At 48.4% G+C, this 71,353-nt stretch overlaps 1 protein-coding gene and 1 long non-coding RNA gene across 2 annotated transcripts; both read right to left on the bottom strand.

Moving 5' to 3' along the window:
* Window positions 1-14,975: 14,975 nt before the first annotated feature.
* LOC125437194 lies at window positions 14,976-19,545 on the bottom strand. Its single transcript, XR_007245148.1, has 2 exons — window positions 19,441-19,545; window positions 14,976-17,101 (listed from the first exon to the last, which is right to left on the bottom strand). It is a non-coding gene; the product is annotated as an uncharacterized LOC125437194 (long non-coding RNA).
* A 254-nt stretch (window positions 19,546-19,799) lies between these two features.
* On the bottom strand, window positions 19,800-54,459 carry LOC125437057 (lipoprotein lipase-like). The gene is made up of 7 exons (XM_048504426.1): window positions 54,285-54,459; window positions 33,693-33,872; window positions 32,118-32,293; window positions 31,720-31,831; window positions 29,174-29,416; window positions 27,256-27,498; window positions 19,800-19,855 (listed from the first exon to the last, which is right to left on the bottom strand). Exons 1-7 carry the CDS (start codon window positions 54,385-54,387, stop codon window positions 19,800-19,802), a joined length of 1,113 nt encoding a protein of 370 aa, XP_048360383.1. The 5' UTR covers window positions 54,388-54,459.
* Between the last annotated feature and the right edge of the window lie 16,894 nt (window positions 54,460-71,353).

Here is a 71,353-nt window from a genome sequence, read left to right on the forward strand (position 1 = left end):
GCAAATTATACAATTGCGTCAATTATAAAACATATATCACTGAACAAATATACTTATGAGTAAAGTTGTCTTCAAGTCGCACTATAAGTTCATGGTGTCTTTTTTTATGAATGATTCAGTGCGCCGTCCATCAGTAGCACGAAATGAATGAATGACCTGCTGGCTATGATACAGGATAGTTTTAACAATGAGTATTCACAGCAGTCCACGAAGGGCTCAAAGCACCGACAAAAGTTTGTGATCACGAGTAGCTAGTTCATTGATAGTCACACACGTTGACTCATAAGAAGAAATACAGTAGATCTCAGTCATACATATTGACGTATTAAAAGCCACGGCGTTTGTAGAGTAGAGCGGTCATGTAAAATGACTCATAAATATCAACGAGCCACTATCAATGAGTAAAATACAAAAGGTGTGTAGTTCTGTCAGGGACAGTGGCTGATGATTGTGGTGTGTTCTCCAATACAACAAATGGAGCAGATAAGAAAAGCATCTTGAGCAGTGGTGGGATCCAAAAATTTTAATAACAGGTTCCCATGGTGGTGGGATTCAAACTGTGGTGTAGTGCCAATGGGGCTGGGTGGGGCACGATGGGGTGGGGCATTCCTGGGTGGGGCTGTGGCAAGGACGCAGCTGCTGCGCTGGTCCTTGGGCGGGAAACGAATGCACGCAGGTGCAGGCTGCCACGCACGCCGGTGCACCTCCTGCTAGACTGCTTCAAGTTCTGCGCGCTACTGCTGAGAGGAGGGGCGTAACTAAGGCAAAAATCCGTGGCAAAATCACCAATTAGTAACCCCCTCTCGACACACACAAATAATTAGTAACCTACTCTCGGGAACCTGTGAGAACCTGCTGGATCCCACCTCTGATCTTGAGGGTACTTTCGCTTTAGGGTAATTGTTGCAAGATATATATGACCTGCCTCCATATGTAATGGACCTTTCTTTCTCTCTCTTGATCTTTATTGCTGGTACCAATGCCGATAACTAGGCTGACCCTGACAAGTTGCCTCAGGGAGTCAACAGGATGTGCCTGTTGCTCCACAGGGGTGACACGCCAGGTGGCTGTAACCCTGCCTCTCGCGACTTTGGGGCGCCTAGCTCCCAACCAACTCTTTTCACACTTTCTTTGGGAAATAGGGAGGGGGGAATTCTTGGGGATAAATGGGCTACTGGAAGCCAGGTCTAGCAGAACTGGCTTTCTCAAGCTGGGTACCTTGCTGTCTTCCAATAAACACTTCTGATCAACATATCCAGAGTCTGTTTATTGACTGAAGGTCCAAGACCTAACAAGCCATTTGGTATTCCCCTTAGAAATTGCATGTTTTATTGTTTTATATTGAGGATGAGGGTTCTGGACACACCAGTCGTATCCTGTACTTTTCAAATCGCTTCTGTATCTCTGACAACTCTATTGCATGTGTAGTGGGCTGGGATCAATACGTGAAAATGCCTTATTGGCTTTTCAAGGTCGGCGAGGTCTACTCTGACCAGCAGGAGACTTCTGGGATCATGTCAACATCTTTCCTATCACCTACTTGTTGTTTTAAGTGGAGCTGCCAAGGGCTGAGCCTGGAGCTCCCAGCATGCCAAGCGGGAAGCTCTACCATCAAGCCGCAGCTCTGTATTAAGCTGCTTTACACAGAGTCAGACTGTTCATCTAGCGGAGTCAGCGTCACACACTGGCAAAATTGCCCTTCCACTGGGGTAAGTGATCTGGGGAGGGAGTGGTGGTGCTCTGCTCCCAGAGGCAGCTCCCCCCCACCTTTGGATGGTGCTCTTAGGGGCTTTCCCCACTGACAGAGTTGAACTGGTTTCTACCTAGGTTCTCCTCAGTGAATCCCCACTGCCACCGAGCTCAACATTGTTTTGTCTCAGTTCCCTCCCCTCAGAACTACACTTTTCTGCCGGAACAAGCTTGATACCGCTTTGAAGCTTCGAAGTGGGGAAGCATCGAAACAACACCTCATCCGTTCAACCACTCACGAGCCGCTTTTGTGGCATGTGCAGAATGGGAGAGTCGTGGCGGGCAGAAAGCGCATGTAACTGTAAACTGTAAAAACTGTAAAAAAAAAAAAAAGAACGCTCTCGTTTCCCGCCATAACACAAGCCCCAATCACGATCGAGGAGTGAAACAGGCACCAAGATGATCCCGCCCATTTAGCTCGGTTCCAGGGGGCCAACTCAGTTGCTGTGGGGACAGCCTGGAATCGCCCTCCACTGAAGGGAACCGAGTCGGCCTTATCTGTTTCTTGCCTTGAAAATCCAACTGAGTTGCCATAAGGAGAAGAAGAGTTTGGATTTATACCCTGCTTTTCTATCCTGCAATGGATCTCAAAGTGGCTTACAAACTTTTCCCTTCATCTCCCATCAACAGACACCTTGTGAGGTAGGTGGGGCTGAGAGAGTTCTGAAAGGACTGTGACAAGCCCATCATCGCGCGGCAGGCTTCATGTGGAGCAGCAGGGAAACAAATCCAGTTCTCCAGATCAGAGTCCATCACTCTTCATTACTACACCACACTAGCTGTGGTTTAACAGAACAGTACACAACAAGGGAAGAAGTCAGTAAGCTTACAGTGAACCAAACTGACCTTTAACAGACATACAACACATCTTAGACGGTTACGAAATTGGACCAGAATACTTGTTAAAGTTTAAGGAGTCTAGCACTGTCTTCTTTCATTTCACCCTTTAAATTTGAGTGGGTATAGAATGTTACTTGATGCCAGTTTTTCAGCAGGAGTCAGACACAAGACTGCCTGTTGAGCAGTGTACATTCTAGGAACATGTAAGCATTTTTGGTCTAGTGGCTGTATTGTTAAAATTTAAAAACGAGACAGTCACCAAAAATATACTTGTATGCCCCTAACTTCCTCCTTTCTTTCATTTCGTTGGTCTCTGCCTTTCTGACAAAGAACCATGGGCTTAAATTTGCTATCACTGCATATAACAATTCACGCAACAGACTCAAACTGGTTCTTCGGGGAATTGTAATTCTGAGATGGTAGCAGACAAGCTCTCTAATCGACAATTCTCAGCACTTTTCCCCAACCTACAATTCTGTGCATGAAGTCAGGAACTGGTACAAAAGTGCTACAACGTAATTAGTGCACATGCGGGTGCTGTGTGGTTTCCGGGCTGTATGGCCGTGTTCTAGCAGCATTCTCTCCTGACGTTTTGCCTGCATCTGTGGCTGGCATCTTCAGAGAATCTGATGTTGGGAAAGCAAGTGGAGTATATATACCTGTTGGAGTGTCCAGGGTGGGTGAAGAAACATTGTCTGTGAGTAACAAATAAGACAACCAGGTCAATAGTGGAGTGTCACCCACCCTGGACACTCCAACAGGTATATATACTCCACTTGCTTTCCCAACATCAAGATGCCAGCCACAGATGCAGGCAAAACGTCAGGAGAGAATGCTGCTAGAACACGGCCATACAGCTCGGAAACCACACAGCACCCCAGTGATTCCGGCCGTGAAAGCCTTCGACAATACAGTGCGCATGTGCTTAGGCAATCACGTTCATGCACACAAAGGCACAAGTTGCCCTCTTCAGCTTGCATTCCATAGAGTACAACAGATAAGAATGTGGTTTGATCTGCCATGAAAGGAGAAATTGTATGTTTTTCATTATGGCAGAGAAAATCTCGAAACACACCGGCACACATGCCCAAAATACCACCAGTGTGCTTCAGGGTCAAGTGGGGATTTGAACATAAGGACATTATGGTAGAGGAGGAACCATGGCTTAGTGGGAGAGTATCTGCTTTGTGGCTGCATATGGAGGGTCCCAGGATCAGTCCCCAGCAATTTCAGTCGTGAAAGGATTAGGGAGCAGGCCATGTGAAAGATCTCTTGGCTGAGACCCTGGAGAGCTATTGCCAGCCAGAGTAGACAATACTGATCTTTATGGACTCAGCATAAGGCAGCTTTATGTGTTTGCAACCATATTTCACTCCAGAAGGTCTTCAAATGTTGGGTTATGATCAGTTTCTGTTCTTCTGCTTTACCTGATTATTGTGATATTTGGTGTGATTTGGGTTTATGCATTTCTGTATTTATTGATTTTTTTTTATTGTTAACCATTTACCATGTCGACAGTTTGCTAACTAAACATATGAATCTACCTGGCCATTAGTGATCTTTGGGGGCTTTACTTCAGATGTCCTGCGCTAGATGGTGTTAACCCAAGAATGCTTCCTGGCCACTGCACCAAAACAATGGAATCATTCCCCCTGGAAGATGTCTGTCCCCATCCATTATTATCTTCTGGCAGCAGGGAAAGAGTGTTTTTGTTTCCCTTGGAATTCCAGGACTGACTCTCCATCCTTTCTATGGATTTAACGGCTTTATAGGATTTTTTATGTTCATTAAAATATTTCTTTCAGTGTTCACCACCTGGAAGACCCTTCAAGGGCAGAACGATGAACAGAAATATTTTAAATAAATTAATAAATCAAAATAAATCAGTTCAAACTCAGTAACCAAGCCGGGGTCTCCCACACTGTAACACCTCCCCCACAGCGATGCAAATATTGGTCTTTTGAGGTGCTAGTCCATATTTAGTCTGTTCTCAGACTAAATACCAGCATGGCTCTGCCGTTGTTAAGAAAGCGACTTCCTTTCTGGAAGTAGAATTGGCTCTGGGAGACGAGACATGATTGCACGGATGCCTTTCATTCTGCCAATTGCGACATACTGTTCCTCACTCTCAGCAGCTTGTTAAATCACGACCTTAGCCTACATCTCTCTCGGTAGCTGAGACATATGGGAGCGAGCTCCCATTCAGTGGAAGTTGCAGCCAAATTATAGGGAGAGTAAATGTCACTAAGGAAAAAGTGGGGGATATATATGGATGGAAGAAATACATTGCACAGCCCAATACATTTCCAAAAAAAGGCACAGTTGGCCAACACTATGCAATGAAATGGTCCTGATACCTTAGAGACAATCTCTTTGTCTGATATTTGCCCTTGGTAAAACGCTGCCTCTTTTATACATTCTGAGGATATGTGGGCTCTTGAAATTTTGTTAGTGTGCAGTGTGCATATACGCACTAGAGTTCCCTGGCCTTCCCAAATCTCATGAGGGGGAAGAGATTCATTTTGGCTCTAATGCATAGACACATGCAGAAGACAAGTGGACTTCTTCTTTTCTGTGCTTATGTTCTGGTCGTTCCGTGTCAACACCATTGGGAAACACACTGAGAAGTCTAAAATAAATGAGTTATGGAGGGGTTCATGACAGAAGGAAAATAGTAAAAACTGGCTATAGTTTTGGGTGCAGGTCAGTGGTGTAGCGCCAAGGGTGTTCTGGGGCACTGCAAGGGTGTTCTGGGGCATTCTGGGGTGGGGCAGAGGCGCAGGCACACGCATGCCCCTGGCGTAGTTCCCCCTCGCTCCACCCCTGATGCAGGTAACCACATTCTAGAGAGGTGTTTCTCTATGTAGTCTAACAAGAACAGTACAACTGGGATAAGACCGCTTCCGAGTCTTATTAATTAATATGGATATTGTAGAGCTTTAAAAGGTTCCCAGAAAGGAAACCCAGATGGTCAGTGAAGAAGGCTAAGAGGTTTGGTTCTCTTCAGTCAGAGGTGTAGCTCCAAGGGAACGGGGGGGGGGGGTGACGCACTGGGCACACACCCCTGTGGGGATGTGGTGAGGGTGTGGCAGGGGCATGGCAGGGGTGTGGCAGGGGTGTGGCGTGGCAGGGGAGTTCTGGGATGAGATGGGGCCAGTACACCGGGCGCTCTTCCCCCTTGCTACGCCTCTGTCTTCAGTGTATTTTTTAAAAAACATGGCAGAGAAAATACTGAACGGTTACAGCAGCAAGTATTGCAACAGGGCCGAGAGAGTTTTAGAGGTAAGTCTCTCGCTGGTTTCAGGACTACGGCTGGCAATATTAAGCAGGCTGTAGAGTGGGGGGTTCAGGGTCCAAGGCTGAATTAAGAGTCAGGGCCGTATCCCAGGGGGAGCAGGCTGACTCAGAGTCTTGGATCGCCTCCTGCAAGTCAAAGGAAGCTCCTGGAGGTTTCTCAACAGCTTCCTTCAGGAGAAGAGTGAGATGCCCAGTTTAGAGTTGCCACTCTCCAGCTGATGGCTGGAAATCTCCCGCTATTACAATTGACCTCCAGGCAACAGTTCACCTGGAGAGAATGGTCACTTTGGAAGGTGGACTCTACAGCATTATACCCCACTAAACCCAACTCGCAATCCCACCCTCCTCAAGCTCTACCCCCAGCAGCTCCACCCGAGCTCAAGCTCCACCTCAGGCCAGAGCTGGCAACCCTAGCCCAGCTGCCTCCTCCTCTGAGTCTTCATCCTCTTTGCCTGATGAGGAAGAATGTGCGCTCTGGTCTGTGCCAAATATTAGCACTCGGGGCTAGCACCCTAGCCCAGCGAAGTTGATGAGCCATAGATTTAGGGCAGACCAAAGGAAGTACCAGTACTTCTTCACTAAATGAGTAATTGGCAGTGGAATCCTAAACTGAGTTCCATCCTTCTAAAACCAGAGTCTTCACTAGATTTATAAGGGTTAACTCTGCTTAGACTTGCACTGAAAATTGTGGGATGTAGTGATGGTTGGTAACCACCAGTGGCTTTAAAGGGGGACGGGTCTATTCACAAAGGATATCTCCATCAGTGGCTATTGACATTTATCTTGCAATGCACTCTGCATCTTCAGAGATACAGCGGAACCTCGGTTTTCATTGCCTTCGGTTTTCATCGGTTTCTGTTTTCATCAATTTTTTCAGTGAAAAATTTGTCTCGGTTTTCATCGATTTGCCTCAGTTTTCATCGATTTGCAGTAAGGTGCAGGGGTTTGTGGAGAAAAATCACCTGGACAAAACTGTTGCAGGCTGTGTCTGCAACCTGTTTAATGACAACTTCTTGCCCCATTTCAGACAAATCTTAAAGAGGAGTCAGAAACAGACCTCTTTGGACAGCTTTCTGGTGCGACATTGGTCCACTGGCTCTGAAGCTAGTCCAAGTGTTATTGTTTGTTACTGTGTTCAGCATTAAACACAATGTTTATTCACCAAAAATGTGTTTTTGGTATGTTTTTTGGAGCGCCTCGAACAGATTAATTGGATTTACATTGATTCCTATGGAAAAGTTTGCCTCGGTTTTCATCGGTTTCGGTTTTCATCAATTCTTTTCGGACGGATTACCAATGAAAACCGAGGTTCCACTGCATTTCTGAAAATACTGCTGATGGAAAAAAAATTGGTTAAAGGATGTTTCAGTCTTTGGAATTTCTACAGCATCTGGCTGGCCATGGTAGAAAACAGGATGCTAGACTGTATGGACAGTGGGGCTGTTCTCATGTTCTTAATCTCCCCTGACTAGCCAATGTATTTTCCCAAAAGTGTTTTCATCATAGCTTTTCTATAATAATTATAAGCAGATCTGCTGTTAGAGTAAATTTTCTAGTAAGCGTACGTGATGTTTTCACTGTGTGATCTGTTTGTATCACATCCTGCTTCAGATGCCAAAGCAGGGCAGACACACGAGGGCCAAATCAATAAACACAATATGCAGAAAAGTTAGCAAATGCCTTCAGTGATGTGTTAATGGGATGAGGGGGGTGGAACTACAGGGAACAGGGGTCTTAACATTACCCTTATTTCCGTCTCAAATTTTTAAAAGAATATGAAGCATCAGGAAAGTCAAGTTGCGTAACAATAAAGGATTAAGTGTGAAAGGCAATAAGGATTTAATTTGGAAACAATAATGAAAGCTTCCAAGAAACTGTGGTGGTGTTTCCGAAATCCTGATCCCTTGACTTTCACCCACCTCATCTTCTCCAGACAGGAAAGGTTACCAGCGGGCAAATTCCTTCCTCTTTAGTGGTTGTCGTGAGATTCTTGTTTGCATTTGTTTGTGGCTGGAATCAGACCAAATAGCAGTCGGGGCACTGAAGAGCCAATAGGGTTGTTTGGGGCTCCGTGCTTTGCCTTGGGAGAGCACAGCGAGGAAGGTGGGTTCTTAGATAAACAGGGTAAAACTGGCAGACAGAAAACTCAGACTCTTAAGGAGTCTGAGGATGTTATTGTGTCTCTGAGGAGGGGAAGGGCTGAGGAGTCTAAAACTGTAGTTTTGATGTTCGGTCTAAAAAGCTTCTAAAATTCAGTTTAAGCTCTCCATTGCTAGTCACACTCTCAGTAAAGTGGTTTAGACTCATGGTAGTCGTATGGCTCGGAATCTTGAGACAAGGTAAAATGTATAACCAAAAAGGCTGGGGGTGGGGGGGAGAGGACAGAGAAGAAGAAGAAGAAGAAGAAGAAGAAGAAGAAGAAGAAGAAGAAGAAGAAGAAGAAGAAGAAGAAGAAGAAGAAGAAGAAGAAGAAGAAGAAGAAGAAGAAGAAGAAGAAGAAGAAGAAGAAGAAGAAGAAGAAGAAGAAGAGGAAGAGGAGGAGGAGGAGGAGGAGGAGGAGGAGGAGGAGGAGGAGTTTGGATTTATATCCCCCCTTTCTCTCCTGTAGGAGACTCAAAGGGGCTTACAATCTCCTTGCCCTTCCCCTCTCACAACAAACACCCTGTAAGGTAGGTGTGGCTGAGAGAGCTCCGAAAAGCTGTGACTAGCCCAAGGTCACCCAGCTGGCATGTGTGGGAGTGCACAGGCTGATCTGAATTCCCCAGATAAGCCTCCACAGCTCAGGCAGCAGAGCGGGAAATAAAATCCGGTTCCTCCAGATTAGAATGCACCTGCTCTTAACCACTACACCACTGCTGCTCCTAAATATACCCTGTCCCTTTAAGATACCACCCAAAGCACTAACACACACAAGTTATCCATCACAACATACCACAGAAAGCACCAAATTAACAGGATTTTTACAAAAAAATAAGATTTATTTTTTTAAAAAACATTCTTTTCTGCTTCAAGTTGTGAGAAGTTCCAGGGCTGGTGTTTACACCTATTGGTTCCTTTTTTGGAGGGGGTACACGGGAGTGACAGTCTTACAGTGTTTTTGTACTATCCCCTTAATATCCAAACATTCAGGCTGTGCAGAAGGGGAAATAATACTTAGGGACTTGTACAGGAAACAAATCCACTACTCCAGAATAGATCCTCAGAAAGACAGATCCTGAACTCTCCGGGATTTAGCAAAAATCACACGCTCTGGGGGTGGCATGAAAAGAACAAGGAAATGGCGAATGGGCGATATGGTGGATTAGATAGGTGAGGGGCATTGCAGGGGGAGAATCTTTTTGTAAACAAAAAAACCATGGGGAAAACTCCACAAAGTAGTGCATGCACAAATAGCCAGTGGCTTCCTGGGTACCATTTTCCCACCACATACCCCCATCACATCAATTGAGGGCTTTTTAAAAAAAATCCGCAATTGCTATACCACTATGATGATACATATCAGTTTCAAATCTCAATGGAGCTGTGATAGTGCTATAGTTTATGAATGAAGAAAAGACGGCTAAAGGGCGGGTGGGGCAGTGCCATCTGTTACGTTCACATTCCCACGGCCAATGTGGAATCACTGCGGCACACATGGAAAAGGAAAATGGGTTGCGGGAGAGAGTGGAAAGTATAGATAAAACTCTCATGTGCATGCCTACTCCTTTGTAGTAGCAATGATAATGTGGAGGATCCTTGCTATGGGGGAGCAGTTTTGGCTCAAATGGGTGCAAACAGAACCTTTCGCTTGCTTGCAAAGCATGTGTGCAGCAATGGAACAGCTCAGGCCCAATAGTCTCTATGGTTATAGAAAAAGAGAAAAACCACTCAAGTCACCAAGACAGTAGTACAGTATTTAGTGAAAACTGGGAACACTGAATACAAAAACACCACTTGGGACTATGTGAATCAGGGGCGTAATGCCCGTTGGGCAAGGTGGGCAGCTGCCCAGGGCATCACCTTGTGGGGGGCACCAAAATGCAGGGTTCGTTTTTGGGTATTTTTAGTGGTTTTCCGTTTTTGGCCTGCAGGGGGCGCGGTTTTTAGGCTAGTGCAGGGGTAGGGAACCTGCGGCTCTCCAGATGTTCAGGAACTACAATTCCCATCAGCCCCTGCCAGCATGGCCAATTGGCCATGCTGACTGGGGCTGATGGGAATTGTAGTTCCTGAACATCTGGAGAGCCGCAGGTTCTACCCTAAATAACATAAAATTTCAGCATCATCGGAGATTTGTCATATGCTACCCTCCAAGTTTGGTGCAGTTTGGTTCAGGGAGTCCAAAATTATGGACTCCGAAAAGTGGTGCCCCCATCCCCCATTGTTTCCCTTTGAGGGTCCATAACTTTGAGGGTCCATAACTTTGGCCTCCCTGAACCAAACTGCACCAAACCTGGGGGGTATCATTAGGGCAGTCTCCTGATGATAGGCTGAGATTTTGGTGCTGATATGTCCAAAAATGCGCCCCCTGCAGGAACATCCCAGAAATTTGCCCCTGCAGACACCAATGACCTGGTGCAAAAACAAGTTTTTGGTCGTGGTGGGGTGGCCGCCCATGGGGGGGGGCATCCAACTCAGGTTTTGCCCAGGGCTCCAGTTTGCCTCATTACACCCCTGATCTGAATTGGCAGGATCTCTTCTGTCTTCTCAAAGGCACATCTGCTCAGTACTTTTTTACCCCAGCTCCGCCCACTGCTGAAGCATCACAGGATACGGCGCAAAGGTGTGATCAGAAGACCTCTGCCTGCTTCCAAGTGTGGAAATAATTTAGTCTGGAGTCGACATTTTTACTACAAGATGAGGTTTATTTATGTACTATTCCACCTGTTTCTTCATAGGGACCCAAGGCAAAAAAAGTCATATTTTTTAAAAAGATAAAACAGTGCAAATCATTTAAAATTATAATACCACAGACCCCTACTACAAACCAACTGCCTGCAACAGCCTGAAAACAATTGCCTGAAGAAATGGGCTTTGCATAGTCATCATTGTAGGAGTTCTCCATAAGTGGACCGGCAACCTGTTATACACCCCTGAAAGATGTCACACCTGAAAATGTTCTAGATTAAGGAGTGGCATGGAGATTTAGCAGAATCTTCATGAAATCCCACTCAGTTGAAAGAAGCTGTTGTGAAAGGGAGAAATGAACATTTGAAATCCTTGGATACCAACACCATGGATTTAACCAGGAAACTAATACACAGTCCATGAGGGGACTCTACAACACAATGCCGTAACTTCATTCGTCTGTCCCTTTGGTAGTAAGTACACTGCAGAACTTGAACTTAAGCTTCAAGATTGTCTTCAAAGATATTTCAATAAAGAGAGTACTTTCCCAGTCTTGCTTTGAGATTACTGTGACATGGATTAGAGGCATAGATCACGATTGTCAAAATTCCTATTTCATGTATGTACATTCTATAGCTCCACAAATGTAACTATTTCATTCTAGGATTCCAAAAAGATTGTAATGAAATGCCATCTTGTGATGAAGCACAGTTATCATCATTTGAATTCCAGCAGTGGCATAGGAGGTTAAGAGCTCGTGTATCTAATCTGGAGGAACCGGGTTTGATTCCCTGCTCTGCCGCCTGAGCTGTGGAGGCTTATCTGGGGAATTCAGATTAGCCTGTACACTCCCACACACGCCAGCTGGGTGACCTTGGGCTAGTCACAGCTTCTCAGAGCTCTCTCAGCCCCACCTACCTCACAGGGTGTTTGTTGTGAGGGGGGGAAGGGCAAGGAGATTGTAAGCCCCTTTGAGTCTCCTTCAGGAAAGAAAGGGGCGATATAAATCCAAACTCCTCCTCCTCTTCTTCTTCTTCTTCTTCTTCTTCTTCTTCTTCTTCTTCTTCTTCTTCTTCTTCTTCTTCTTCTTCTTCTTCTTCTTCTTCTTGTCCTTGGAAGGCATAGGGACCTTTCAATATTTTGAATTAAGTAGGGCTGTAAGGCAGGGGCAAAGTGAGGGGGAACTGTGCCAGTCACGCCCTCTCCACACCCTGGCCACACCTACACCCCGGGGCATGCCCGGGGCGTCACGCCCCCCTGTCCCATGGGCACGGCGCCACTGCTGTAAGAGGTTGACATCCTTTAGGTTGTATTCTTGCTGTGTTATTGAATTCATTGCCATCTCTTTGGAATACTAAGTGCCATTCTTTGGCTGTAGGCCTCCCATTTTCAAGGATGTCCGAAAGTATTTCAATAAAACTGATGAACATTGTCAGGCGGAATCTCTGGAGAATGAATCTCTCCATGGAACCCAATAACAGTAAGAAATTAAAGCCTGAATTGTAGCTTTGATGTCCAGAGGCTCCTCAAGAGACACTTTTTATCAAGTTGGAATGAGCTAGATAAAGGTAGAAGGCTGTCTTGGTACAATCCGGTTCCTTCTCCATCATGTTATTGATAGTGGTCAGGAAGGATGGATCACTGCCAAGTTCAGGCTCCCCATGTTACTAGGCACAGTGCCAACTTATGATAACATTCCTTCATGGGAATGTATTAAAATGGAATGGAGATAACTTTATATTGGATTTTCTTTTATCTTGATCCATTTTCAGATGTCTTCCTTGCAGCAGACTTAAGAAACTGTAAAACATAATAAATATATTTGAAAAATCTGAGGTCACTCCAACATTGGCTGAATTGCCAAGAAAAAAACTTCCTTTTTTTGTCTTTCTCCTCCTCTGCCTCCCCCTGATTTTAGTGAATAGATTTGTTTTTGAACTGTGCTGTTTGCTAGCATCCCCCTCAAATTTAAATGCAAGATCTCTTGCAGCTGATTTTCAACAGTAGCAAAGCTTCGTGCCAGCGTTCCCTTTAAATCATCTGGGTGTACAGCCACCATGTTGGTGCTACTCATGTGGAGGAGCATGGAATCAAACCCAGTTCCCCAGATCAGAGACCTTCATTCTTAACCAATACCCCCATGCTTCATTAGAAACTGTAGATTTCTGCTTCATTACAACTGTGGATTTTCAAATCTGGTTTGTTCCAGATCTCAGCCTAAATACTTCTGTCAGTGGATCTGATTTTGTGACAGTTTGCCAAAATTGGGAAGGCATATTATTTAGGAACCTGAAATTTCACAAAGGTGATGTGACTAGCTGAAGAATAGCTTTCTCGAGGTCTGTTTCCGAGTTCACTCTGGAACACACAATGAATGATGACCTCGTTATCAGGCAGACACAACAAATGAAATCATTATCACCCTTGGGCATCAATGTGCTTTGAAATCCTGGCATTTAGACAAGACAGGTCTGGCAACCCAATTGGCCTTAAAATGTAAAAGGCCAGTTCCTGCTTTATATATATATGCCCTAGTTGGGTTTACACTGTGAAACGTTCACAAAAAGAAAAGCCCTCTGATGTCCTCGAAAAGCGTTAAAAATCCTCTTTTTGCAGTGCTTAGTGTTCGATTAGGATTTTGGTGACTCACGCTCAAATCTCTACTCTGCCATGGAAGTTTATTAGGTGGCTATGGGCCAGACACACACACTCACTTTAACCTACCTAACAGGGTTGTTGTGGCAAGGATAAAATGGAGGAGGAGACATTGGTGATCCTTCCCTTTTTAACATCTGCGGCCTTTTACATCTTGGGCCTTTCCGTTCCCTCCTCAGAGGGACTTTTGGATTGCCGGACGCGATGTTTTGTGCTCCGTTTTAAATGGTTTTAATGTGAAATTTAGAGCCCTAATTTCATTATATTGTATGTATTTATTGAATGTGCTCTTGTTATTTTAGATTATATCCATTGTTGTACACCAGCCAGAGCCCTCCGGGGGTGGGCGGTATAGAAGTCGAAGAAATAAATAAACAAATAAACAAACAAGAAGAGTTACAGTAGAAGATATATCTGGAAATGCATCTGTACCATATACGGCAGAGGCCTTCAAACTATGGCCCTCCAGATGTTCAGGAACTACAATTCCCATCAGCCTCTGCCAGCATGGCCAAGTAGCAGGGCTGATGGAAATTGTAGTTCCTGAACATCTGGAGGGCCATAGTTTGAAGACCCCTGATATACGGCAACAGGACTGTTCTGTTCCCCAAGTAAAATATTCTAGGTGCCCTGTACTCGGCCAGAACAGAGTGGGAGATTCAACCAAGGTGGGACAGTTAAAAAAAGAGAGAGGTTTTATTGCATAGAAGATTTGAGTCCCTAACTCCTTCTAGGGTCTGACTAAAATAAAGTACTTGCTTGACTGGAACAGTTTGAAGCTTGAGACTTTGATCCTTTCTTGGCTACTTCCAAGAAAGTCCTCTTGGTCCCTTCAGGAGCAGCAGTGGCGTAGGAGGTTAAGAGCTCATGTATCTAATCTGGAGGAATCGGGTTTGATTCCCAGCTCTGCCACCTGTGCTGTGGAGGCTTATCTGGGGAATTCAGATTAGCTTGTACACTCCCACACATGCCAGCTGGGTGACTTTGGGCTAGTCACAGCTTCTCAGAGCTCTCTCAGTCCCACCTACCTCACAGGGTGTTTGTTGTGAGGGGGGAAGAGTAAGGAGATTGTAAACCCCTTTGAGTCTCCTGCAGGAGAGAAAGGGGGGATATAAATCCAAACTCCTCCTCCTCCTCCTGGACCTCGCTTTCTGTACTACTGAGCCACAGCCCTTCCATTTTAGACAGTGCACCAGTGATATTAGACAGCGTGCCAGTAATATTAAAGACGTTAGCGTGGGACACATAATCTGAAATAGCTTAAGCTTGAAATAGCTTAAGGGGGAAAGGGTTTCCCCAGTGACTGTTCTGTTATAGCAGACAGGTGATCGGTCACTATCAGAGATTTCTTTCAATATTTTCTCTAGAATTTCGTTCATGTGAATGGACTGACAGCCCAAACCACAAAATTTAAACAGGCATATCTATGGTGATAGTATGTTACTTGCTTGATAATAGGGAAACTCAACTTTTAGACTAGACCCTGCATTATTCTCTGACACCTTTCTCGTTCAACCAAAAATAATTACACTGATCTTACTCCACTGATCTTCTCTTGTTGGTTTTATTACATTGGCAGATTTCAAAATAGTATAAAACAGAGAAGTATCTTTGGGAAAAGACGAGTTTATTATTGCAGTAGATTTAATAGACTATATAAATCATCAATAAATTCTCACTTTAAAGCTATTTACAAAAATTATGCCATATAACTGTGTAAATGCATATAACTGATAACTTCAGCAATATATACAAACTAAGCTTTACACATGTACAAAAATATATTTTACAAGTAATAAATAGTAATATTTTAAACCAGCCATATGTTCTCACATTTAGAAAAAAATCCGCCACCATTTGGTGATCAAGTGCTGTTTATATTTGACTCTAATGTACACTGTACAACAGGCTTTGTTTTTAAATGAAAACCTTAGGAATGGTAGCGTCAGAGAGTTTTTACAAAAATATAGTCCATTCTTTCAGTGCACAGTAACCATAGTTTAAACTTCTCCCACCTGAAAACACAGCTACAAGATATTTTTAAGCATTCTTATCTTTGTCCATTTGTCCTACCTGAAGAATGCCCCATGCCTTGCGGTACACTGATTGTAATGGTTTGTATTTTTTTTAATGTGTACAGAATTTATTTGCAATTGCTTTTTGCGACAGCCATAAATATTGACAGACTTCAGAATGAACTAACTAAATAATTCATCAGGCAGGCCAACACAACTGAAATGAATTGTGGTGTGCTTGTTTTATAACTGGGACACTTTCGTACAAATATGCATGCCAGCTCGGTTTACGTATGTTGCTTGTGCTGTGACTCTGTTCACAACTGTAAGCTTGTATGTTTTTAATGAAGACTAGCTAATTGCATGCAGAATGCTAACAAGTTCTTCTAGCAAAGCCAATGTAATGATTCTTGCTTGTACTCATGGCTTTCTACATCAACTGCATTATGTTTCCACACACTCTAAAGACACATACAGATAAAACATTCTAATGCTTGCATTGTTACAAACATTGTTACAAATGCGATTTTGGGTCCTGCAACCTTTCTCATTGCTGACCAATAAATATTCATTATTGTTACCATTAGGAATACCATCTTCAAAAAGGAGCACAGCTGGAAATACAGACGTAATAGAGAAAGTGACAGTGATAAGAGCTCAGAGACTGTGCGGTAGTTTTGTACCAGTTCCCCCTATTTGAAACTGGTAAGGGAGAGAGTATTCCTGTTCCCTTTACAAATGGTTGTTTCTTGCTCCTTCTTAGCTGATAAAACATTGCAGTAACCCACATATTTATATAAATGAAATGTGAGCAAATAATTTGTCACCATATAAAGAGTGCAGATTTATAAGTAATGGGAGGTATTGGCCTAATTTGACCTGGAGTTAAACCTTGCAGAGTCCACAAACATTCCCTCTCCATTTATACACTCCTATTTGGATTTTTGGCAACACTCGTGCTACAGAGCATGATGATGACATAGTTAGATTTCTCCATTCCTGTAATCAATTTATCAAAAAGCCATTGAACTTCAAACATCAAAGGATGTAAAAACTCAGTGGAACGGGATGTTCCTCAATAACAGAACTGTCCAATGGTAGAAAGTTTTAGGACTCTCGCCAGATTAAACACAGTCCAGACAGATGATCAAATTTGTAACTCTTAAACAAATCCGACGTGTTTTTACACCTTTCATAAAAAACAAGAAACTTTTATGGCAAGACAGCATTAAGAAGACAAGTTGTTGCCCGTACCAAATGTGCCTTCGTTTGGGAGAAGCTTGTTTAGTTTACAACCTGGGTCGATGAGCTGTTCGGTGCACTGCAACTTCATAAAAACCACCAGCACCAGATGAGAAAATCCACGTGGGCGCAGACATCAGGATGGATTTCAATTGATGTATCAAGAAAACATCAGCTGCACATTTTAACAAGGATGCTGTCGAGGCATGCTGCAATGCTTTCAACTGCATATCCCGACGGATGCGTATTGCTGTGTATAGTCTGCGGGCTATCTAGTCACGTCAGCCTTGAAAGTCTCCAAGGATAACTTAGAATGTTGACAGTATCACAGACTGCTGATAGATGTTTCAATACGTCCCGTGTTTCACACCCAATGTGCTAAAGGGTGGGGGGGGTGTCCCTCCCCTCCAGAAACTGTTCTTCATTCCTTTCTCCATAGAACGCAAGCACTGGTTTTCCTTTCATGATCTGACTGCCCTCTAGAAAGAAACACACACATACACATTTAGAATCTCAGTCCGTAACAGTGCTTTGTGTCAGATATTAGAATGGTGGGATTGGCCTATCTGGGAGGGGGTAGCAATCTGATAGTTTTCACTATCTTCAAAAAACTACAGATCCCAATGGTCTTTGAGGAAAGCACAACCATTAGCATGGTCCCGTTTTGTATTATAGATCCACCCCTAGTGTTCAGTTGTCACAGCACATATGATGAAATGTAACAGCTAGCCACGCCCAACACCGCCATCTTTGCTTGTTGCTCCTGATGAGCACAATGATCTGCAACATAAGGAAAGAATTCTGTGGCCTTAGGAACAGGCCCATAAGGTTAGGGGGCACCTGTGTTCCCTTAAAAACAACCCTTCCTTCCTTCCTCTTTGCTGCAGCTGTAGCTTTTTTAAAAAGCCAGTCTCTGACTCAAAATGAGGGGAAATGTGAAAGACTTTTTCTCCTGATTTGCTTTGCTATGCATGGGGGGGGGGGGGAAGGGGGGGGGAAGGGGGGGGGAAGGGGGGGCTGGAGAAGCCGCAGCAGGATTTTGGAGCCGACTCTTCTTCTGACACAGTTAACCCCTAACTGACTGAATTAATTCTTGTATGCTCGGTTCCATGAAGACTTCTCTATGCCCACAAACAATTCTGGGGTAGTCTAGAAGTAGCAGGACAGATGGCCATTTCTCGCAGACATTTATCTCTTTACCAGCAGTCCTTCAAATGGCCTTTGTCAAGTCCCTGTACTTACATCACCCATAACACCTATGAGTAGACCCAAAGGGCTGAAAAGAGACGCAGCAAGCAAGTAAGCCCTTTCAGAGATGTAGAGGGGCCGGGGACACTCAAGGTTTTGTGGCACTTAGCCACAATAAATGTTAAAAATGCGGATATATAAAAACAAAATAAGGATCCAAAATGAGCATAAATTGTTGCAAAGCGTAAGAAAGAAGAGAGAAAGAGAAACAATTATCTACATATGAGGTCTCCTTTGTGCTTTATGCCTGTATGGCCTTTGTGTTTGCGTTTAGGAAATTTAGGAGCAGCACCTGTTTAGGAAATTCATGGAGCTTTGGGACTACAGCCCAGGGAGGGCAGGGTTTGGGAAAGAGAGGGACCTTGGCAGGTTATAACGCCATGGATCCCACCATCCAAGCAGTCATTATCTCAAGGGGAACGAATCTCTGTAAACTGGAGACCAGTCGTAATTCTGGAAGGTCTCCAGGTCTCACCTGGAGCTTGGCAACCTTACTTCTCGCTCCCACCACCCATGACTGCAGGCAAGCCTAAACTCCACAATCTCTTCCTAGATAAAGACGTGAAGGAAAAGAAAAATGAAACAGTCTTTTTAAAAAGGAACACCTCTCTGCACATATAAAAACTAACTTATCAGAGGAAAGGCCAATTTCCTCTCAGGTCTCAGTTATTTTTAGTGTATGTATAACTTTTTTGCGAAACATCCAGCCATGTGACTCCTGTGAACTTGCAGTCAGAACAGGTACAATCCAGCAGAAGGTACATCATGGAACTTGGATCTTAGTCACCATCTGATAACAGCAGGGTAAAATCAAGCTTCTAACTACATGGCAGAACTGTGCCTGGGTTTGTTCCTGTTTCAAGTCAATAGACGTGGTCTGGGATATCCACAGTTCCCCGGCACAAAAGAGCCGCAATTCCGATTGGGATCACAATATACAGGGACAGAAGGCTTAAATTTCAATCTGCTTGTTTGCTGTAATATGGCCGTTGTTGAGACTGTTCAACATGTACTATTGGAATGTCCAATGTACGAGTCGTTACGCTCTATATACATCTGTCCATTGATAGAGAGCTCAAACGATGTTAGGCTACCATGAATGAATGAATTATGAATTTTCTACTCAACAGTTCCTGTGATCTTGTTTGTGATAATGTTGCAAGTTTTTTGAGGAACTACTTGGTCAGGCGCAATCATTGCCTACATAGTAGTAACGGCTAAATTATTTTATGTGTGCGTGAATGTTGTGAATGTTCAATGCTGTTTTAATGTATTTTAATATTTTAATGTCTCAGTAGATAAATGCCCCTTTTTACTAACTCTGTAATTTATAATGCCAATAAAGGCTTTGGAAACTAAAAAAAAAATTTCAATCCCAGCCAGGACAATAACACAAGAGATAAATCTCCATTCTTGAACACCATGGCCCCAATCCAAAATAGACCTCTGAATACCTGGGAATTAGGGAAATCCCAGACCATGTCTACCAACCCAAGCAAGGGAACAAAGGATTGTGAAGCTAGGCCCCAATTTCTCAGTCCCATTGCATGCAGCAGCTACAATTTCTCACCACGAATTTTCTTTCATGGCATTCTTCCCAAGGCATCTCACAAAGTCCGCCGCTTCCTGTCCTTTCCTGAGATAAGAGATTCCATCTCGGGAACAGAACACCAACCTGTACCATAAACAAAGAATTATTGCTGAGTGGAGTTGCAAAAGTTATGCACACACAAGCGTTTATGCAGACTCTCTTGAAAAGTGACGTTTTAATGATTCCTTGCACCAAGGCTGTGACAGACAATGCATATGCAAAATTTATTTACAAAACAGATGGTCGCTTTCAAGAGTTTAAAGCTAAAAACCTGCCCAAGTTCTCTACAATGTCAATTCTGTGCTGTTCATCTTTAAATTAGCTCTCCTTTCATTCTGCTAGAAGGTCTCTGTATAATTCTGAAATATGCCGTCTTTTTCACCTGAAGTATGACCTATAAAATGTATTAACAGACCAGGTGATCGGGAGCAACAGCCGCAGAAGGCCATTGCGTTCACATCCTGCATGTGAGCTCCCAAAGGCACCTGGTGGGCCACTGCGAGTAGCAGAGAGCTGGACTAGATGGACTTTGGTCTGATCCAGCTGGCTTGTTCTTATGTTCTTATGTTCTTATTCCTTCGCCTATTTCATTGCTTCATTTTCTCTGGCAGCCGATGGTAATAGCTCTCTATCAAACTAGCACACACACACACAAAAATGATTCAAAGCTTCGGCAATGCAAATGTAATAAAGATCTAGTTAAAATGGAAAGAAATGAAAGGACTGAAACGGAATAAAACTATTCACAGGGCAATTTCAATAACTCCAGAACGTTTCCTTGCAGCCTCAATTATTTGGGGACATCAAAAATTACCCTGGGTTATCACATTTTCTATCACAATTATGGTAAGCCATTCCCTACAATACTAAAGTGGTTTTAGTCTGTGTCAGCGGTGAGAGGTAGCAGCTGGGTCATCCCCAGAGGTGGGATCCAGCAGGTTCTCACAGGTTCCCGAGAGTAGGTTACTAATTATTTGTGTGTGCTGAGAGGGGGTTACTCATTGGTGATTTTGCCCCGTGATTTTTGCCTTCGTTATGCCCCTCCTCTCAGCAGTAGCGCGCAGAACTTGAAGCAGTCTAGCAGGAGGGGCACCGGCTTGCGTGGCAGCCTGCGCCTGCGTGCATTCGTTTCCCACCCAAGGACAGGCGTCCGTGCCCCAGCCCCACCCAGGAATGCCCCGCCCCAGGAATGCACAGCCACGCCCCCAGCGTGCCCCACCCAGCCCCATTGGCGCTATGCCACAGTTTGAATCCCACCACCATGGGAACCTGTTACTAAAATTTTTGGATCCCACCACTGGTACAGCCCCGTACAAGAGGAAAGTTTTTGCATATATTGGAAATTCCCCGGGATGCAGAAAAATGTGGCTTTCCTCCTTCATATCCCCAAAATGTTTAAAAGCCTGAAACACATGCAAAATAAGACCCACAGGGGATCTGACTGCACAAAGGCTTAAGCAGAAAGGAGCAGGTTGGTCCTTGCTATCATTCAGCGTACAGCTATTAGTTGGAGGGAAAATGCACCCTAAACACTGCTAAAGGTAGGGGGTGGGCAAGAAACTGCTTAGCTCCCGCCATCCTCACCCAAAAGAGCTAACTGCCTCATAGTTCTCTAGACAGGATTAACAACCTGTGTAATGGGTCAGTGGTTAAGAGCAGGTGCACTCTAATCTGGAGAACCGGGTTTGATTCCCCGCTCTGACACTTAAGCTGTGGAGGCTTATCTGGGGAACTAGATTAGCCTGTGCCCTCCAACACATACCAGCTGGATGACCTTGAACGAGTTACAGCTCCTTGGAGCTCTCTAAGCCCCACCCACCTCACAGGGTGTTTGTTGGTGGGGGGGGGGGAGGGAGAGGATTGTTAAGCCCCTTTGAGTCTCCTTACAGGAGAGAAAGGGGAGTAGAAATCCAAACTCTTCTTCTTCTTCATGGGACCTTGAGATCCCCAGGAATTGCAACAGATCTCCACACTACAAAGAGCACTTCTCATGGAGGAAACTGCAGTGTGGTCTGTAGGCATTACACCCTGCTAAGGTCCTTTCCATCCCCCAAACTGTGCCTGCTTCAAGTTCCACTCATACATACAATTTCCCAACCTGGTGTTTGCAAGCCTACCTGCAAAACTCGGGGCTTTGCCTTTTTCCGAGTCTTTGTACCCTGCACCTGAGCTTTGCAAGGATACAGTTCAGTGTTTTGTTACATGGGAAAGGGAAACAGGTGAAGAACAAGCTGTTTACCTCACATTTGTTGCCGTAGCTGAACAGACTTGCAAAACGCACAACTGGAAGGCTCAAAGCACAGCAGTACACTGTAGGGCAGTAGTGGCGAACCTTTGGCACTCCAGATGTTATGGACTACGGGGGGGGGTGGGGGGGGGGGGGGGTGGGGGGGGGGGGGGGTGGGGGGGGGGGGGGGTGGGGGGGGGGGGGGGTGGGGGGGGGGGGGGGTGGGGGGGGGGGGGGGTGGGGGGGGGGGGGGGTGGGGGGGGGGGGGGGTGGGGGGGGGGGGGGGTGGGGGGGGGGGGGGGTGGGGGGGGGGGGGGGTGGGGGGGGGGGGGGGTGGGGGGGGGGGGGGGTGGGGGGGGGGGGGGGTGGGGGGGGGGGGGGGTGGGGGGGGGGGGGGGTGGGGGGGGGGGGGGGTGGGGGGGGGGGGGGGTGGGGGGGGGGGGGGGTGGGGGGGGGGGGGGGTGGGGGGGGGGGGGGGTGGGGGGGGGGGGGGGTGGGGGGGGGGGGGGGTGGGGGGGGGGGGGGGTGGGGGGGGGGGGGGGTGGGGGGGGGGGGGGGTGGGGGGGGGGGGGGGTGGGGGGGGGGGGGGGTGGGGGGGGGGGGGGGTGGGGGGGGGGGGGGGTGGGGGGGGGGGGGGGTGGGGGGGGGGGGGGGTGGGGGGGGGGGGGGGTGGGGGGGGGGGGGGGTGGGGGGGGGGGGGGGTGGGGGGGGGGGGGGGTGGGGGGGGGGGGGGGTGGGGGGGGGGGGGGGTGGGGGGGGGGGGGGGTGGGGGGGGGGGGGGGTGGGGGGGGGGGGGGGTGGGGGGGGGGGGGGGTGGGGGGGGGGGGGGGTGGGGGGGGGGGGGGGTGGGGGGGGGGGGGGGTGGGGGGGGGGGGGGGTGGGGGGGGGGGGGGGTGGGGGGGGGGGGGGGTGGGGGGGGGGGGGGGTGGGGGGGGGGGGGGGTGGGGGGGGGGGGGGGTGGGGGGGGGGGGGGGTGGGGGGGGGGGGGGGTGGGGGGGGGGGGGGGTGGGGGGGGGGGGGGGTGGGGGGGGGGGGGGGTGGGGGGGGGGGGGGGTGGGGGGGGGGGGGGGTGGGGGGGGGGGGGGGTGGGGGGGGGGGGGGGTGGGGGGGGGGGGGGGTGGGGGGGGGGGGGGGTGGGGGGGGGGGGGGGTGGGGGGGGGGGGGGGTGGGGGGGGGGGGGGGTGGGGGGGGGGGGGGGTGGGGGGGGGGGGGGGTGGGGGGGGGGGGGGGTGGGGGGGGGGGGGGGTGGGGGGGGGGGGGGGTGGGGGGGGGGGGGGGTGGGGGGGGGGGGGGGTGGGGGGGGGGGGGGGTGGGGGGGGGGGGGGGTGGGGGGGGGGGGGGGTGGGGGGGGGGGGGGGTGGGGGGGGGGGGGGGTGGGGGGGGGGGGGGGTGGGGGGGGGGGGGGGTGGGGGGGGGGGGGGGTGGGGGGGGGGGGGGGTGGGGGGGGGGGGGGGTGGGGGGGGGGGGGGGTGGGGGGGGGGGGGGGTGGGGGGGGGGGGGGGTGGGGGGGGGGGGGGGTGGGGGGGGGGGGGGGTGGGGGGGGGGGGGGGTGGGGGGGGGGGGGGGTGGGGGGGGGGGGGGGTGGGGGGGGGGGGGGGTGGGGGGGGGGGGGGGTGGGGGGGGGGGGGGGTGGGGGGGGGGGGGGGTGGGGGGGGGGGGGGGTGGGGGGGGGGGGGGGTGGGGGGGGGGGGGGGTGGGGGGGGGGGGGGGTGGGGGGGGGGGGGGGTGGGGGGGGGGGGGGGTGGGGGGGGGGGGGGGTGGGGGGGGGGGGGGGTGGGGGGGGGGGGGGGTGGGGGGGGGGGGGGGTGGGGGGGGGGGGGGGTGGGGGGGGGGGGGGGTGGGGGGGGGGGGGGGTGGGGGGGGGGGGGGGTGGGGGGGGGGGGGGGTGGGGGGGGGGGGGGGTGGGGGGGGGGGGGGGTGGGGGGGGGGGGGGGTGGGGGGGGGGGGGGGTGGGGGGGGGGGGGGGTGGGGGGGGGGGGGGGTGGGGGGGGGGGGGGGTGGGGGGGGGGGGGGGTGGGGGGGGGGGGGGGTGGGGGGGGGGGGGGGTGGGGGGGGGGGGGGGTGGGGGGGGGGGGGGGTGGGGGGGGGGGGGGGTGGGGGGGGGGGGGGGTGGGGGGGGGGGGGGGTGGGGGGGGGGGGGGGTGGGGGGGGGGGGGGGTGGGGGGGGGGGGGGGTGGGGGGGGGGGGGGGTGGGGGGGGGGGGGGGTGGGGGGGGGGGGGGGTGGGGGGGGGGGGGGGTGGGGGGGGGGGGGGGTGGGGGGGGGGGGGGGTGGGGGGGGGGGGGGGTGGGGGGGGGGGGGGGTGGGGGGGGGGGGGGGTGGGGGGGGGGGGGGGTGGGGGGGGGGGGGGGTGGGGGGGGGGGGGGGTGGGGGGGGGGGGGGGTGGGGGGGGGGGGGGGTGGGGGGGGGGGGGGGTGGGGGGGGGGGGGGGTGGGGGGGGGGGGGGGTGGGGGGGGGGGGGGGTGGGGGGGGGGGGGGGTGGGGGGGGGGGGGGGTGGGGGGGGGGGGGGGTGGGGGGGGGGGGGGGTGGGGGGGGGGGGGGGTGGGGGGGGGGGGGGGTGGGGGGGGGGGGGGGTGGGGGGGGGGGGGGGTGGGGGGGGGGGGGGGTGGGGGGGGGGGGGGGTGGGGGGGGGGGGGGGTGGGGGGGGGGGGGGGTGGGGGGGGGGGGGGGTGGGGGGGGGGGGGGGTGGGGGGGGGGGGGGGTGGGGGGGGGGGGGGGTGGGGGGGGGGGGGGGTGGGGGGGGGGGGGGGTGGGGGGGGGGGGGGGTGGGGGGGGGGGGGGGTGGGGGGGGGGGGGGGTGGGGGGGGGGGGGGGTGGGGGGGGGGGGGGGTGGGGGGGGGGGGGGGTGGGGGGGGGGGGGGGTGGGGGGGGGGGGGGGTGGGGGGGGGGGGGGGTGGGGGGGGGGGGGGGTGGGGGGGGGGGGGGGTGGGGGGGGGGGGGGGTGGGGGGGGGGGGGGGTGGGGGGGGGGGGGGGTGGGGGGGGGGGGGGGTGGGGGGGGGGGGGGGTGGGGGGGGGGGGGGGTGGGGGGGGGGGGGGGTGGGGGGGGGGGGGGGTGGGGGGGGGGGGGGGTGGGGGGGGGGGGGGGTGGGGGGGGGGGGGGGTGGGGGGGGGGGGGGGTGGGGGGGGGGGGGGGTGGGGGGGGGGGGGGGTGGGGGGGGGGGGGGGTGGGGGGGGGGGGGGGTGGGGGGGGGGGGGGGTGGGGGGGGGGGGGGGTGGGGGGGGGGGGGGGTGGGGGGGGGGGGGGGTGGGGGGGGGGGGGGGTGGGGGGGGGGGGGGGTGGGGGGGGGGGGGGGTGGGGGGGGGGGGGGGTGGGGGGGGGGGGGGGTGGGGGGGGGGGGGGGTGGGGGGGGGGGGGGGTGGGGGGGGGGGGGGGTGGGGGGGGGGGGGGGTGGGGGGGGGGGGGGGTGGGGGGGGGGGGGGGTGGGGGGGGGGGGGGGTGGGGGGGGGGGGGGGTGGGGGGGGGGGGGGGTGGGGGGGGGGGGGGGTGGGGGGGGGGGGGGGTGGGGGGGGGGGGGGGTGGGGGGGGGGGGGGGTGGGGGGGGGGGGGGGTGGGGGGGGGGGGGGGTGGGGGGGGGGGGGGGTGGGGGGGGGGGGGGGTGGGGGGGGGGGGGGGTGGGGGGGGGGGGGGGTGGGGGGGGGGGGGGGTGGGGGGGGGGGGGGGTGGGGGGGGGGGGGGGTGGGGGGGGGGGGGGGTGGGGGGGGGGGGGGGTGGGGGGGGGGGGGGGTGGGGGGGGGGGGGGGTGGGGGGGGGGGGGGGTGGGGGGGGGGGGGGGTGGGGGGGGGGGGGGGTGGGGGGGGGGGGGGGTGGGGGGGGGGGGGGGTGGGGGGGGGGGGGGGTGGGGGGGGGGGGGGGTGGGGGGGGGGGGGGGTGGGGGGGGGGGGGGGTGGGGGGGGGGGGGGGTGGGGGGGGGGGGGGGTGGGGGGGGGGGGGGGTGGGGGGGGGGGGGGGTGGGGGGGGGGGGGGGTGGGGGGGGGGGGGGGTGGGGGGGGGGGGGGGTGGGGGGGGGGGGGGGTGGGGGGGGGGGGGGGTGGGGGGGGGGGGGGGTGGGGGGGGGGGGGGGTGGGGGGGGGGGGGGGTGGGGGGGGGGGGGGGTGGGGGGGGGGGGGGGTGGGGGGGGGGGGGGGTGGGGGGGGGGGGGGGTGGGGGGGGGGGGGGGTGGGGGGGGGGGGGGGTGGGGGGGGGGGGGGGTGGGGGGGGGGGGGGGTGGGGGGGGGGGGGGGTGGGGGGGGGGGGGGGTGGGGGGGGGGGGGGGTGGGGGGGGGGGGGGGTGGGGGGGGGGGGGGGTGGGGGGGGGGGGGGGTGGGGGGGGGGGGGGGTGGGGGGGGGGGGGGGTGGGGGGGGGGGGGGGTGGGGGGGGGGGGGGGTGGGGGGGGGGGGGGGTGGGGGGGGGGGGGGGTGGGGGGGGGGGGGGGTGGGGGGGGGGGGGGGTGGGGGGGGGGGGGGGTGGGGGGGGGGGGGGGTGGGGGGGGGGGGGGGTGGGGGGGGGGGGGGGTGGGGGGGGGGGGGGGTGGGGGGGGGGGGGGGTGGGGGGGGGGGGGGGTGGGGGGGGGGGGGGGTGGGGGGGGGGGGGGGTGGGGGGGGGGGGGGGTGGGGGGGGGGGGGGGTGGGGGGGGGGGGGGGTGGGGGGGGGGGGGGGTGGGGGGGGGGGGGGGTGGGGGGGGGGGGGGGTGGGGGGGGGGGGGGGTGGGGGGGGGGGGGGGTGGGGGGGGGGGGGGGTGGGGGGGGGGGGGGGTGGGGGGGGGGGGGGGTGGGGGGGGGGGGGGGTGGGGGGGGGGGGGGGTGGGGGGGGGGGGGGGTGGGGGGGGGGGGGGGTGGGGGGGGGGGGGGGTGGGGGGGGGGGGGGGTGGGGGGGGGGGGGGGTGGGGGGGGGGGGGGGTGGGGGGGGGGGGGGGTGGGGGGGGGGGGGGGTGGGGGGGGGGGGGGGTGGGGGGGGGGGGGGGTGGGGGGGGGGGGGGGTGGGGGGGGGGGGGGGTGGGGGGGGGGGGGGGTGGGGGGGGGGGGGGGTGGGGGGGGGGGGGGGTGGGGGGGGGGGGGGGTGGGGGGGGGGGGGGGTGGGGGGGGGGGGGGGTGGGGGGGGGGGGGGGTGGGGGGGGGGGGGGGTGGGGGGGGGGGGGGGTGGGGGGGGGGGGGGGCTGATGGGAATTGTAGTTCCTGAACATCTGGAGAGCCGCAAGTTCCCTACCCCTGTTCTAGGGCATGATTCAGTTAGGCCCCTTCTGCACATGCAGAATAATGCACTTTGCAGATGGATTTAACTGTGCAGAATAGCAAGATCAGCTTGCAAACAATCGTGCAAGTGGACTGAAAGTGCGTTATTCTGCATGTGCGGAAGGGGCCTTAGAAAACCTCCTCCACAAGATCCTTTAACATGAATGGAGACCCATGCAAAAATATTTCCACGCTGTTCTTAAGTGTCCATTCATTTCACTAGCACTTCGCACAACAGAGTTTCCTGCTGGATCATGGCCAAGCCAATTGCGTTTCCCATGGTATAAGAATGAGATATTTTTTGCTAATATTTTGAATACATCTCCAGCCACCCTTTTAGCAATCCAGCCATCTTACCTTTGTAAGGTGCCTTTGCTCGTGTCTTCAGGTACATTTTGGTGGTTCTCTTTGTCCTGACTTTGTTGACTTTGTAGCCCAAATTGTTGCAGCGGTTCTTTCTGCAGCTCAAACAGAGCCCCATTTCAAACGCTTCTTTGGACTTGCAGCGGTAGGCCATGATTGGTTTCTCTTCGTGCAAGAGGGAATCGATAAAGAGGTGGATGGAGCGCTCGTGAGAGCATTTCACCAGCTGATCGGCCTCTTTGAAGAAGAAGAACAGGTTATAGTTCTCAGTATATGGCTAGTTCAGAACTGGCAATATATTCAAGGAAGAAGGGTTGTGGTTTTTTTAGCGATGTTTTCAAACCTAAATGAAGCATTTCAACAATGTAGAACTGTAAACTGAAAAGCTTCTTGATTGGACAGTGGTCTTGTTCAGTACCACTGAGATGAAACCAGAAATCTCCAAGGCTTCCTCCACCACAAGCTGGCGGAAACCAAAAGTTGGCGGAAGGCTCCCTTAGGCCAGATGAAGTTTCCCAACTTTGCTGAGCACAGCAGCTGGATCCATCCCACCGTTTCCTCCTGACTGCTGCGGCCGCCCACATTCTCCAACCTGACCCCACACGGAATGTGACATCACAGAAGACAACGGAAAGCAATGAAAACTAATAGGCAAACATTTCAGAGTGCAAAAAAAGGGGGTTTTTTTGCCAATGTGAGAAACTGGTACCAGTTCAGCTCTAATTTAAGGATACATGTAATTACCTACTACAAAAAAAATGTGTGAACTATACCTGGCATAAACATCACAGTAAATTAACCATTTGCATACAGCACTCAGTTTGGATGACCTGAGCAGGTTTGTTAATGAGACTGTTAACAACAGGACATTTGGGAGGTCATTAATTCATAGCTTCACCATAGGTTGGAAGAGACTATAGCCCCTTCCACACATGCAGAATAATGCACTTTCAATCCATTTTCACAATTGTTTGCAAGTAGATTTTGCTATTCCGCACTGTAAAATCCAGCTGCAAAGTGGATTAAAAGTGCATTATTCTGCATGTGCGGAAAGGGGCTTTAATGGGACTTAATACTACATCCACACCATATTATAGCACATAGCCTATTAAGTATATATAGACGAAAAATTATTTATCAGGTTTACAATTCATAATATTCATAATATTTGATTCATCTTTAATGTTTGTATTGTTATATTTAATGATTTTTATTGTTTATTTTTTATGTTGTAACCCGCCCTGAGCCCTACAGGGATAGGGCAGAGTATAAATTTAATAAAATTAAACAAATGAATAAGATAAAATAAGAGGAACAAGGTGATGGAACCTGCATCATTGCTGACTGTCTTTTGGTTACAAAATACGTCAAGTTGCTGTCTGTACTGTAATAATGCTGGAGATACCATAGGTCAAACGCACTTTAGGCGCCTCTGGGAAGAACTATTGCCCCTTCTGTACATGCAGAATAATGCACTTTCAATCCACTTTCAGTGCACTGTGCAGCTGGATTTTACTGTGGAAATAGCAAAATCCACTTGCAAACAGATGTGAAAGTGGATTGAAAGGCATTCAGTTATCTGCCTCAGTTCAAATATACTGTTATCTGCCTCAGTTCAAATATACAGCTGCATGATCTCACAGAGGGCAACTGTAACTAAGGGCAAGTGTAGGCCATGAAAATGAACAAGCAAACATTATGACCCAATTGTGGTTTAATCCATCTTGGAACCAATATGAACAGAAACTATTGCACTGAGTGGATTCAAAGCAGCAAAGAAAACAAAATTGCTTTGCTTTCCTAAAGGATGCAAAATGGAGAAATAATCTGCAGAAGAGCGCATGCGATTTAGAAAGCAGAAGCAGCCGCCCGATTTCAATTACATTTGTGCCATTCAAACATGAAAAGTTACCTTGAAGCCCTTGAAAGCCCTTTTCCGCAATCATCCGCAACGTGTCTCCTAGATTACAACCGGGTTGGAAGCTTCCTCCGTTGGGGTAGATGTCAACATGCCCCACTGGCTTCTGTATCCCAATGCTGCGGTCCGGGGACCCCCTGGTGTAAGTGTGCAAGACATCTACAAAGGCAGCGTCATCCGGGGAAAGTCGTCTGGTTTCATTGGCATATTCAAAGTTGGGTCCAGCAGGATCTAAACCTTTATAGGAAGATGGCAGAAGAAAACATGCCTATAAACTGATTTCGTGTAGTATTTATTAAAATATTTACACCGCACTTTTCTTGCGTGGCTCAAGGTGGCTTAAAAATGCAAACAAAAACATAAAACTACAACCAACTCCACTCCTGCTTCCCAACGGCAGCCACCTACACCCCATTAAAAGTTTTGGTGAATGAAACGACCTCTCAGTGCCTTCTAAGAACGTCTAATGATGATACCCTCCTCAGGGAGCCTGTTTGCATAGGTTGGAGCTCTTACAGAAAAGGCACAAGCTCTGATAGATGCTAGGCATGTTATCTTGAGAAGACGGGGGTCATCTGAGGATTATGGTTGACATGTGGGGACATCTGGGAAAGGATGCAGGCATGGAGCACAGGACGTAAAAGGCTTTAACAGTCATAACCGGCACCTTGAACTCAATTCAGCCCCCTTCCGCACACGCAGAACAATACACTTTCAATCCACTTCCACAATTGTTTGCAAGTGGATTTCGCTACTCCACACAGTCAAATCCAGCTGCAAAGGAATTACCATTGAGCGTGGATTAAGAAGTGCGATATTCTGCATGTCACGGAAGGGGCCTCAATATGAAACTACCTGCCGATGCGGTAGATGCTTAATCATGTGAAATTGTATAAGATTATATAAGAGATTATATAAGATTGCCAACTCTGGGCAAGGAAATTTTTAAGATTTGGGGGCAGAGTCTGAAGATAGTAGAGTTTAGGGAGGGGAGGAAGCTCAGTAGGGAGGTTATGACATAAGATGCCATTTTCTCCAAGGTCTCTTCCACACATGCAGAATAATGCACTTTCAATCCACTTTCACAACTGTTTGAAAGTGGATTTTGCTATTCCGCACAGTAAAATCCAGCTGCAAAGTGGATTGAAAGTGCATTATTCTGCATGTGTGGAAGGGGCCCAAGAGAACTAATCTCTGTAGTCTAGAGAGCAGTCATAATTCCAGGAAAATTCCAGGCCCATGTTCCTTCTTGTTGGCTAGCTCTTGGTAGTAACTGGGCTGCCAAAAGTCACAATAGATTATTAAAAACGCACTCTACATTCCATTAAAGTAAATGGAAACCTTCCCATGTATATTTATTAATTTTTAATGCATCTCCTAATGCAGAATAGTGAATGAATCTTAAAACTGGGAGTTTATATCACATCCTTAACTCGCATGAAAATCCATTGAATGTTAATTGACGTTGGTTACAAAAACTTGCAAGCAACTACAACCAGGAGTTAGTGTGACAGGTTTATCAAAGTTATACTCGTACAAAAAAAAAATCATGGAAGCAACGGCTTAAAATGGATTTCTCTGTATTCAGGCCAATGAGAAACAAATGGCTTAAAACATCAAAATGAAAGTTTCTCAAATGAACCTAAGGATGTCACAAAAACAAATATGATGGAATGACGCATAATCGCTAGAACAAAAAGCAGATCACACACAAGTAATCGAGATGGTTCATAATGGCTTTAAAATCTTTACTCTTTTTTCTCAAATGTCAAGTAGCTCTTAGAGCTATAAAAGATTCAATTCTTAGCATTTGTGCATGCTTTGCATAATTGTTTTCTGAAGGTCCCCAATTCCCAAGATGTCCTTAAATAACAAGTGCCCAACAGAAATAAAAGCTTATAATTGTCATCCAAGTTCCCTTTTGCATCTTTTTTTTTTTGCAACTCAGAGTCTAATTTTACAAAGATTGCAATCCTCAAGATGTACTGCAATTACTCAGAACAAGGAGTTCAGGAGGTTTTTTTAAAAAAGAAGAAGAGTTTGGATTTATATCCCCTCTTTCTCTCCTGCAGGAGACTCAAAGGGGCTGACAATCTCCTTGCCCTTCCCCCCTCACAACAAACACCCTGCTTAGGTAGTAAAATTAGAGCTGAGAGGAATCCGAGAAGCTGTAACTAGCCCAAGTGCGGCTAGCTGTAATGTGCCAGAGTGCACAAGGCTAATCTGAAGATTTCTGAGATAGAAACTAGCTCACAGCTCAGGCGGCAGAGCTGGGAATCAAACCCGGTTCCTCCAGATTAGATACATGAGCTCTTAACCTCCTACGCCACTGCTGCTCCTGTAGATCTTCAAAATATAATACTTGCACAGCACCCTGAATTACGGCAAAGGCTGGGAAGCAGACCTTATTCTCTGTGCCATTTTAATGCAATTGTTGTTATGGTTCCACTCTAGATTCACGCTGGGTGAAGAAAATGCTACATAGAGTCCTAGTGCGTCGTCTCCTATCCCTCATCCCAATGGCAAGAGAATTTGCTTACCAGTAATTCTGCTGATCTTCTTGTTGGTCAGCTTTCCAGCAATACCAGCAGCATGAGCACCGAGGCTGTATCCCAGCAAATGGACATTGCTCATGGAGTAGCCGAACTGCTTCTGCGAAGGGGCATTTTAAATTGATTTTAATCCCTACAAGCAGTTCCAGGTTTGCATACCATAAAACAGCAAAAGTCTGGTTTACAAAATTTGTGTTGCATCAAAAACGAACAGCAAGGGCACTTACTAAACAGCCACTCAACCTATATGTTTGCACACACACATATATTCACACGCACACAAACGCAGAAACTAAAATGACAGGATTCGGCAAGAGCTGAATGGTCCAGTTTTGCCAATTCCATTCAGCAACTGTATGCATTCTACCTTTTTTTATGATGCTTACCTCTATCCAGTCAACAAATTTGGCCACGTCCTTCCCCACCAGCTCTGTGTTACTAGCAGATATTGTATAATGTTGGCTTGCTCGATCTAGCCAGTCAACAACAATTACATTAGAGTTCGGCTCCCTCTTATACAGCGCCTTCACTAGCTTCGGAATCCAGCTTTCATACATGCCAAAGTTGCAGCTTTGAGGAAGGAGGGTAAACCACGATGGTATTATTATCTAAGGCTAAAGGAAAGAAGAAAATGGAAACTGAAGCCGATGCATATATACATACATTGGCACCAACTTTAAAGATGTTTCCAAATGGAAGCATTGCAGAACAGTGTGTTTGACTGAGTGACAGAAGAGCTTTTAAGATGGCTATGCACATTTGTCCCGATATGTGTGGGTTGCTGTATGAGTGTGGCAATGTGGAGAGTTTACCATGCCCATACAGCTTCGCTTCCGTATGCATGGACTGACCACTGGATTTTTCAGGGCTCTTATTCATGCATATCGAGGGTAGATTCCACGCAGGCCAAATGCAGTGTGTGTAGGATGGTATGCAAGCCGTCAAGGGGAGGACTTCAAACAGGTCCCGTTCCCAAAACGAGTTTGGCCCATTTTATCTCTCTCAAACTGGGATTTTCGAAAGTTGCTACACCAGCAATCTTTTTGCACAGTTCCAGGTTAGAGGTAGTCCCGCGTAAACATTATTTCCCTCTCATCCACCCGTTCATTTTAGGTTCCGTGCCATCCACCGTCCAGGAGAATCTGCCCACCGGCCATTCTATGCAGGTCACCCACAATGTTGTGGGCACACTCAACAGTGAACAAAGTTCCGTAAGCACGTGTTCTCCCCATGGCAGTGAGTATGACCAGTCTACAGCAACAGGTTGAAAGAACTGAACTGGCTCCCCATTTGCTATTGGGCCCAATTCAAGGTATTGGCAATCTTCTTTAAAGCCTTATATGGCTTGAGTCCTATCTATCTAAAGGCCTGCCTGCACCCATATGAAGCGGCCTATTCACTTTGGTCAAGTAGGGAGGCCCTCATGGTGATCCCTTCTGCTGCCAAGGTGTGCCAGGAGGGGGCACATGGGAAGGCTTATTCTGTGGCAGGCCCCAAGCTGTGGAACAGACTCCCTACAGAAATTTGCCAGGCGCTGACACTTTTGGATTTTGGCGCCTGGTTAAAACCTTCCTCTTCACTAAGACCTTCAATGTGTGACTCCAGGGTCTCCTGTTGTGATGCCAGCTGAAGGGTAGGTGGTGGGGATTTTTAATGTTGTTTTTAAAGGACATTTTAATGGTGGTTTTTAATGTTTAATGTCTTATGTTTTTAGGATTGTAATGTTTTAATGGGACTTTTAACCCCATTATGTAAACCGCCCTAGGACTTCTGTGTAGGGTGGGGTGTAAATGGAATAAATAGATAAATAAATAAAATCTCATCACAAAAATTCAGAGTAAGGAACGTAAGCCAAGGTGGGCAAAGGCACCATCATTACGCAGCAAGTTTACTGCTGGGCCACTACTCAGGTCAGCGTATTTTAGGAACTACTGAAGCAACTAGAAAACTACTCTGTCCCCTTACCGTCCATCCATGGATCACAACAAAGGTTTTACTTGTGTGGTTGAAGTTGCATTGTGTCATGCTATTTTCTCGCCCAGGAACTAAGTAGCAGGTGTCTTCATAAGGCTGTTCAGGTTTCCTCAAAGAAAATTTGCTCTCAATGTCACTGAAGTCTCTCTTTGTTTCTGTAGTACTTCCTGAAGTAAAGACAGAATATTAACCAAGAAAATTAATATAGTCTGAAAAAGGAAATATAGCATTAGCACCCTATTGGCTGACAGTATGTACACAGAACTATAGATGTGGTCAGAAACTGGCCCCTTCCACACATACAGAATAATGCAATTTCAATCCACTTTCAATGCACTTTGCAGCTGTGCAAAATAGCCAAATACACTTGTAAACAATTGTGAAAGTGGATTGAAAGTGCATTATTCTGCATGTGCGGAAGAGGCCTACGAGAAGCCAGGGGGCTAAGAGAAGCCTGCGTAAGGGGCAGCAGTGATCTAACAACCTTGTACTTACTCCAAGTCCTAGGCAGAGAATGTATAGCTAAATGTATAGGTGCATGGAATTGCAAGAATTTAAAGCTTCCTGGGTATAATTTTCCTCTGAAAGGAACACTGAAACCATAGTCATCTCACCATTTGCACAGCGACTACCCCTCATCCTCTCTGTTCTCAGCGTTTGCCTTGGTGATGCCTTTTAGTTCTATCATTTCTGTTATGTTTTATGAATAGTGACACCATTAATTATAATGTCGTTTGCAGTAATAAGATCTACTTATGCCAAGTTCCAGCCCAGTACCCTTTTGACTACCTGATAAAAGATAAAGAGCTGGAATATCTTCTGTTTGCAGTGAGTGGGATTAGGGCAGGCAATATGAGAGAGGTCTCAAATGGCATGCATACATTTTGTGACTGATCCCAACACCACGTGGCAGCTGTTTTATGGTGATGCTCACGGCGTGTTCCCAAAATCCCCAAAAGTGCTCACAGGTTCAACAAGGTTGGGGACCAAGGAAACCACAATATAAATCCCCAGCCATGAAACTGGGGTCATTTTAGGCTAGTCTTTATCTCTTAGCCTAACTTACCTCCCTCCCACACTCAATACTGATTTAACCCCATCAAAACTAGCAAGCGTGGAGCCAGCGGTGGCATTCAAATACTTAAAAAAACTATTCCAGTTGAGCGGTGGGGGCAGCTGTTGACCCCCCCCCCAGCTCAACCTCCACTGGCAGTGGCCCTGCTGCCTCATCTTTGAAAGCAGAAGGGCCACCACCGATGGAGGTTGAGGAGGGAGTGGCAGCAGCCAGCTGCAGGTACACCGGCTGTTGTGCCCCCCCCCCGCTCAACCTCCATCCCGCCGATGGAAGTTGAGGCGGGAGGCGGCAGCCCTCTTGTCCAGACAAACACCCCGCCAGTGCTTCCAGGAGCCTAGGGCAGGGAGGAAAGCCGAGCCGGAGCCCTCTGCTCCACACACCCCCCCCCCCAGCGCTGACCAGCTCGGCTCTCCTGCCCGCTAAAAGCCCGTAGTTCCCCCCCAGGGGAAGGAGAGGAAGGGGGCTTTTAACAACCGGTGCACCTGAACCAGGTCAAACCGGCTGAATCCCACCACTGCGTACAGCATGTGTGCAAAGCAATAGGAATATCAAGGTAATAGGAACGTCAACAAGACTCCTCCATCTTTTGCACTGCAGACTATAAGAGGAAAAGGTTGCCACAACTTGTTCAAAACACGAGGGGAAAAAATTGAAACCTTCTGACCTGAAGGCTTTAAACAAATCCAGCAGCACAGAAGACCTTCAGGGGAGTCACAATAATGCTTAATGAAAGTTACATATTTTTAACAAACTGCATTTTGAGTGTAATACAGGACAAATGTCCTTACAGGAAAAAATAAGGATAGTCTGCATAATAATGAGTCTTTTATGATGCTCAGTCATACATGCTGTATTGTTTTCTCATAGAATAGTACTTTTTCCCCTGTACAAGTGAAAGACAGCCGGTCACCTGTAAGTGATAAAGGCATTCCCTGAGAGACACCATGGAGGTAAATGAACCAGAACTGAGTCTGCTCCACCCTTTCGTCTGTGCCTCTCCACCTCATTCCTGCTCTGCCACATTACCCCCATTGAGTTCCCTTTCTTGTCAGGACCCAGATCTGACTGAAAATGGGATTTTGTATGTATAAAGGAAAATGGCCTTAGGCCTGTTAAATTAACAAGCACTTTCAAGCAGCTACACTTTGTGCTTTTCACATACGGCTTTGATGCAAATATCTAGATAAACGTCCTAACGAAAATGCCTGATGTATTCACATACTCAAGCTTTATTCATTGCTCAATAGGAAAGACCATAAGAGCTAACTCAGACCTTACTCTATTTCCACCTATTAAATATTTATCCACATTTTCGTCACACAGAAAAAGTCAACACTCTTGTATTGTTTGTCCGGCTGTGAACTCAATTCTTTCCCATCAGTTTCACAACTTTCTGGGAATCTTATTTACAAACTGTTCTTCAGCATCAGTACGCTGGGGGGTGGGGAGGGAGTGCAACCTTCGCAAACAGTTGGCCGTTACCTTTTATGCCAAGCTCTGAGAAGGCGTCATCATTTTTAGTGCCATCCTTCTGTTTCATGGAAGGTTATTTACGTAACATATTGCACCTACAGAACTGGAAATCCACCGAACTCGCAAACGTTAAAGCTGGTCTTCAGCTACCTCTTGGCTAATTCATGCAAGAAAGCCGCTAGCACAGATAGTTCTGTGCTGACATGCTGAGTCTTTGCAGCAAAGAGGCCAACAATGCTCGCAAGGAGGACAGATTTCTGTTAAAAAGTTAATCCTGGCAAGGTGTGTGAAGTAAGTCTAGCAGCCAAGACTGTGCTCTCTTGTTTGAAATCAACAGAACTTTGTATCTCACTGACTTCCACGCAATGTCGCCAAGGTATGCGTGGAAAAGGGAAAGGGCGGAAGCAATTAAACTTAGTTATGCCCATGGAAAGGAGTCTCAGAAACTGGAAGCAAGTTGTTGCTTCCCTGCCTCTAAAGTGAAGTCTTTCAGGGAAGCCAGGTTCATATGTGCCATTTAATGCGTTTATTAAGTTGGGTGATGCTGGAAAGTGATGTCAAGCCACATCTGGTTTATAGCAACCTCTGGTGCAGGTTTCAAGGCAAGAGACACTGTGGCCACTTCCGCACATGCAAAATAATGCACTTTCAATTCACTTTCAATGCACTCTGAAGTTGGATTTTTACTGTGCAGAAAAGCAAAATCCACTTTCAAACAATTGTGAAAGTGGATTGAAGGTGCATTATTCTGCATGTCCCTTCCAAGGTGCCTGCCTGCATGTCACACCCTTTATATTCCCTGGTGGTCTCCCATCCAAATTCTAACCAGGGTCAACCCTACTTAGCTTCCAAGATTTGACAACATCAGGTTGGCCTGGCCGACCCAGGTCAGGAGTTAAGTCTAGGCCTAAATATATGATGAAAATTTAGGATGGACAAAAAAAATTCATTACCCAATTGAGTGGTCAAAATGTGGAATTTGCTGCCAGAGGGTGTAGTGATAGCCACAATCATGGATGGGTTTAAAAGGGGATTGGATAAACGCACAGAATGGTTAGTTCAGCCACTTTGGGGTAGTGGTTAGGAGTGGTGGACTCTGATCTGGAGAAGAGCATTGGTTTTCCCCACTCCTATACATGAAGTCTGCTAGGTGACCTTGGGCTAATCACAGTTCTCTCAGAACTCTCACAGTACCACCTACCTCACAAGGTTGTACAGAGAGGAAGGGAAGGAATTTGTAAGCTGCTTTGGGACTCCTTACAGTTGAGAAAAATGGGGTACAAATCCAAACTCTACTTTTTCTCTTTTTCCACAAGTAACCACTAGCCACTGTGATGTTCAGAAGCAGTAAACCACTGAATACCAGGTAACATTGGGGGAAGACCTTGGCTTCTATCTCTTATTGTTAGCCCTTCAGAATAACATGGTGGCCACAGTGTCAGAAAGGATGACGGACTAGATGGCCCATTGGTCTAGCAAGCCACTTCTGATGCATGCATATTTCAAGGACATGTTCCATTTGTTTATACTGTAAAACATCTTTCTCACTGCTAATGTTTATTGCACACTTCATGGAAATCCCTTCTAAGAGAGATTAATTCTTTCCTTCACTTTGTATAACCACAATTGTTAACTTAAGACTTTGAGCCCCACCAAAGGGAGTGGAGGGGCTGAAATGCCCACCCAAGGGGAGCCCTTCCCCAGCACGGGAGCACAGTGGTTGACACCACACCAGGGTCACAGGGTCATAAGAACATAAGAACTAGCCTGCTGGATCAGACCAGAGTCCATCTAGTCCAGCACTCTGCTACTCGCAGTGGCCCACCAGGTGCCTTTGGGAGCTCACATGCAGGATGTGAAAGCAATGGCCTTCTGCTGCTGCTGCTCCTGAGCACCTGGTCTGCTAAGGCATTTGCAATCTGAGATCAAGGAGGATCAAGATTGGTAGCCATAAATCTGTCCAAGCCCTTTTTAAAGCTATCCAGGTTAGTGGCCATCACCACCTCTTGTGGCAGCACATTTCAAACACCAATATCATCATCCTCAGCATAACAATTGCAGACTGGGGGTGTGGCCGGGAGAAGAACCGACATTAGTTGATTTTCCTCCTGGCCAGTCACCATGTTGCGCTAGGGGTCCCAAATTATAGGACCTCAGCTGGCAGCGTAAGACAGGTGTGGGGCAATGGGGCTTCTCGGCGGTGGTGATTCCAGGAAGCCCCTTCGGGAGTGGCAGGACAGGGCAACTGTCACTAGTCACCCGGCCTGTGTATGGGACTGCCCATGTTCCAGTAGACATTTCCAAGCTGATGCTGTTAATTATGCATTAGTACACAGGTGTCAAACTCGCGGCCCTCCAGATGTTACGGACTGCAGTTCCCATCATCCCCTGCCAGCATGATGCTGGCAGGGGATGATGGGAACTGTAGTCCATAACATCTGGAGGGCAGCGAGTTTGACACCTATGCATTAGTATATTTGCATTACTGTTCTTTTAATGATATTTTATGGATCTCATCTTAATTCTGAGGCAACTTTTGCATTGTGTTTTAGTAAGTTTCAATGACTCCTCAGAGCAGAACTGTAATACAAAAATCCTGCAATTGACTAAAATGTTCTCGGTTCATTGCCACTTTTCAAAAAGAACATCATTACAGTTACACCTGAATGGTAAGTTACACAAATATTTATTTTACTCACCAAGCAAGGGAAAGCTCTCATGACTGAATAAGTTTTAAATTAAACAACAACTCTTTGTTGATTTATCAGTGAATAGAAAGGCAAAGTTCTGAATGAAATAAAAGAAGCTTTCAACCACCACATGGAATATATACAGATAACTTATAATAAAGACTTCTGGTCTTGGTAGCGGCCTCTTCCCAAACAGGAAAGCAAACAAGAATACTACGCCTACATTTCATTCATATCCTCTCCTTCACAGTACTCAACACTGATGTCTTAACATTATTTAATCAACATATAAGTTTTAATCTGCACCAAGCAATATAACTTCGATTTTTTTCATATCTTTACGTTTCCTAAGAATAGCTGCTTGCTAGCTAACCATACAGATTAACTTGCTCTTATGCAGAATTGTTTAGGATTCTAATTAAGAAATCCATAGTTCTTTGGATTTATCAAACGTTTTACAAATATTAAGCTGTTAAAGTCCACAAATACACCGTGAACGGGTGAAATGATTACTCTTTGGACAGCATTTTGTTTTGAACCAGCCTCCCTTTGTAACATCCCCCACTTCACCTCTCTGTTGCGTATATACAGCCCAGCAGATTTAAAGTCTAATCTACATAGCTGTGGGACTGCCTCTCCTGGCAACTTCTTGGTGGTCACTGGCCCTAAAACCATCTAGCTGTCCTCAACCAGGGTCAGGGCCTTTTCCACTTTGGCCCCAGCCTGGTACAATGCTCTGTCTAGTAAAAACCATGCCCTGAAGGACTTGGCCTAGTATGCGGGGCTTGTAAGACGGAGGTGTTCCATCAGGCACACGGCTGATTACAGCAATGGTGAAATAGATCACCTGGGCTCCCCTCCCCTTTTCCATTCATTTCCCTTCTGTTTGCTCACCATTCCCTCCTTCTTCCTCTCTTCCTTTCTCTGCCTTTTCCTTCCCTCCCTTGTTCCTTTTCCCATTTGTTTTTCTTTTCCTCCTGCCTCTATCTGGAGGGTTTGGGGTTCATTATTAGTCTCCAAGTCCACCTTAAACCACCCTTAACAATGAAAGGCTTTTCCCTTTGTTTATGACAGGGGTCTGCAACCTACGGCTCTCCAGATGTTCATGGACTACAATTCCCATCATTACCCTGCCAGCATACTTAGTCTACTTGAGATATCTTTGGAGCTCTCCCTGCAGGTTCTAGACCTAATTACGACAAGTAGATAAGACACCATCTTAAAGCTGAAAATAAGTTTTAATTTTAAATTGTAAGTTTTAATCTGATATTTTATGAAATATATTATATATGTATACTGGAAGCCAATCTGAGCCCAGCTTGGCTGGGAAAGGGTGGGATATAAATGGAATAAAAATAAAAAAACAAATAATGTGTATGAAGAAGTGAGCTCTGGACTTATGCTGGTGTAAATTTTGTTTGTCTTTAAGGGGCCATCAGACTTTTCGGTTTTATTTCGATAATGGATAGCACGTCATTCCCTATCAAACCTAATTACTTCAGGGAATGCCAGCAACTGCTTAACAAGGCAAAGAAACAGAACAAGGAGTACACAGGAAGGTGCCAGTTTAAATTCAAGCGAACGAACACACCACCACTGCTCATGAAAACGGTCCATTGGTACACTTACCCTGAAGGGGCCTTCTCCTGGCGGGCGACGAGGGCATCCTGATTGGGTGATTCCCAACTCCTCATTTCTCAGGGGAGGAGGCAGGGCCGAAGTTTATTGCATGCACTTCCTGTAGCCAGATGGAGTTAAGGTACACACCTTCTGACGTCAGTATTGGGAGTAACATAGTAGTATAGAGAGGAAAACTGTACAACCATTGAGGAAGGAATTATAACTAAGGAGGCAACAACCATAACATGGGTTAACAGTGAGGGAACTGAGTACTATGATTTATCTACCCTGAACTAAACGGAGCCTATTTGGCCGAAATGTGCTGCTTTGTAAACAGCGATGTGAGCTGTCCCATGTTAGGGGGCTCTGTCATCTTAGCAAGGGTGTTATGCTTGTGTCCCCTAGCTGAGATTGAGGTGAGATGTTGAGGGAGGGCCAGGATGCCCTCGAAGTCATTAGCCCACGCCAGGAGAAGGCCCCTTCAGGGTAAGTGGGGTAAAGTGTACCAATGGACCCGTTCTCACTGGAAGAGGCCGAGAACATCCCTGATTGGGTTCACCTCCCAGAGCAGTGTCCCTGTAGGGGTGGGATTATTCATAAAATATGCTCCTAGGACCCCTGTGCCCCAAAAAAAAGCGGATTGTCATTGTCTTGGCTGGTGATTGGAAGCTTGTAATGTTTATATGAATATTTGTGACGGAGGACCAAGTGGCTGCTTTGCATATGTACTCCACTTGGTGCCATGCAGCGCTTGGAGTGCTGCGGTTTTGCTGCAGCGCTCACTTGGTAAGAGATATGTACGTGATTCCTGGAAGGTATGGGTATGTTTTACTGTTCTGTGAAAGCTTCTACAATACAAGTTCTGATTGCTACAATTTTGATAGCAGCGTGTGACATTTGTGCCCCATGAGTTAGAAGTAGGACCACGTTAATTAGAAGTGATTCTGTTATCCTTCCTGAAGTATGTTTCTGTCTCTTACGGATGATGTAGGGCTTTTTTAGTGACCTCCTAACATCTAAGAGGAATGCCATAGTATTTCCCTTGGGGTTGTTTGAGTGAAGGAAAGAAAGTGGGAAGTACAATTTCTTGTTTTAGATGAAAAGGAGAGCCCACTTTTGGTGTGAATGTAGGACACAGTGTGCCTCACCACCTTACTTTTATGGAATACAGCACAGTTGTAGAGTTCACCGATAGAGCCCTTAATTCCGGAAATTCTTCTGAGCAGAAGTGATGGCCACTAAAAAGATTAGTTTCATGCGGAGCCATTTGAAGTATGAACCCGATTGGATTGGTTCGAGATGGGGATTTGTAAGAGATGCGTTGAGAGCGATGTTCAATTTCAAGATAGGAAGTGGTGGGAGACTGGTGGCTGATTTTGGCGTACTCCCCTTTCAGGGAAGCGCCACGTCTGGGTGTTTTGAAGCTGGTACCCCCTGCAGTCTGCCCCCCAGACTGATGCGTGAGGCGACAATTGTATCTCTTGAGTGTTTAACGCTTCTGAGGCCTAATGCGTAGCCATCCCTGGAGGAATGCCATACCAGGTACCTACTTAAGGCTATCCTGGGAATGCATTACCGGGTCTGTATTGTTGTTTGTGTTGGACCATTTTGGAAGCTGGTCTCCCAAGATGTAGATCATAAAATGCGTGGAATGGAGGGCGCCATTGAGAATGCCATATGGTGTCTATTACTGGTGGTAGCCTTTCTTCTTTAAAAGGCAGAATGACTCCAAGTGCGCCCATGGGGGGACAAGCAGAACCAGTTGGGATCTGGGTGAATGATGATGAGACCCTGAGACAGCATGTTTGGGAAGTTGAAGTAGCCGAAAGGGGTTGGCTGGAAGTTGTAGAATGGATGAGAACCATGGTCGTACGCCACCATGCCGGCATCTAAGTATGACCTCTGCCTTCTCCCTCAGATTTTCTCAGGAGCTTAGGGATGGCGAAGCGGGGGGAAGGCCTTACAGAAAGTCTAGAGGCCACGGAGGTCAATCGTCTATTGTAGCATTGCCCGGTGATGGTAATATCTGGTGAAGAGCGTTGGCAACTGGTGGTTTGCTTTTCTGAGAGAGAACAGAGTCCTACTCTATGGTTTCCCAGATCGTTGAGCGATTAGTTGGAAGACCAGGATGCTTAGCATCCCACTCCGCTTCCATGACCGTCTGTCTACTGTAGCCAATTAAACCCCGACATTCAAAGTTCCCTTGATGTGTTCTGCGAGGAGAGAGAGCCGGAGTTGGACTCTGCCCAGTTGAGGGATGTAGAAGAGACTCTTGCTTGGTAGAGAGCGATGGGATCTCGACCCTCCCTGGTTGTTGATGTGGGCTTTTGTCACCCACATTGTCCGTTCTCAATGAGACATGTAGATCCCTGGATTGAAGGGACGGAAGTGAAGAGAGGCCAGGCTGGCGCTGCCCTGCTCTCTAGGTGGTTGATGGGGAGCTTGGCGCTGAGTTGGGAGACCGTGCCCTGGGGCTGAGAATTGTCCCTGGAGGTGTGCTCCCAACCTCCTGAGGCTGGCGTGCCTGGCAGAAGATCACCGATTCTGTCCCCCTGTAGGTAGATCTTGCCCTGTCAGCAGGTTTTGAGATCGACCACCACCTTAGGCTAGCCTGAGGTCTGGAAGGAGATCGACAGCATTCTGTTGGTTTTGCATGATGGAGTCCTTCGAATTTGGTAAAGGTCATGGGAAGGGACTTTTACGGAGGGTTCTGGCGTGGAGAGCTGACTACAACATATCTATTATCGATACTGAAGAGTCCCATCGAAGTTTGGCTAGATTGAAGTAGAGAACTATTTTTTGGCTGAAGAATGGACACCGTCAGGCTGGATCTTAGAGGGGACCTTGGCATGAGGGATGAAGAAAGCTGAGTTCAGGCTGAGTTGTCTATCACTGCCCCGAAAGGTGTTCCATGCATTAGCCGGGGGCGGTGGAGCTTTGCAAAGTTCACCAAGAAACCCATGCGACTTCGAGACACTTCGTGACAGTGTTCAGATCTGACTCGAGAGAAGCCCCACTTACGCAGGATTCTGATCCCGAACTAGAATATGCGTCCAGGTAAGGAGTGGGCCGATGGATGGAAGGCGTTCCCGATTTTGCCACATGACGTTTTAAGGAGGGACTTTGTAGCGAACACGAGGCGATGTGTGGCTAGTCGAAGGGAAGGAAACATGTATTGGAAATGCACATGTTCTCCCACCCGCGAAGATCATCAGGGTATGCTCTGTATGCATTGGGTTTGATGGGAACATGAAGATGACGCTTGGTGAGGTCAGAGAGGGTGAGGGAAGTCCCGGCGGAGGAGGTTCTCTGATGGACCTTAGGGTCTCCATTTTGAAGGCGTCGTGGCGGATGTGTCTGTTCACGTGGCGGAGGTTTAGAATGGCTCGCCAGTCCCGTTCCTCTTGTAGCCGCGGTGAAGAAATAGAGGGTATACTCGGATCCCCACGTTCTGAAGGCGGCACTGGTTCCATAAATGGCATTAGTTTGAGGGAGATGTCGAATGGCCTGTTGTGTCCTGAAGGTCTCTTTTGCTGATTGCGGTGCATGGAAGGCTTGGCGAGGTTTTGGAATGTAGAGGAGAACTCTATTAGGTAGCCAGTTGGGAAACCTCTATCTGAGGTCCCAGCCGGTGCGACATGCTTTTACACGATCCAGATGTAGTCGGAAGTGTTGGCCAGGCGAGCCGACCCGGTAGAAGTAGCGATAGTCCACTTGATTTGGTGGAAGCGGTCTGGTTGGAAGGACTTTCCACCCTACCCTGTCTGTAGTTGGAAGTGCGAAAGGAAGAGTTATTGCCACTTTCATACTGTAATTGTTGTTGTTCGTCCTGCGGGAAGTTGTTAGAAGAGAGGAAGGCCATCTTTTCCGGGTCCCTAAGGGGCTCTGGTAAAGAGTTCTTTGTGATCAGGAAGGTGGTGTATGGTTAAAAGGAACCCTGATCCGGACTGCGTTACCTTGGCATGGATTTTATTTCAGCTTTAGTTCTGGAACAATACGATTAGCCACTAGCTCTGGGCGAGACATGAGCGTGAGCCGTAGGTAGTCATAAGTAGTTCGACCTGCTTAGATTGAAATCTGCTTGCCATCGCGAAGCCAGGCTTGTCTTCTGACTACACTACACCTAGGGCAATAGCAGGGACTCTGCAGGAGACTACTGGGGAGGCGTGAAGGTAGAGTCTACCCAGTATGATACAACCATTGCAACATCGCTTTCCATGCACCTTCTCTAATACCCGGTGTTCAGCGGGGATGATATCTAAGGATCTGGCGTGCCCAAGCGATGGCAGCCCTGGCCAATTGACCGTAATTATTGGGGATGCTAGTACTCTGGAGTGGAAAGGAGGCCCCATCCCTGTCTAGCGCGGCACTTTAGGGTGAGCATCTCCTTTCCTACTGGGAGGCATCTTTTAAAGAGTGCCCTTGTCCATCCTTTGGTGACTAGGCCTCCTGATTGCAGGAGCTTCTGCTGTCAATGCGTAGGGGTTTTGGATCATGGAATGGTCAGGTAGAACATACATTTTTCTTAAGAAAGTGAGGGTAGCGCATTTTATTGCAGTGAGGTAAGTCTCAGGTGGAGCCACTCTCTCTTGATTTTTCTCTCAAAAGTACTCCGGTGGTGGGAAGAGCACGCAGGGGTTTCCTCTATGAGGGAAAAAATTCCCTTTCTCCCAGGGACGCCTTTAACGGACTGGGTCCAGGTTGGAAGAGGACAGTTCTACCGTGCATCTCTAAGTCATGGCGCTATCATGGAGTTCTCAAAGCCGATAGTAACTTTTCGCATCATCATGGGTGCCAGATTTTTCCCTGGTTAAAGAATCTTTGGCTACTTTGTTCTTCCAAGGCTCTCTACATTGGTATCCTCTCCCCTAGGAGTGGTAGAACAGGAAGAGTCTGGCGACTTCTCACATCACTACTACTGTCCCTCCTGGTATATTAGAGGGGAGTCTCTGTATGAGGTGGGAGGGTAGTGCGGGGCTGTTGGATCTGCAACTAGAGCTGGAGCTATAGCGTCTCCTATAAAGCTTAGGTCAAATGGGTTGCAGGATGTCCTCTGCGTTTGGATTTCCTTTTTCTCCCTTCTCCGCGGCTGGGACATTTCCCTGTCTAAATAATATGTGCTTATTAAAGGCTTTCATTTTAAAGTGCTGCAGGGGAAGGGTGGGGCCAAGAGCTCATGTCCAAAGAGAGCCGAGGTGGTGGTAGAAGGATCCCCTCCCTTTTCTCTCGATCTTGCCCACTATGGAGGAGGCGGTGCCTGGTTCCTCAAACTAGATCGTTATTGCCATTATTAAGGCTGTGGGGCTGACTTCCTCATTTTCTGAGGCTCTCCCCGCCTCCCTCTCTCACTTTGAGAAGAGCAGAGAACAGCTTCTCTGCTCTGCAGTCGAATGCCGATTGGTGTTGGGAGGGAAGCGGAGGTTGGACCTGAACTCGCCATCCTGGGTTGAGGGGCCGGTGGTGCTCCCTGGAGAGGGCCGCTGGGGCTCTGAGAGTCATCCTGACGCCTCAGGCGTTTAGCGAGAGCAGCGTCCTGGCGCATGAGCGTCGGATTTAGAGCATCAATAAAGCGCCGCCATGCTTTTTCCAGCGGGTTTTTTTTCCAGCAGCGTCTTTCCGGCCGTTTGCCGCTTTTTTTTCTTTCCCTTTTGGTTTTGCAGGGCTAGAGGTGGCGTGGGTCTGATCCACGCTTTGGTCCACGTCCGGTGGAGAGAGCTCGGGTACCCTCCGCTGCAGATCTGGCAGAATTGTCAGATGGGGAGAAAGAGCGATAGTGAGGCCATGGTACAGAGGAGCTCCGTTAATTTGCTTTCCTTGGGGGAGGGAGGGGAGGCTGACAACAAAAGAAAAAACACTGATACGATGTAATATTGCAGAAGGAGAAATACTAAGAAGGAGAAGTTTTTCTAAAGAGAAATTTTTTAGATTGGGTTTGGAGATGCTCGCCAAGACCTGACCTCTCTGTCCTGAGGCAGGAGAACAATACTGGCAGCGATCACCGAGTAGGGGTTGTACCCAACCACATCTACAGGAAGTGACAATAAACTTAAGTCACTACCTCCCTGAGAAATGAGAGCTGGGAATCACCCAATCCAGGATGCCCTCGAGGCCTTCCTTAGGAGAACTGAATACTGTTCCCGACATGTTTATTGAACTGTATACATATGAAATCAGTATATTACAGAGTGATTTATATTTTCAAAATAGCTAGCAATGAATTTAGTGCTGGGTATTAAAGCCTTTCAGATATACGGCAAAATAGAATTCAACTGACGGACCTGCATTCTGTCATGACAGCATACTAGCTATCTCCCTCTAAAGCCCCGTGGAATCTACAACACAAGATAATTACAGTTCAGTAGCAATTTTCAGTAGGAAAATCAGCTATTTCTGGCTTTCAAAGATCTTTCAGTAACTTCAAAGATTACTGTGCTTTCAAAGATCACAAAGTCCTCCTCAGATAGCCTATCACAGTGGTGGTGAACCTTTGGCACTCCAAAGGTTATGGACTACAATTCCCATCAGCCCCTGCCAGCATGGCCAATTGGCCATGCTGGCAGGGGCTGATGGGAACTGTAGTCCATAACATCTGGAGTGCCAAAGGTTCGCCACCACGGGCCTATCACAAGGGCTTCTCTGGACTGATATAACATGGAGGTGCACTTGATCTTTGATACCTGGGGTGGTTTCCGCACTGCAATCCCCTGCAGATCTGACTCAGGAATAAGGGCTGGTGGAACCATAAGCAGCAGAGGGAAAAGAAGAGGTGGCAAGGGAGCATCCAATGCCTAAGAATGATGTTGCCCCTCAAACTAGGTCTTAACTAACAAGATTCAGCAGATAAGATTATGAGGTCACTATGGCTGTACTCCTACAGAAAGAGTAGTATGGTCTTCTAGTGTCTTCTAGACCACTGTAAAATCCTGCAGCGTAAACTTCTAAACTAAACTGTCTAATATGCGAGGACAGAGTTTATACACTCGTTCACAAAATAACAACTCCAGATTCACAATCAACAGAGAGTTTACACAGGAAACAACGAATGTACCTAATGGTACCCACAGTCCTAAGCTACAACTAATCCTTACCTCCAGAAACTTTACTTGCTTAACTTGAATCCAAGGACTGCTTATTTGCAACATGATAAACAGTATTTGCATAAACGTTACCATTCAAAATTCTTCTTGCAAGTGTTTTTCGCTCTTGCATTTCATTGGCCCCTTCTGCACACGCAAATTAATGCGTTTTCAAACCACTTTCACAACAGTTTGCAAGTGGATTTTGCTATTCCGCACAGCTTCAAAGAGCACTGAAAGCAGTTTGAAAGTGCATTATTCTGCATGTGCGGAATGAGCCATTAATGCATGCTCAAGCTTAGCTTCCCCAAGGCCATAGAAAAATAATGTAAAAGATGCATCTACTGTCACACTTCTGCAGTTAACAAAAAACAAAAGCTAAAGGTGGTGTTGCCGTAGGACTAATATGTAAATTGTGGGAGTATTGGCCCAATCTGGATGCGGGGAGGGGGGGTGTCATTCCATGGAGGTGATGCAGGGGCAAGCTGGTGGATATGCCCTTCCTGAGGCACTTACCCCGACAGAGGGGATAACACACTGGTGGGTGGCTGCTGCATCCCTCTGGGGCGCCCACATACAATGTTCAGAGGTGCATCAGCATTCCCATGCAACTACCAACCCCGCTGGCATAGTGGGAATATAGCAGGGGCCTTCCCAGGGGGTGGAACCAATGTTAGTTGACTTCCATCCTAGGTTTGTGGGGAACTGTGCAGCTTACGCCACCATCCACTGAGTTATAAGGAGAGCTTTCCAGCAGCAGGATGGTTTTTGGGGTTTTCCTCCCTCCCTGTGCTGACAGAAAGCCCTCTGGAGGTGGTGGGGCACCGCTGCAGCGGCACCGTCCCCAGCCACCCGGGGCTCTGGATTGGGCTGCCCAAAAGCTATTAACAGTGCTATCCTAAGCTGTTACACCTTTCTAACTCCACTGAAGTCAATGGCACACAGAAATCAGATGCTGGTTTGGTTTTGCTTTTTAAAAAGCCCTGTACATATTTTGTATCTCAGTGAGTCAGATTACACGTTCAGAAACGTCACGTGGTAACACCATCCGTGGTAACACCATAACAGTCCAGGTGCTCGGGAGCAACAGCCGCAGAAGGCCATTGCTTTCACATCCTGCACGTGAGCTCCCAATGGCACCTGGTGGGCCACTGCAAGTAGCAGAGTGCTGAACTAGATGGACTCCGGTCTAATCCAGCTGGCTTGTTCTTATGTTCTTAACTGTTATCACAACAGAATGCAAGTGGGAAAATACATGATTGAAGGCCACAAGAACACACAAGCACACTCACAAAGCTAGAAGGTTGATAAGTCTATGACTTATTACTAACTTTTTTTATTTGCAAAGAACATTTGGCACGGGGCAAAAGAAAACAGTATCAATCCTATAATCCTAAAGCCATTTGACTGGAGAGCTCTAAGTTCACATCTTCACAAGTCATACTCTGCTTGGCCTACCTCAAGATGATTGTGAGAATGAAATAGGATGCCCTCAGATGTACTCTTGTGGGCTCAAAAATAATTTAGAAAGGTCACAAGAAAAGTTTAACATAAAGCATAATTTTGTAGCAATTGTCAGCCATTTAGATGAGTCATGGTTTTTCCAGCTTTGCTTTTAAAAATACTCTGAGTTATGACTTCAGCTTCTAAAATAATTTACTGACCACATTGCAATAACTTTTTTTTTGCTTTCCTTGATGAAACAATCTGCATAGTTTATTTATTGCATTTATTTCTAGTTTGTTTTACAGGTTGGGTTTTGTTTCCCTTACGTTTGTTGGTTTGAAACACATTTAAGCCATCATAAACAAACCTGGACACCACCTCACTCTGCAGGAATGCTGATGAGAAAAATGAAAGCCAAAAATGTTCTTTAAAAAAATATTAATACTACACCTGGTTGGCAGTAACTGAACATTGGGAAGGGAAGATAATGCATACAGCCACCAGTTTCAGCTGCACCCTGCTGCAGCCATTGGTGAAATTGACAGGAGTCCAGAGCCTCTCCTGAAAATGACAGGATCAGCTTTGCAAATTCCATCAATTGAGAAGGTCAACTATTATTGTTATTATTCAAGCTCCTTGGACTGGGCAGATTGAAAATCTATTTTAAAAGCACATGGCTCTACAAAGCTGTTGCCCACTTATGGAGAACCTGACAAGATTTTTATCTCACTGCTTGTGCAAGAAGGGGGGGGGGGTGAATTAGTGAAATAAAAGCTTGTCAGTTTCACTAGGCTTCTAGGGATTTAGCTGTGGAGAGTCCAGCGACTAGGTTCATTTCACCGCTAGTTTTCAGTTGTATGGAAACGTAGGGGGCAGACTCATAGGGTGCTGGAGACACAGTCACCAACAGAAACCATAGAAAATGAGGCAACAGTGCTACAGTCAAGTCACACCTGAAAAGACTGTTTTGCCAACGCCGCAGACCTCTAAATCAATGCCTGATAAATATGAGTTGACAACAGGCCAAACATGGAAATGCAACTTTGAAATTAACTGCGGCTACAGCCAGACTGGGACACATAAGCAGCAAGAGAAATGGAAACAGTATCCCCATAACTGCTTCAGGGCCACATGCTCTGCTGCTTCCCCTACAAACATTTGTCATACCTGCACAAAGTATTCAGCCCCTCACAGGCCCTAAGCCTCTTCTTTTCCCCAGTCCCCAGTCACAACGTAGTGTCGTGCAGTTGAACAGTGCAGTTCAGGAAAGAAATGGAGTGGGGAAAGCCCTTTAAAAGTTGAACTGGGGTGGGGTGCAAAGTTTAACACTGCCAAGTTTAACTCTGCCACTGTGTATATGTATATATATGTATATGTATTGCAAAAAGGAAACAGGGGTAGTGCCCAGAAACCGAACCCAGCAAACAAGGGACTGTTCTTGCTAATGAGGCGCAGTCAAATAAGGACACTCAACCAGCAGGTGATTGCCGACGTTATCGCACTGGACAGCTGCCAGTGCTCGATAATACTGTGGTGTGTGGCAATTCTCTTAGGCACGGTGGTGAAACTTTCTCTGACGGCGCTCTAACAGTTAAACCTCTGAGACGGGCGTGCGTCATACTTCCACTGTATTTGAAATTTGTCAAGTCGCAATCCCTGGATGTTCTGTGACTGCCTTCCAAAAGTTTCATAATGTCCCTTGGGAAGAGAGTAAATGCCCCTGTGGTATTGAAACTGCAACGCACATCTTTTTTTTACTGTTCTTTTTATGAGACGATCCATGAGAAGAAGTTTATAAACTCCATTTTAATTTACAGCGTTGTATTTCCTGATCTTTTAAAGCTATCTTATTTATTAAATCTTTCTGATCCAACTATATGTGAAGACGAAGCTAGTTTGCTGCAAGCAGCCATACAGCTTCGTCGTGGGGTTAATCTGTAGGACTTTATACTCCATTTCCCCTATTTTTGAAATGATTCCCGGGCGGATATGATGGGTTTGTTTTTGTTGGGATAAGAGCTCCTGGTAGTTGGAGATTATCCCTATTCGTAGTTAGCAGGGCGGCATGGGTGGCTAGAACACAGCAGAAGCCTTACCTCGTGTGCGTGCGTGTGATGGATCCCAATTTGCGGCAAGCTTACACAAAAGAAAGTTGGAGTCAGTTGTAGTTTCTAATCTAATAAAAAGAGTATTTATTAGTGAACTCCATTCTGGATAGAAAGGTAGGTAGATAGGTTCACTATGCTATCCTAATCTATATGGTTCGAGATGGATGCGCGGGAGGCACGTCCTCTCCCTAGGCATGGTAGGAATATGATGGAGAGGAGTCGAGAAAGGAGCCGGAAGGAAGTCCCTGAGAGTATCAGTCTAACATCAAAGGGGATAGCGCCAGCATGATAGAGTAAAGGTGTCAATTCCTAGGTCCCTATCTAGCCACTGGCTATCTACAGTAAAAACCCCTCTGTAGGATGAGGCAGGAAACAGCGTAACAGCATAAAAGTCCTTCTCTTCCAACAGTTTTGCCTTTTAATAATATTGTATTTTGGAGTTTTACAACTTAATTTAAAATTACGTAACCCTATTTTTTTGTGTTCTGGGTGCTGTTAATTCTTAAGTGATGCCAATAAAGGCCTTGAATGGTGTGAACTGCCTTCCCAAGTGTCCAGGGGCGCATGCTGCAGGAAGCAGGCTCTTGGCTCGCTCTTCTGCATGGTTCCAAGACACAGTCTCTCACCAGCCTGGCCCCTCCTTGTGCACGGCTTGCATTTGCCAAGGCCCCTTCTGCACCGCAAACGTATAACAGGTTGCAGTCAGGGCAAAGGAACTCGCTTCCCTGTTCACATGCATCCATGATCGGAGCCCACAGAAACAATCTGGGTCGCAGTCGTGCCTTCGCCTGGAAATGCATCTGTTTTTTTTTTAATTACCTCCCATCCATGAGTAGCTACACAGGCATCCACAAATGAACCTCACAGCCATGCCAAAATCCCACAACATGACTATCTGTACCTGTACAGCTGTACACAGATGCAAGCCACAAAATGTTTTTTAAAGGAAAAGGAAGGCAAACAAAACACCTCCTACCTGACCGTTCACTCGTGAGTGGTTGCAACCAGTGGTGGGATTCAGCCTATTTGCACCACTTCAGAAGAACCAGTACCTAATTTTTTGTCTAGTTCAGAGAACTGGTTGTAATCCCACCACAGAGTCCTTTCGGAACCGGTTGTGAAATTATTTGAATCCCACCACTGGCTGCAAAACCAGGATTTTTTTTTAAAGACTTGCTTGTTTAGAGATTTTTTTAAAAAATGTGTTGGGGGAAATAACACGGGGCAGACTCGTTTCGGGGGCGGGAACTGTGCAAAGTCCCCCCCCCCAAAAAAAACAGGTTATTTTGTGTCCTACACCCATGTTTGTTGGCCCGTGTGGAAGGGGCCAGGCCTATTCTGCACATGCAGAATAATGCACTTTGATTTCACTTTCACAACTGTTTGCAAGCGGATTTTGCTATTCCACACAGTAAAATCAAGCTGCAAAGTGCATTGAAAGAGCATTGCAGTGGAACCTCGGTTTTCATTGCCTTCGGTTTTCATCGTTTTCAGTTTTCATCGATTTTTTCAGTGAAAAATTTGTCTCGGCTTCCATCGATTTGCAGTAAGGTGCAGGGGTTTGTGGAGAGGCGTCAGAAACAGACCTCTTTGGACAGCTTTCTGGTGCAACATTGGTCCACTGGCTCTGAAGCTGGTCCTAGTGTTATTGTTTGTTACTGTTTTCAGCATCAAACACTATGTTTATTCACCAAAAAATGTGTTTTTGGTATTTTGGGGGGGAGTGCCTCGAACGGATTAATTGGATTGATTCCTATGGAAAAGTTTGCCTTGGTTTTCATCAGTTTCGGTTTTCATCGATTCTTTTCGGACGGATTACCAACGAAAACTGAGGTTCCTCTGTATTATGCATGTGCGGAAGGAGCCCAAGACTTGCCCAGCTGGGTTTCCCCAGCCACGAAAAGCTGTACACACCCAGAGATGGGGGCCGAGGCGACAGCAGATCCTGAACTGGGGCAACCTTGACCGGCGTGCCAAGAATTCCTAAGCTCAGGAGCCAAGGAGTTACTAGCGGTCACCGCAGCCGCCGGATTCCTCCGGCGTGCCTGCTCATTCATTGCTCCAAGAATCGTATTTGAAGGAGAAAAAAATCACAGGGGAAAACATCCGGTGGCGTTGGTTGGCGCTTTGCAGCAAAAACAAACAGGCCTCCAAGGCAACCGGGAAGACTAAAGGCGGTTTCATTCCAGGCTTTCGAGGAATGCAACGCCCGCATCTCTCTCCCCTTCCCACCCCCCACCCTCGACGTTCCCTCGAATTTTGCAGAATTGCTTTTGCATTTCTCCGTCTACCATAACACAACTGTCCAGTGCGCCTGAAGAAGAGCACTGCGGTCCGCTGAACTCTTAAGCTGGGTTCAAACGGTGTCTTCTAAGACACCACGAGGTTCCTGCTGCTTTCGCACTCCACAGGCTAAGCCCCAGCTGCCTTGCAGGAAAAACGGAAACCGGAGTTTGGAAACCGGTTTTTGTCGCAGCAAACTTTCTGCTGACAAGTCCCCAAAGGAGTGATCTGGTGCCTTTCCTTCAACCCACCCCCGCCCCCCCGGTCCCTTTTTCCCAGGCTCCTCGATGCTTTCACGGCTGCAAATGCCCTCCTTCCCTGAGCAGCAAAACAAAAGGAACCGGCCAAACTTTCCGGGATGAGAAGGGTCGTGCCTGGCGTCCGGGTCTTTCCCATTGGAACCCCGGCGCGCGCAGGAGGCGGGGACACGGCTGGCCCGGGCCCCTCAATCCGGTAGACCACCCCCAGCTCTCGCACTTCTGCAACCCTCCCCAGCACGTCACTCCGTCCCTCCCCCTCCCCAGCCTGAGCTCTGCCCCCTTCGCACGCGGCGGCACCACCTGTCTCCCCCGCGTCCCACCTGCGCCCTCGAACCTGCACGGGGGCTGCAAACCCCTTGGAGGAAACCCACCCGCCACGAGCCCCTGCGCCCCAAGGCGGCCCGGAGGCAGAGCCTCCCCCCCTTCCGCAGGTCCTGCGCTCACCTGCCCCCTCCCCTCCCTCTGGGCCGCCGCCCCTTCCCCAGCTCGGCACGGTCCCAAAGCAGCCCAGGCGGTGGCTCTTGGCGAGGGCGCGGAGCAAGACTTACTGGGGACGGCGGCGGCGGTGGTGGAGGAGGAGGAAGAGAGGCTGCCGGCGACGAGGCAGTGGCTGCCGATCCACAGGGCTGCTAGCAGCGCTGGGGGGACCATGGCGCTCCGCACTGCCCAGCGGGACCCCAAACGAGGGCGGCGAAAAGTTTCCCGCAAGTGTGCAACTCGCGCTCGGCCTTTTGCGCGGCGCTTGGACGCGCCCCCCGGGTGCTTTTATGTGAATGGCAGCATGCAAATAAGGCTCGTCCCCTATTGGCTGGAAAAATCAGGCGGGGCTTGATCGCTTCCTTATAAATGGATGGTTGTAGTTCAATTGGCTTTGCTTTCCTTTAGTTTGGCTAGCAAAACTTTGCAGACACTTCTTCCCGCACGGCTGGTTTTTTTTGTTTTTTTTTAGGGGTGTGTGTGTGTGTGTGGCGGCTTTGACAACACTCATCCATCAATGTGAAAAAGAAATATTTCTCCACAATCCAGCCTGTCTCCTGAGGAGGGCAAAATCGTCTGACAGCTTGCAAAATGTTCGCTGTGGTCTGTGCATAGGTTGGGGAGGGATTCAGTGTGTGCTTTCTTACACAGAGATCTGCTTTACCATATTTCATGTATTTTTATTTTATTTATTATTGAGGTTTATATACCACCCTACCCACAAAGGGCTCTGGGTGGTGAACAACATAATTATACAGCATACAATTAAAAACCCATTAAAATAAACACAGTGATCAGCATAGTAAAACAGCGTCAGCAATAAAACCCTTATTAAAACCCTTCCAAAGGGGGGGGAGAGCACTTTTTAATACCCCTCTGAGTGTGAGCTTCAAGGCATGGTGGGGGTTTGAACCCAAGCAGCCTGCCACCTTCGTGTTCCCCTTATCAACCACTGGCTGTCATAGATTCCTCAATTGCAATGAAAAGGAGGAAGAGTGCTTGAGGCAAAGTATGATCAGAATCTGCACCCGCCTAGATGCACCTTGCCCAATAGGGCAAAAACTGTGTGATTCTATAAAGAGAATCAAGTTAAAAAAATCTTTATTGATGATAATTTAAAAAAATTTTCCTTAAACATCAGAAATCATCTTTTTATATCCTATGTGCTTTACACAAAAGTAGACAGAAGTAAACAGAAGGAAATGTTCTCAATGAAAGACTGGGATTTTCTCCACAAGGCCCTGTTAGAACTAAATTGTGACCATGCAAAACAGATACTTAATCAGGGGGTGGACGAGATTGAGCAGCAACAGGATCTTGTAAGATGGCCCAATTTCATTTCCTCTTTAAAAGACCAGATGTATTGTGTAGCAGAATGCTGGACTAGATGGACTCTGGTCTGATCCAGTAGGCTAGTTCTTATGTTCTTATGTGTCCCCGGCGTCTTACCTTTCGTTAATAAGCTCACAAGACCTTTCACTTTAGTTGTGTCTGATGCTTTGCCGTCACCAGTCCATTAAGGTAGACAAAAACAAGATTTCATATTCAAAGATTTGTCCGTGTGGTTTACGAGAAATAAGAGTTTCTGGTGCATGTTTTTATTATTGCCCTCTACAGTGAGCTGCTGTCTGAGATTATTTGCCCAATAAGAACATAAGAACATAAGAACTAGCCTGCTGGATTAGACCAAAGTCCATCTAGTCCAGCACTCTGCTACTCTCAGTGGCCCACCAGGTGCCTTTGGGAGCTCACATGCAGGAGGTGAAAGCAATGGCCTGCTGCTGCTGCTGCTCCTGAGCACCTGGTCTGCTAAGGCATTTGCAATCTGAGATCAAGGAGGATCAAGATTGGTAGCCATAGATCGACTTCTCCTCCATAAATCTGTCCAAGCCCTTTTTAAAGCTATCCAGGTTAGTGATCATCACCACCTCCTGTGGCAGCATATTCCCAACACCAATCACACGTTGCGTGAAGAAGTGTTTCCTTTTATTAGTCCTAATTCTTTATTAGTCCTAATTCTTCCCCCCAGCATTTTCAATGAATGCCCCCTGGTTCTAGTATTGTGAGAAAGAGAGAAAAATGTCTCTCTGTCAACATTTTCTACCCCATGCATAATTTTATAGACTTCAATCATATCCCCCCCTCAGACGTCTCCTCTCCAAACTAAAGAGTCCCAAACGTTGCAGCCTCTCCTCATAAGGAAGATTACTAACTCATTTGCCAGGACATTCAGACAAAGCATGCCTGGAAAAATTATTTGTAAATGAAAATTATCTGACCTTGAGGCAGGTGGCCAAGGTTAGTGCCACTGTATAAAAGTCTGCAGTGGGTTAAATGTCAAACCAGTTAAAGACACCGGCGAAAATTTTATTCTAATTTTGTAGTGATTTTTATATCACACTTAGTAATAAATGCAGAGCTTACCCAAATAAAGGGATCAGGGACACTTGCCGTTAATAATAAAAACTTTACTAGGTTAACGAGGGGAGGGGGAAACTTGAATACAAAACAATACAATAGCTTTCTAGCGGGTTAGCTGCACAAGCTAGCTACCTCTTTGCTATCACATGGCTACTGCTACAACACAGGAGCATACTGGACTAGAGCATGTGCAGAGAGAGAGCAAAGGATATATGCCTATGTCCTACATGCAGTACAGCATGTAGGCCATGCTGAATTTCTGTGACCAACAATAGGTGATCAATTGACTGGTCTGTCAGAACATGTGTAGATGAGCAAAATCTAAACGACAGCTGGACCCTCCTTCTAGCAGGTGCCGTGTGCAGATTCGGACTGAGTGCACAGCTTGTACCGTGTGCAAAACCTGATAAGGTGAGGGCACCTGATTGGTACCGCTTTTGAATATAGTTAGCACAGACAGCAGAGTGATGTGTGCCTGCAAACACCTGTGGTCTGGCGAAGCACTTTGTCAGTAGATAGCAATAAATAGAACTGCACTGGTGACTGTGTGTCAGTTCTTGTCTACATTGTGTCCTGCAAGGTGGTCTACTCTGAGTAAATCCACTGCTTCAACAGGTTATGGGCCTAGATTTTGCCTTTACTCGTGAGTAACTGTTTGTGTTGCTGTGTGCTAAACAGTTTACGGCTGCACCATGGCTGCGTCTTTTGCTGGCTTGCCTTTTGAGCAGCTAACAGAGCACTCACTTCTGAACTCACTAGCTGATTAGCATGCACAGTGTTAACTCCTTCGTGATTGAATTGTGGGGCTTGCACGTGCAAAATGCCAACAAATTTTAGCTATGTTATATGTTTTATTGCAGGAAATTGATTTCAAATCTGTTCTTTAAGGGCATTTTTGACATATGTTCATAATTCTGGTTTGTGACTGTAATAAACTGATGATGATGCTTCTCCCGCGGCCCAGTGGGAGTTCTAAAGCTCCCCTCCACCTGTTGTTGCTGCCTGCTTCTCTACAGTCAACTTCTTAAGCAGCAGTGAGCAGCAGTGGCGTAGGAGGTTAGGAGCTCATGTATCTAATCTGGAGGAACCGGGTTTGATTCTGCACTCTGCCGCCTGAGCTGTGGAGGCTTATCTGGGGAATTCAAATTAGCCTGTATGCTCCAACACGCCAGCTGGGTGACCTTGGCCTAGTCACAGCTTCTCGGAGCTCTCTCAGCCCCACCTACCTCACAGGGTGTTTGTTGTGAGGGAGGAAGGGCAAGGAGATTGTAAGCCCCTTTGAGTCTCCTGCAGGAGAGAAAGGGGGGATATAAATCCAAACTCTTTTTAAAGAGTGAACAAAACTATCAGTCAGATGGTAGTTATCAATAAATATCTTTTTAAAGAAATGTTTGCTGTTAGGTATTCATCTCACAGTGCAGTCCAGTTGGGGGTGGGGAGACTGAGGTGGACGGGGACAGTGTGGCAAAGACAGTGCCGCGCTGCGTCCAAAGGAGCTTCGGGCAGCGAGGAATGAAGGGTAATTTGAACATCCTGTTCCCCTAATTGCCCCATAGTGCAATCAGGCTTATGCTGCATGAAAGCATGGTGTAAGTCTGTGGGCTCCAAGGACAGTGTTTCTGGGCTGGAACCCCAGTGGAAGCCAACTACAATCAGCTCCACCCCTGGGAATGCCCCATTCCCCCCTGATCCCTATGCTGGCATCCAACTCAGACACCAGCTGAGATCTGTAGTGGTGCTGACTACTGAATTTGCCCACCGCAGAGCTGTGGGGCAGCTGGATGCTGACACATTTGTTCCCTCCAGGGCATGGATGCCTCTTAGGCCAGCAGAGGGGACAAACACGTCGGCTTGGTCCTCCACTGCTCCTGAAGGCCATTCAGTCCCCTCATCTGGACTGGGCTCTGTGTTATCTGTGTTATCTCTGTGTTATCAATATTATTTTGTATGTCCTGTGTTTGAACTGCCTCGAGGGAGTTTAGTCCCTTCCTCATCGTATAATTATCTAATTCTAACTAAGCCATCCGTGACCCTGGGTGGGAAAACTGATTTCATCTCATGCAAAGATGTGAAAGCAGCAGCAAGACAGAGGAAAATTAAACTCCACCATCACGACTACTGTGCAGCTGCAAATCTGTTTGACAGCTTGCTCTGGTGAGGTGATAACAATGTGAGGAAATCCCGGGCTCAGCTCCCAAGTAATTGCAGCTGTCAAAAACAGGATGCTCACCTGCCAAGCTTGTTTGCTGCAAAGTTGGTGGGTGGTATCGCTTGTAAAAACATGTCTTCACATTTTCCGTTGGTGACATGTACCGATGTGCAGGTAGATGCATGCACGTGTATGATCTCATTTAAACACTTCACTTCTGTCAGATTTCCTTGGCTGTTCCTGTCCCTTCCATTGAAACATCCACATCAAACTCAAAACCCTGTTTTTGTCAAGGACGAAAGGAAGTGATCACAAAGGAAGTGATATTCTCCGGATTCAGAATATCAACTTTTTTCAAGGGAGCAGCAGTGGCATAGTGGTTAAGAGCAGGTGTACTCTAATCTGGAGGAACTGGGTTTAATTCCCTGCTCTGCTGCTTGAGCTGTGGAGGTTTATCTGGGGAATTCAGGTTAGCCTGTGCACTCCAAAAAATGCCAGCTGGGGGACCTTGGGCTAGTCACAGTTCTTCGGGGTTCTCTCAGCCCCACCCACCTCACAGGGTGTTTGTTGTGAGGGGGGGAAGGAAAAGGAGATTGTAAGCCCCTTTGAGTCTCCTGCAGGAGAGAAAGGGGGAATATAAATCCAACTCTTCTTCTTCAAATATACATTTCTCTAGTGTGGGAAATAAACGTATGAAGCCACATTTTCTTCTTTAGCCACCCTGGCAGAAGAATTTGTACCTGTTCATCTCGGTGTACAACAAGGTTTTCTTATGGCAAATGTTGGGCTGAGATATGTTTCCATTTTATCATAGAACTGGAGCATGAGATCATCAGAGCTTTCTGGTAGAACCAGACCTACTGAATTCAGTTGCTAATTTTAGCATTCATTCCACATGCTCAGCGTGACACCCTAAGTTTAGATTGACAGAGCCTTTTTCATAGGACCATGAACTCACCCATGCAAAGATGGCAACACAAACAAACTGTGTGAAACTAGTAATTGCACACTGGCATTCACAGATCCATTGATATGTCCACATACTACTTTTTCAAACACTGAGGAAGAAGCACTACATCTGTAATTTTATCCTGTCAGAAAAGTTGTTCCTGCTCACTTAGGAAATTATATTCTCTGGATTCAGAATATCAACTTTTTCAAATATAAGTTTCTCTAGTGTGGGGAATAAACGTATGAACCCACATTTTCTTCCCTAGCCATCATGGCAGAAGAATCTGTTTTTAATATTTTAATTTCAAGCTTGCCTCCATCCTGAAGGATCAAGTGAACTCACAATCTATAAAATAAATCACTGCAGATGCAAAGGACAAGTTGAAACTAGAGTAAGATGCTGAAATGCGTAGATTTGGGACATACAGAAGCATAACAATCTAAGTCCTCAGAAGACAGAATACTAAGAATGAGAATTATGTTATCTCAGGCTCATTCCGCACATGCAGAATAATGCACTTTCAAACTGCTTTCAGTGCTCTTTGAAGCTGTGCGGAATAGCAAAATCCACTTGCAAACAGTTCTGAAAGTGGTTTGAAAACGCATTATTTTGCGTGTGCGGAAGGGGCCTCAGTGTCATCAGTGATCAAAGCACATGCTGGTAGAGCAGTGAAGAAATTCAGCTCCCACCTTATCTGGTGGGCCAGTTAAAGGGTAAAGTTGTAATTCATGGTGACGTTCTGCTTCATGGGGTTTTCAAGGCAAGAGATGAGCAGAGCTGGTTCCCATGCCTTATTCTGCATATCAGTCCTAGTTTTCCTTGGTGGTCTCTTGGCCAACTACAGACTCTGCTTTGCTTTGGAGATTGGCTAGTTTGGGCTAACCAGTTAACATCCGGTAAAAAGACCCTTGGCATTCCAAAGCGTTCTTGAGTCACCTCTAAAGCAATGGCCTTTGTATGCCATGCAGAACAATAAGTTCAGATGTTCTCAATAAACATCTGGAATCAAGCGGATAAACGCAGCTAGGGAATATGTTGTGAAAGCAGATAGAGCAACAATGTAAATATGAGGCCTCCAGTTCCATTGAATATTCCTTGCGTAGGTCAGGATATTGTTAGAAATCACTTCCCCTTAATCCACTCATTCTGTTATCTGGAAGAACTTTATCTAACATCCCTCTGACATCATCAGGCCAAGTGCCAGTTCCAACACTAGACACTGCTAGCGTTCAGTTATGCAGAGTGTACTTTCTCCGAATCAGAGAAACAGCATCAGAAGCTATTGGTGGATTCCGCACAGCTAATGTCTAATGGGTTGCAGTTGTTATAAAATAACCTGTGTGCCTGTTTGGGCTACCAATCTTGATCCTCCTTGATCTGAGATTGCAAATGCCTTAGCAGACCAGGTGCTCAGGAGCAACGGCAGCAGAAGGGCATTGCTTTCACATCCTGCATGTGAGCTCTCAAGGGTACCTGGTGGGCCACTGCGAGTAGCAGAGAGCTGGACTAGATGGACTCTGGTCTGATCCAGCTGGCTTGTTCTTATGTTCTTAATCCAGGTTGCTTTCATGCCTTTGCACAGAGACAATGTGCAATGTCTTTTTTAAATGTCCTGCCACATATGCATAGCTGCCCAGGCTTACAGAAATGAACCCCCACAGTGATGCCGGTCATTCTCCAATACGATCAGCTGCATTTGTGTAGCTGCGCACGTACAGCATGCAAAATAAAAGGAAAAGGGGCCTCTCTGCAATGGCAGGGGAATAATTCACCTATTGCTGCAGCAGGCGGATTCTCTCTGACTGTTAACGGCGCGGTGGAAGGGAGGGAATTAAAGCGTTTCCTGCCTGGCCGTTGATGCAGGAGTGGCCCAGGATTTTGCAGACAGATCACTTGTTTAGCAATTTTCACAAATACCAGGTTGAGAGAAATAAAATGGGGCAAACACATTTTGGGGACGGGACCTATGTGAAGTTCCCCCTCCAGGAAAAAACCCAGTTTGTATTGCGATCTACCTGCGTTATATTTGCCCCGTGCGGAATCTACCATTATGTGAGACATGTTTTCCTTCCTGCCTGCCTTGAAATCTGATCTCACAATAGTATCTTTTCTCTGGTTACCTTTGCTGAGCAATCCTACCCTTCATAACACCGTGGAATAAAAGAGATGAGGTGAGGCAGAACGAAGCAGCATTTGATCTAGTTACAATAGAGAGGTGGTACAGTGTCATGGGATGAGAAGGACCTGCTACAAATCACACCCCAGTTCATTAAATAATCCATAGGCAAGGCATTCTCTCTGCACCATTGTAGTGTTTTGTTAGACTGTAATTTGGGAGACTCTGGTTCAAAATCTCCACTTGTGCCATAGAAGCTTGCTGGATCATCTTTGACCAATCACACACTCTCAGCCTACCTCACATTGCGGTGGTTTTAAGGATAAAATGAAGGGAGAATCATGCTATAAGATTATTTGGGGAGAAAAAGCAAGGTACAAATCTATAAACAAATGCAATCTGGGCATGAAACTGATCTATTTGGCAGAATTGCTGAAAGAATTTCTGAACTCCTATTTAGAACTAGCAGGGCCCGGTCACGCATTGCTGTGGCAATTGTCCTCATCACAGTTAGCAACCCACACAGATGTCCATGCAGGTCCAATGATCCACAGCATAGCCTTTTGGGGTGGTCAAATGAAATCCCTCTTTCCCTTTTCAATTCACATTGTTATATGGTGGTGTCTTGTTTTTTTAGCATAATGTAACCCTTTCCATTCCACAACGGAACTGTCCAGAGTGCGAATCCCGCTGTCCATGAGGCTGGTTGACACGCACAGTCCTGGCTTGGGTAAGGCAGAACTGGGGCAAGGAGGCTATCCCAGTCAGGCAGCAGAGGCAGGGTGGTGAGGCGCTCAGATTGAGGCCAGCTCCCTGGGTTCTTAAAGGGCCATGTGCAAAAGAAGCGGAGCCAGTAGTGTTGGTTCGCCCCCACCCTGCGGATTTTCTTAGAAGAAAAAGGCAAACTCCAGCTCGCTTTTAGTAAAAGAGAGCTGTGGCGAATATGGGTGAGGAAGTGGGTAAGTGGTGGTTGGATGTGAGGGAGGGCAGAGAGAGGTGTGTGAGGATGAGCTGGATGTGTATTGTGTGGTAGCAGTCGGTGAGGCACAGAGAGTGAAAGTTACCTGTGGGCGGGGGGGGGGGACCCCTCCTGACGTCTCACACGGCAAAGTGTGTATGTGTTTCACTTCCACTCGTATTACCTAACAGTATTACCTATTTACTGTTTTCACTGCTCATCTCTGCCCATCTGCACGAACATTCTAAGCCCTCATACCAAGCCCTCAGGCCACAGACATGCTGCATGAACATTCTAAGGGTGACAGTTAAACACAGCCAGCTTCATGGCCTGGTGCGCCAGGAAAAAGACGTTTTACCTGGCTCAGGTATGTATTTTCGGTGATTTGAGGGTCCAATTACCTGCCCAGAACATGGAGGAACGTCATATGAAAATTTGGGGGCGATCCGTCCAGCCGTTTCAGCATTAGGGCGTGACTAACAAAGTCACAGTTAGCTTTATATATATATAGATACTACAGGAAGAGTATGCACTTGCTTGGCTTCTATTCTGTTCCATATGGATATTATTTTTCATACTGAAAGAGGAAAGATTCCAAACAATGGAACTGTCCATGTTCTTCCTTGGAGGTGAGTGATGGATGCTTCAGGAAAGATCGTCTTTCCCTTCATCTCTGCAGCCCAAGGATAAATGGCTATTACAGCACAGTTGGAAAGGAAGGGGAAAGAGGTGTTAGCAGTTGCTTTCCTTTAACAAATGGTTACAGCAGGTCTGGTCTTCCCCTTGCTAATGTTTTTGCAATTTCCCAGCATGCCTTCTTCCTCAGGCCCATTATTGAGGTGACAAGTCTATTTCCTGTCACTTCCACAGCCAAGGGCATCTGACCATCACAGCAGAGTTCTGTCCAGAAGGGAAGTGTCAGCTTGGTTTGTCCTCTGGCCAATAGCTGGGACCAGAGTGGTCTACTGATTGCTGGTGTTAATTGAAGCCAAGTATTATTTACTCACATTATCTGATTAAACTGTTCTATACTCAGATCCATGGTCTACCAGCTCAGAATTGTCTGCTCTGACTGGTGGCAGCTCTCCGTAATTCCAGGTAAGGTCTTTCATATCACCTATTGCCTGAACCTTTTACCTGAAGATGCTTGGGGAAGAACCTGTAACCTTCTTAATGCAAAGTACTTGACTTGCCACCAAACCATGCCCCCCCCTCAAAGTGTAATTCTTTCCCATTGACATATAAGGTGTTTAATTGTTTATTTTGGGCAGCTTTTATCTAATTATGCTCCTGTTTCATTGGGCTTTATTTTTGTTGTCAAAAAATTAGAGGGCTTGGGGAGCGGAGAATCACAACCAACCCATTTATAAGCAGCCCCTCACTGTAAATGAATTCCCTATTGAGAGCCAGCGTGGTGTAGTAGTCAAGAGCAGGTAGATTCGAATCTGGAGAACTAGGTTTGATTCCCCACTCCTTCACCTAAGTGGCAGAGGTTTATCTGGCAAACCAGATGTGTCTCCACACTCCTACATTCTTGCTGGGTGACCCTGGGCTAGTCACAGTTCTTCAGAACTCTCTCAGCCCCACCTACCTCACAAGGTGTTTGTTGTAGGGAGAGGAAGGGTAAAGGGTTTATAAGTCACCTCCCTCCTCCTCCACCTCCTTCTCCTCCTCCTCCTTCTTCATCTTCTTCGTCTTCTTCGTCTTCTTCATCATCATCTTCTTTTTCTTTCTTCTTCTTTTTCTTCTGGCATTACAGTGTTTAGCATTTTGAAGTCCTGATCCATCTGCAGGACGGAGGATCACCTGATTCAGTCCTCCCTAGAAGGCCACTTAATTTTTCTCAGGAACGGAAGCTCAAAGTCCATTTCCACTAGACCAAATATGTTTAGGCCATGGCTTGGACTGGATATTCTTCTCAATCTGATTGCAATTATCTGCAGCTGGGAGAAATTTTTTTATGAAACTGGAAGCCCCACTATGCCAAGGACTGAGCTAATCCTCTGGGAAAAAAAATGATACGCATTGTGTGTCGGTATTTTCATATGAACTAGCTGGAGAAAGATTGATTTGAGCAGTTCCTTTACCCAGCAAATGTGTACGTTTCCTCTCACTGTATAACAAGGAATGTGTATACTTCCCCCTTTTGAATCTGTTACATGGATCCAGCCTCAATAAAAAGTGCTGGACTTGGAAGAGGGTTGAAAGCGTCAGTCATTCTTGAAACTCCCTGGGTGGTCTTGCGTGCAAGATCAACCTGTTTTATTAGATTGTGATGTGGATAGAACACATGCTGCCCCAGGATTCTTGGGAGGGAAAACCGGAAAGAACGTGACAGATGGACAGCGTCCGGCGCTGACTCAGCGGGCTGGTGCACCAAACTTCTGTGCTAGGCTCTATTTTGCCCTCTCTTGCTACCGTATCTTTGCCATGTGCTAAGAATTTCCTCAGTGAAAAACCCAATGAAACATAAAATTAAAATGGAGATCCCTCTCTAGAAGGGAAGGACTTCACAAGGGAAAGAGCAGGGTGATATGTCCCTCTCTATGCAAGCAATATGCACAGTATTTGGTTCATCTCAACCAAGTGTCTGGATTAGAAGCCCACTTGGAATTCCTGTGGAAATAAGATAACGAAAGGGGAAGGTGGTGGATTAGTCTGCTTCAATTGTCTCTAGTTGCCATGGATGGTCTCAATTTTTAAAAATACCTGTGATGAAAGTATCAAAATCACTCCATCAAAATCACACCTACCTGTGAAAAGGGTCTTTGATCTCCGAATGGAGAAACCGGAAAGGCTATGGAAATTTTACCCAACACAAGCTAGGAGCCAAACCAGCACTTATAACTATCCCTAATAAATAACATTGCTTATATAGGGTTGAATGCAACAAAGTTTTCCATTGGAGGGGATGAGGCATCCCCATGTGACCACCCAAAAGGCTATGCCAGGGATCATGGGACCACCATCTGGCATGAGGGCTGTAATAAAAAAGGGGAATTGGGAGAGACTGTCTATTTACACACAGCAAAGTTCCCACAATTTATTGCCCGAGGAGCCTTTGTTTCGTGGTATTTTCGGAATTATTACCCACCACCCTGTTTGCAGCGGGGCAGGCATTACCCATCAGCTGGCTTTTTGCTTGTGTCTGGGGGAGACAATGTTTCATGGGTTCTCTATCACGAATACATGCTATAATTTTAATATAATCTTTAATTTTCATCTTTAATCTTACCAATAGATCGATGTGTCGACATTAAAAAGGCAAACCATTGAAGAGAAGTCTTGAAAACGGCCTCCGTACACTTTTCCCAAACACTGATTGTTTTTTTGTGGTAGGAAGTAGCGGGGGGTGAGGAGTGGTATGACTGCTTGCAAACTGCCAAACCGCAAAAGGACAATGTGAACTGCCAAATGCTAAGCTCCCCACATTCACAATTGTCTGTTTCCCACTGAGCTGTAAACCCAAGCAGCAAGACCGTTTCCCAGTGTGGTGTGGAATCACTGATTGCTTGTGTATAAAACTACGAGGCTGGACACATTCCAGTTTGTTGATCAAATGCAGGGTCAAATCAGGCTGATCGACTAGTCTTATTATTTTTACATTTTTTAGTGTTAGTATCTATCAATCTATTGATATAGTTATTTTTTAATCTAAAGATCTAAAGATATGCAGGTGCAGGGAGGATATGGGCAACAGAAATGATCCAGAAGGACAAGAAGCGGGAAGTAGGTGACAACAGGGAGGAGGGAGAGGAGGAAGCATGCAAAGCAGGGTGATGGAGTCAGGGGGTAAGACTAGGTAGGCTGGCTGCAGGCAGAGGGAAGAAATCCAGGACAAAGCTGTGCCCACTGGCAAATCTGTCCCACTCTGACAGCGACTCAAAATTAAAATCGTGCTATAAGTGGATTTCCTTGCCACAGAGAGAGTGGAAAGTGAAAGCAGGTCGAGAGGAAATAAATCTGTACAAGAAATCTTGCAGCGGTGGACATTCGTCTCCACTACACAGCAAACATCTTGTGTGTAATCGGCCACTGAGTGGAAAAGCTAGTGCACAAAAGAGAAACAATTCTTTAGATATTCATTTTTTAAAAATCCAATCCAATCATGGGTGGTGCTATGTATTATATAAAGAAATGTCAAATGATTGCAAAAATGACATATGAGTTGTTGTTAGATGTTGATGAATGCTGGCATGAGACCCAAAACATTGTGGTGTATCACCTTGGAAGTGTGTCATAGGTTCACCATCACTGCCCTAAGGTTTTCAAGGCAAGAGATGTTCAAAGATGGTTTGCCATTGCCTCCCTCTGCATAATGATCCTGGTATTCCTTGGGGAGATCTCCCACCCAGTTACTGACCAGGGGTAACTCTGCTTAGCTTCTGATATCTGATAAGATCAAGCTAGCCTGGGCCATCCAGCTTAAGTCAAAGATCATACATCATTCTTTTTTACACTATACTACACAAGCTCCATCATCAACCCTATTTTGAAATTTTTAAAAGTTTGTTTCATCCCATTCCTCACAAGCATCTAAAAGTTACATCTTCACAATGGAGGTTGGCAGCACCTTTCTTGACAGTAGAGCACGTAACGTGTGAATGGGCGCGCATATGGACACTAAGCCTTCGCATGATGCACAGTTTCCCATTTCTCATGCTGCTACTGCTGCTCTTGTAAGTACAGAAGGGTCACAAGAACACAGGAAAGCCTTTATTTTCATCTGCAGAAATACTATTGGCATCCACAAGATACCAAAATAAAACAATTGGTTTTAAATTTCAGGGAAGGTACTATTAAGTTAAATAGAAGCAAACATTCCCGGCTGTAACATCTGCTCATCAACGGAGCAGTCTGCCAGGATAAAAAATCTATTATCTCTTTCGAGGCTACTAGGATAGGCCAGATATAAATCTTTAAGGAATGGTTTTGTTGTGTTATTGCAGGGTTTTGTTTTGTTTACAGAACATCAGACTCAGGGAGTCTGGCCCTTGAGTCAGGGACAGGAGGCACGAGGGCTTCATGTTATACCAGCATAAAATTGAAGTCATGTCCTTGTGGGACGGGAAGGCGGCATCGTATAGCCTGATCCTATCAGATTTCAAAAGCTAAGTAGGGTCAGCGCTTGGATCAGAGACCACCAAAAAAAGACTCAGCAGAGGAAAGCAATGACAAACCACCTCTGCTTCTAACTTGCCTTGGAAACCCTCGAGGGGGTCATCATAAATCAGCTGTCCCTTGACAGCACTTTACATACCAGCACAATGTCTGTGTGCTCTGTTCACCTTTGAAGGAGTCCATGTCATTTCGTGAACAGGAATGCACATTTGACAACTACACCCCCTGAATTTAGTTCAGTGGCTGTTCTCTGATTTATTCCTCCAACAGCCCACATCTCAGGAGCTGACGGGCTGGTCAAATTGGGACACCTTTGCAGCGCTCCTGCCATTCAGTTTCCACTCGAATGGTGTTGCATTTTTGGGTGAAGTGTTAGAGAACAAAAGCCCGATTCCAGGAAAAATCCAGGCTTTGGATTTCAAACAATCGAAGCGGTGGTTTTTCTGGCGAGCTGTTCAGTTTAATAACTCTGCAGAGGCCACATCCCGCCCGCCAAGTAGATCTGGTTCTCTTGCCAGACATTTTTCTTTTTTTCCTGAAAAGCATGCAATGCACCGAGACAGACGGGTGCCAGCCCTTGCTCATGAGGGGGTGGGGAGTGGGTGTGGAGGCCAAGTTCCTTCTCCAATTGGCTGTTTCCCTTTGCTTTGAGATCCAAGGCTTGCAGCTCACATGGTTCCTTGGCTATTTCTGCCACAAGGGAAAGATCCCGCTGTTTCAGTCATTTGCCAAGCTACATAATTTTTTTTTGGGGGGGGGGGGGCTGAGCAACCCTAAGCTCTTAGTTCCTGCAGGGTTTTGGCTTCCTTGAGGACAAGAAAGCTTCTCCTTGCCAACAGTCTCTGAACTTTCCCTTCTCCTGTTCCTTTGTCTTTTTATATTTATGAAACAAATCATTTGAGCCATGGGAACGACTTACTCTGTTAGCCACAGTCCTTCTTTCCAAACAAAATACAATTAGGATAAGCAAAACAAAAACACACACATGCACAGTGAAGCACCCACATGTAGCTGACAATATCCAGTAATTATAAACGTTGCTTTGGACATTCCAAGATTTACAGTGTTCTCCAAAGCAGAGAATCCAGTGAAATCAGCGGCCTTAAAAATATAATTCGGATTGCACTATAAGTAAACCAGGCACCTTTTGGGCTTATCTCTGATCGGCTTATAAAGGTAGAATTTCTTTCTGAGTACATCCCCACAGTTGGGACCAAAGCTGTTTACATAACACAAACTTGTACCACTGATCCCATGTATCACTGATCTCCTATTTAAGCCTGTTCAGTGAAGCCAGAATTGATCTGTTAAGAGTACCATCTGCAAGGAGTCGTTGCAAACTTTGGGTTTTGCCACGGCTTGGTCAATACCCTAGAAATTCAGTAAAATTTGGATTCGGATTTATTCGGGTATAAAATTATCTGTATGCCCGAATAAGACAAATCACATATTTGGATGTACCCGAATATTCGGGTATACCCGAAAAAATTCGGGTCCATCTGATTTTTTTGTATTTTTTGCGTTTTGGCATGCAGGGGGTGCATTGTTAAAGCTAGCAGCACCAAAATTTCAGAGTATCATCAGACTGTTCTGATAATACCACTCGAGTTTGGTGAAGTTTGGTTTGGGGGAGCCAAAGTTATGGACCCCCAAAGGGGTGCCCCATCCCGCACTATATCCAATGGGAGCTAACAGGAAATAGGGATTACCCATTTGAGGGTTCATAACTTTGGTCCCCTAGAACTTCACCAAACTTGGGTGGTATCATCAGAACAGTCTCTGAGTGATACCCTGAAATTTTGGTGTCACTAGTTCTAAAAATGCACCCCTGACAAGTACCCCACGAAATTTCCCAAGATTCTCTGCTCTGCAGTGTCTTGGCTCCATTGTAGCCAATGGGGAATTTCTGAGTGTTTAAGCAGGCTGCACATTTTTTAAGATAGAGGCACAAGACTTTCAAGGTGTCTCCAGGAGGCCCTCCTGATAATAGCATCCATGCCTGGTGAACTTTGCTTCTGGAGGTCCAATTTTATAGGCCCCCAAAAGGCTTGTTTTATTTCCCCGCTCCTGCACGTGAAGCCTGTTTAGTTCAGTGTGAAGATAAATTAATCCAAACCTACCCATACTATATAGTTTTAGCAAAACAACTGTAAAAATTTGGGGGAAAGCCTTTGTATGCATATAAAACAGTTACTTCTTGGAGGGTATGCATTTCTGCATTGATAGATTTAAGAAGAGCTGCTATAGAAGCTGATGCATTTGTGAAGTAAAAGGTGAGGTTGACTCTATCAACAATTTCTTTGGCTATCAAAATACTGCATCTTTCCCAATAAATCCAGAGCTGACATTTATTCTGCAGACAGCAGGCTGGAATCTTGTGTTACCAAACAGGGATCTTTTCTACAATCTTGTTTTCCTTGCTTTTAAGTTCTTGGGGATGAGGGGAAGTCTTTTTCGTGCTTTGCTCTCTCTAGCGGTCAATTTGATATCACATGTCACACATTTAAACTTGCAGTTTAAATCTGCAGGAAGATATGCAGAACATAAACCTTTGTGATATCAAACTGACCACTAGTGCCCATCCAATGGCTAGTGCTTACTATATATCTGAACGTTTGTTGGACAGGCTGGCCCTGGACTTTTCTGCATTCCTATTTTCCTCGCTTCCTGTTTCTTCGGGATTGTTTTTCCAGTTCCCCACACATTGGCATCATTATCATTGCCACTGTAGGTCAAGCGCAGTGCTAGCAGAGCAACTGGGACTGGATTTTGCTAGCTACCAGCCACCAGTTGTGTAGCCCACTGAAAACTTTCCCAGTAAGTGAAATGGCCAGTCCACCCCGGCACATCAAGCTGTTCGTGAGCTCTGTGTCTGGTCGAAGTCAGGGGTGGGGCTGAGGTATCTGCGTAGCATTTGTCAGCCTCGTCTGGCGTTTACATAATCCTGGTGCTGTCACGAAGGAATGCAGATCAAATTAAAACAGTTACTCTTGCAAACTTCTTTGCTTACTCACTGCTCAACGACCAAAGGCTAATAAATGACTCTGTGTTCGGTGTGCATAAAGACCCTATTCAGTGTCCCCTTAAGAGGCTTACAGCTCTGTAAAGATCAAACTCCCCGCATGAATTAATGACAAGCTGGCGGTGTTGGGTAGTCTGATGTGGATGAGATGTCAGTAGCAATGTTTGTCATTCACCAGCTGTCACAAATACCTGGGGAAAAGGCAAGGTAGTTCTTTTATGGGTAGGTTGTTTTGGATCGTGACAATGTTTTTAGATGGTATCTAGGTATTTAAAAAAATATTAAGTTTTTGTATATTGAGTTTCACTGCTACTTGAGTTAACAGAGTGTTGTCAGACTTGAGCATGCTGCCTGTTCAGTTAAATCAGGACTTGTAGTTCCTGGGAATCTACCATTTCATA

Source organism: Sphaerodactylus townsendi, linkage group LG07 (assembly GCF_021028975.2).
Source record: "Sphaerodactylus townsendi isolate TG3544 linkage group LG07, MPM_Stown_v2.3, whole genome shotgun sequence".
Lineage (NCBI taxonomy): Eukaryota > Metazoa > Chordata > Lepidosauria > Squamata > Sphaerodactylidae > Sphaerodactylus > Sphaerodactylus townsendi.

What these genes read in the sequence shown, in the direction of transcription:
- LOC125437057 (XM_048504426.1), bottom strand. Translation starts at nt 54,387, where the DNA reads ATGGTCCCCCCAGCGCTGCTAGCAGCCCTGTGGATCGGCAGCCACTGC. An exon ending in CACCGCCGCCGCCGTCCCCA is followed by an intron (nt 33,873 to 54,284) that starts GTAAGTCTTGCT and finishes TCTTTACTTCAG; the next exon opens with GAAGTACTACAGAAACAAAG. An exon ending in GGGCTTTCAAGGGCTTCAAG is followed by an intron (nt 27,499 to 29,173) that starts GTAACTTTTCAT and finishes TCTTCTTCAAAG; the next exon opens with AGGCCGATCAGCTGGTGAAA.